Source organism: Schistocerca serialis, chromosome 9 (genome assembly GCF_023864345.2).
Source record: "Schistocerca serialis cubense isolate TAMUIC-IGC-003099 chromosome 9, iqSchSeri2.2, whole genome shotgun sequence".
Classification (NCBI taxonomy): domain Eukaryota; kingdom Metazoa; phylum Arthropoda; class Insecta; order Orthoptera; family Acrididae; genus Schistocerca; species Schistocerca serialis.
Genome location: NC_064646.1, coordinates 101100597 through 101155556, shown reverse-complemented (window position 1 = coordinate 101155556; position 54960 = coordinate 101100597). Strand labels below are relative to the sequence as shown.

The window sequence follows — 54960 nt, the reverse complement described above, 5'->3', positions numbered from 1 at the left end:
TGCGCTTGCGTCGAAAACTTGATAGTTGAACCACACTGCCCTCCGGCAGCGCCCTCGCTGGTGGAATAGCGGAACTCAGTCGCCCTCTGCATTGCTGTTTGCCACGGCCACATCTGCCAGAGAGACTTTGATCTATCGAAAGAACAGTGTGGTTGACACAAGCCAGTAATTTTGGCCAGAGTGAACTTTGATGGGTTTGGTGGTGAAGTAGCCATGGGGAGACAGGAATGCTGGATACAAAAACATTTCAGGTAGTGGTTGAAGTTGATGCAGGAAGAGGTGCTATTGCATAGTTGGATGCTGGTGTGCTCAATAACTTGTGTTGGAAAGAGGTGCCAAAGTTATCTATGATGGTTGGAGGCAAATTGTGCAATTGTAAGTGGTCAGAAAGATGTGTTACATTAGATTCCTTTCATGTGTCTTGAATGTGCATTTTAGTAGTCAGTCCATGGTAGGTGTGTGGTAGTTGAATGGTGAGGTCGGTGTTGTGTGATCAGTAGGTGGTGGTTGAGCTGTGCAGTGGAGTCATACAGAAGACATTGTGACGTGTTGCACAGCCAGAAGAGTGCGAGCAATGATGCCAGCAATGTGGTAGCCAGATGGTGAGGCAGTGCACAGTGTACCAAAGTGTGTTCTTTGCCGTGTGCTCAGGGTCAGTGACAGTGTGGGTGTTGGGTAGAGTTGGATGTCGGGTGGGCATGACCGGTCAGTCCTGCTCTTGTTATGGCAGTTGTGTATCAAGGCTATGAGCTGCTCGAGGGCCAGGACCATGGTAGCAGATGTAGTACTATTACATTGCACATGAAACATGTTCTCTGTATGGAGTGCATCCTATGTGGTGTTGGTGAACCACTAAAAACTCATCAGCTGAGGTGGCACATTCCTTAACTCTGTCAATGGATGTAAGATTGTCTACCTGTTGTCTTTTGAACAGTTGATGTACCAGGTAGAGGGCGGGGGGCATCAGGTTAAAAGGTCATGGGATGCAGGGGCCCATGTCAAAAGTGCAGGAGCGCGGTGTTTTGTAAGATCAGAGTGAGGTGGAGGTGTCATAAGAAGTCCATCCCCAGGTCCAGTTGTATGTCTGTAAAAATATCCATGTGAGGCATCGAGACAGTGACCATTGTACAGTGTGAGGCATGGATACATGCACTGTGATCAATGAGCTGATAGCCCTATGTAGTTGCAATGACATGGGTTTGTCCTGTCGAGCCATCAGACGGTAGTGAGTTGTCAGAACTAGAGTCCACTGAAAGGAGGTTCATCAGAGGGAAGGAGGCAGATGGTACAGCTGAAAACATGGTTCCCAGAAAAGGGACCAGTTGTGAGTTAATGCAGCCTACCGGAGTTGCAAAACGAACCCTGTCGTCGAGGACCGTTTGCCACAAAGGGCACAGATTCACCACGAGATGGGGAAACTCACAGGTGTCTATTGTCTATTGAGCCCTAAGCGCTGTAATGAGAGAGAGGCAGACGAGAACCTATGTCGTAGGGAAACCCAGGAGGAGACGTTTGTGGCCAGGAAGACATAGCAGTGTTGAATATGCCGGACCTAAGATCGGTCATAAAGGGAAACATTTATGGAAACTATTTAATTCTTTAGTAGTGTAGAGAATGAAGCCACAGTAATTTTAATCTACCATCCTTCATAAATTTTCATGGTGATCCCAATAAAACTTGAATATTGATCATATCTATGATAGTTTAGGATTTACTGTTAAAGTGAAGTTTACAAGTTTTGTAACAAAGACATGAATGCTAAAATCTGAACGCTTTAGTCGATCTTAATGATCAACATTTCATATAGAAGTGAATCATTAAAATGACAAATGTCGTAAATATCAACTCTGTAACTTCATTTGTTTAAAAGATACAGTAAATTTAAATTTTCCTGTAGATCTCATTTTATATTCTGAGTCGAAACAAGGCCCCGGGAGTAGACAACATTCACTTGGAACTACTGACGGCCTTGGGAGAGCCAGTCCTGACAAAACTCTACCATCTGGTGAGCAAGATGTATAAGACAGGCGAAATACCCTTAGACTTCAAGAAGAATATAATAATTCCAATCCCAAAGAAAGTAGGTGTTGACAGATGTGAAAATTACCGAATTATCAGTTTAATAAGTCACTGCTGGAAAATACTAACGCGAATGCTTTACAGACAAATGGAAAAACTGGTAGAAGCCAACCTCGGCGAAAATCAGTTTGGATTCCGCAGAAATGTTGGAACACGTGAGGCAATACTGACCCTATGACTTATCTTAGAAGAAAGATTAAAAAAAGGCAAACCTACATTTGTAGACTTAGAGAAAGTTTTTGACAATGTTGAGCGGAATACTCTCTTTCAAATTCTGAAGGTGGCAGGGGTAAAATACAGGGAGCGAAAGGCTATTTATAATTTGTACAGAAACCAGATGGCAGTTGTAAGAGTCGAGGGGCATGAAAGGGAAGCAGTGGTTGGGAAGGGAGTGAGACAGGGTTGTAGCCTGTCCTCGATGCTATTCAATCTGTATATTGAGCAAGCAGTAAAGGAAACAAAAGAAAAATTCGGAGTAGGTATTAAAGTCCATGGGGAAGAAATAAAAACGTTGAGGTTCACCGATGACATTGTAATTCTGTCAGAGACAGCAAAGGACTTGGAAGAGCAGTTGAACCGAATGGACAGTGTCTTGAAAGGAGGATATAAGATGAACATCAACAAAAGCAAAACGAGGATAATGGAATGTAGTCGAATTAAGTCGGGTGATGCTGAGGGAATTAGATTAGGAAATGTGACACTTTAAATAGTAAAGGAGTTTTGCTATTTGGGGAGCAAAATAACTGATGATGGTCGAAGTAGAGAGGATATAAAATGTAGACTGGCAATGGCAAGGAAAGCATTTCTGAAGAAGAGAAATTTGTTAACATTGAGTATAGATTTAAGTGTCAGGAAGTCGTTTCTGGAAGTATTTGCATGGAAGTGAAGCATGGACGATAAATAGTTTGGACAAGAAGAGAATAGAAGCTTTCGAAATGTGGTGCTACAGAAGAATGCTGAAGATTAGATGGGTAGATCACATAACTAATGAGGAGGTATTAAATAGGATTGGGGAGAAGAGAAGTTTGTGGCACAACTTGACTAGAAGAAGGGATCGGTTGGTAGGACATGTTCTGAGGCATCAAGGGATCACCAATTTAGTATTGGAGGGCAGCGTGGAGGGTAAAAATCGTAGAGGGAGACCAAGAGATGAATACACTAAGCAGATTTAGAAGGATGTAGGTTGCAGTAAGTACTGGGAGATGAAGCAGCTTGCACAGGATAGAGTAGCATGGAGAGCTGCATCAAACCAGTCTCAGGACTGAAGACAACAACAACAAAAAATTTAAATTATCAGTATTTCCAGTTAAGCATTATATCATTATTTTCCTCCACACAAAACTCATTGAACGATGACAGCATGACACCTTATTGAATCATTAGGTAATAGAACATTTGTTGTAAAGGTTAGTTATAATATTTACTTTTGTTCTTTATTTATCAGAAAGCACATTGGTGCAATGCTACTAGCCCTGGCATTCAAAGCTAAGAGGGAAACTATATCGGTTTTACATTAAAGAATTTAACAATGGATATTATTGTTACTTTATTTAGAATGTGAAAGTGGTCAAGCTTTGATTATTTGAATATGATAAAATGTAAAATAGTGTAGAATAAGCTGTAGCCAATCAGATGGACAGCTTCAGGAAAGGGAACTGCCCTAGTCAGTTGAGGAGGATACTCGGCACGCAGGAAACGCGGCTGGGGATGGGCAGAGGGAGTACTGGTGCAAACAGGAAAGTGGACATTTTGGCTGGAGACACCAAAGGGTACAATTTGGATTGAGACGCAAAAGTGGACAGTCAGTCTTTAGGCAGCTAGGAAGTAAAACGACTAAGAAAACTTTGTGTTGTGTGGTATTACGGGACTTAGTCTCTGAGCAGTGAGCAGCCATGTTCCTGGTGTGAACTGAAAATTTTTGCGTAGATAATTTGTATTTCGCCTTGAGATTGTGAATGATCGAACTGTGTCAAATGGATATGCGCTAGAGTGTAACAGTAACTATAAATACTACCACTTTTGCTATTAGTTTGATTTTTGGATAAACATTATTCTAACCAAATCACAACTGTGTGGCCTACATCAGTTATGGGTCATTAATTTGGTTCCCAATATTATTATTGTTGTTGTTGTTGTTGTTGTTGTTGTTGTTGTTGTTGTTGTTACTCTTATTAGAATTTTGTGTGTGTGTGTGTGTGTGTGTGTGTGTGTGTGTGTGTGTGTGTCGCAAAACTTGCCATCAGCCAGAAAATTTAACCAAAGGGTCACAAGTGTCTAATTTAGGGCGTGTAATGCGACACGTGCGGTTCAACCCCTAGATGAGTATGAGCCAAGATATTTCGATGAAGGGGAAGCGCAAGTGAGCCCAAACATCTTTAGGATGTTAGCTCGCACAGTGAATGAAGAAGCCACTTGGAATACTTGTCTGTCCAAAGTGATCACATCTGTGTGCACAGTCAGAGGTGTGAAGACTGGTAGCAATCTTTGGTGGTGGAATAAGAGGTTCACTGGCATGCACTATACTGAGGTGACAAGTCTTCTCGAATAGGATGAACTTGTTGCAGGCACTATTGAGTAGTCACAAGAGGTGAAAGTCACATGCAGTGTCATCAAACTGCAATTGCACAGATGCAGTGGCACGTGTGGTTTGGACGCCTGCTGCAATGCTGGTAGTAGTGTCTTGTGCAGGCATGAGTGCAGCAAGATCAGTAGCACCTCGGCTGTGTGGGTGACACACATGCATCACTTGCTTGGCACAGAGGATTGCATAATGTGAATGATGCTCAAATTGTTCCCCTTATCCGGAAATGGATCAAAACTTTAGAGGAGACTGGTCCAACACTGGCAAAACCAAAATCTGGGCTATCAAGGTAATCACGACTGGGCAAACCCAAAGAGAGTAAATCAGTAAATTTGTGACCATCCTAACGTCTCCATTTGTAAATGTGTAAAGTCATCAAATGTACATAACCATCATTGCACCAAATTCTGTAAAAAGTCCTTAAACTACACCCTTACAAAATACAATTGGTGGAAGAATTAAAAGCTTCAGGATTATTAACATTTATTAGCATAGCTATGTAGTTTGCCAGTCAAGACTGGATAAACTGTGTCAGTGTTACACCATCAAGATTACACAACCATTATAACACAAAAACAAATTAGCATTAAGTGTACATGATGATGAACAAATTTGCATTTAGTATAGTATTACACTTAATGGCACATAGTGAGGAATTTTTAACAAGTATGACTTCACTTCACATGGTAGTGCATTGTTTAGGGAGTCCAGTTTGCTGTTTCACTGTCAAAGAACTCATTTAAACTGTAGAGTGGTTTTTGGTGTCAGTTTTGACACATCTGTTTCAACAGAAATGCGACCAAATAGGGAAAATGGAGAAAGGAGGAAAGTATGAAATGATGTATAGACTGGCTAGTGAGATAGTTTTTGAATGTAAAAGAGAGAGGAATAACATAAAATAGAAAGAGTGGATGGTACTCTAGCAGAAGAACCACAGGAGGGTTTGAATAGATTGCAAGAATATATTGAATGTCTGTATAAGGGAGATGAAATACAAAGCAAAATTAAGGTTGAAGAGGAAGATGGAAAGGGATTTGCCATCTTGGAAGCAGAAGTAGAAAAGGTACAGAAGGAGATGAAGAATAGGAAGGCATGTGGAATTGATTATTTGCCAGCAGAACTGTTGAAGAGTCGTGGAAACAAGGCAAGAAAAGAAAAAGTCTACCTCTGTAACGAGATATATGATAAAGGGGAATGGCCTGAGGACTTCCTCGCAACAGTTGTGATACAAATAGAGAAAAAGAGGAAACACTAAAAAGTGAGAAGAGCATAGGACCATCAGTCTAATTTCTCATGCAGCTAAAGTTTTGCTGATAATGTTGAATAGAAGGCTATATGGCAAGCTAGATAGATGGATTGCAGAGGAGCAGTTCTGACTTAGAAGAGGAAAAGGAACACTAGATGCTATTGGCCTGTTAAGAACTATAAGGGAAAGGCATATGGAAAAGGGTAGAGAAAACTTGGCTTTTTTTTTGTTATAGATTTAGGAAAGGCTTTTGACAGAGTTCAGTGGAAGAAGCTGATGGATATTTTGAAGAGGAAAGGAGTAGATTGGAAAGAGAGAGAGCTGATACAGAATATATATTTACACCAGAAAGTAAGTATAAGGATTGGAAATGAAATGTCAGAAGGAAGGAGAATTGGACGAGGTGTTAGACAAGGTTGTTGCCTTTCCCCACTGTTGTTTAACGCGTACCTTGAGAGTAATGTGAAAAGCTTAGATGGGAAAAGAGGAATATGTATTGGTGGAAAGAGAATAGAATGTGTTAGATTTGCTGATAACTTGGTATTAGTGGTAGAAAGTGAGCGGACAGTGAATAACATGCTATAAGATCTGAATGAAGCTTGTGTCGAATATGGGATGCAAATAAACACAGCAAAAAAATAAAAGAAAGAGTATGGTCATCAGTACAAGATGCAGACTGCCCAATATTAAAATAGGACAATCCACCATTAGCCAAGTACTGTATTTACTCGAATCTGAGCCGCACCTGAAAAATGAGACTCGAAATCAAGGAAAAAAAATTTTCCCAAATCTAAGCCGCACCTGAAGTTTGAGACTCTAAATTCGAGGGAAGAGAAAAGTTTTAGGCCGCACCTCCAAATCGAAACAAAGTTGGTCCATTGTAATATGAGAAACAATTTAGGTCGAATGAATGACGATACAGCTACAGTAGTTTGGTTCGAGTCGTAAGCTTAGCAGTTAAGCTTTACCAGGTAGCCATTGCTATGCGTCAGGCGCTCCGTCCGTATTTATACGGATACCCTTCCTTTTTCACATGCTTTGTGTGGTTTGAATTGATTGCTTATTTTTCTTTGATCAGATAAGTGCCGTTGTCTTTGTTATAGGTGTTTATGTCACCCTAAGCTGAAAATGCATTACTGTACTGTCATGCATTGCTTGTCGCATTCTGATAATGAATGTTTACGGCCTATCACTGCTCGCGGCATGGGTTGCTTTTGTCCACGCTACCGCCGCTTACAATTAAAAAAAAAAAAAAAAAAAAAAGAAAAAAGAGAGGAATCGTCTCATTAGCGAGACAATGGCAAGCAACTGCTATTTGTTGTTACTTACGCTGCTGCTTTCTTTGATAATGATCAACAAGAACCAAATAATAGACTGCGTATGATAGATGTTCTGAACAAGAGTTTACCGAAAATTTTTCTCTGTTTGAAAATCTTTGCAGAAGCCTCTTTAGTACTTGACATTCTGCACAGAAATTAGAGTCATCTTAGATTTAAAGATCTAGTCAATTGCCGTGCTTCATTTCTGACTGTATCACTATTAGGCATAAGAATAATACGAATAAAAACATGACATAATATGTATATTCTTCACAGTTCACTGTTGCCTCACTCTAGTTTCGTAGTTTATTAGGCAGACAGGATTTAAATGAGATAGCAGCAAACCCGAAAGAATACATGGCAAAATGTTTATATTCGTATTATTCTTATGGTGTAGAGAATACTGCTTGTGATTCACAATTCATAAAAGTTCCTATTAGCAACCATCTCTTGTCACAGGTAGGAAAAAATTCAGAACGTAAAGTTGGCCATATTGACAAACATCCCAAACAGTCTTGCCAGTCGGATTTTCATAGTACATTGAAATGGTGCTACATTTGAAGGTGAACAATACGGAATTTGTATTTACTTCGTTGGCTAATGTATAAAATGCAGTGGTCCAAACTAGGGGCGGAGAAAAAAGCTCGTCTTCCACCTTTTTTATTTATTTATTTATTTACTGATGCAGAGGTTTTGGCGCCAGGATTTATCTTTGTGCCTGCAAAGCATGCCTGTGTAGCGCTACATATATTCGATGGCAGAAGTTAGTTGTGGCGGAACCTACCAACATTTTTCAGAACTTCCGCTTACTTTGCATTTGATTCTAAGCCGCAGGCGGTTTTTTGGATTACAAAAACCGGAAAAAAGTGCGGCTTACATTCGAGTAAATACAGTAAGTGCATTTAAATATCTTGAAGCACAATAACTGAAGACTTGAGATTTCACCAAGAGGTGAAAACTCGAATTGCCATAGTTAAGGAGGCATTCAACAGAAAGAGGAGACTCTTCTGTGGTAAATTAGATAAAGGTCGAAGGAAAAGGCTTGGCAAATGTTTTGTCTGGAGTGTGGCACTATATGGGTCTGCCGTCTGGGTTCAGAGGTCATCCTCAGTTCGTACAGGCGGTTGGCGGAATTGGTGAAGGCGGAAAGCCTCGCTCGCGGGGTGGAATCAGAGCTAACAATTTGTAGTATCGTTCCCAGAACCGATCGCGGTCCTCTGGTTTGGAGCCGAGTGGAAGGCTTAAACCAGAGACTCAGACGATTCTGCGGAGATCTGGGGTGCAAATTTCTCGACCTCCGCTATCGGGTGGAGAAATGTAGGGTCCCCCTGAATAGGTCAGGCGTGCACTACACGCCGGAAGCGGCTACAAGGGTAGCGGAGTACGTGTGGAGTGTACATGGGGGTTTTTTAGGTTAGAGAATCCCCTCCCTAGGCCCGACAAGACGCCTCCTGAGACGCGGCAAGGTAGGAGTAGGCAAAATGCAACAGGGAATAACAATATTAATGTGCTAATAGTAAACTGCAGGAGCGTCTATAGAAAGGTCCCAGAACTGCTCTCATTAATAAACGGTCACAATGCCCATATAGTACTAGGGACAGAAAGTTGGCTGAAACCAGACGTAAACAGTAATGAAATCCTAAACTCAGATTGGAATGTATACCGTAGAGACAGGCTGAACAGTGAAGGGGGAGGCGTGTTTATAGCGATAAGAAGTGCAATAGTATCGAAGGAAATTGACGGAGATCCGAAATGTGAAATGATTTGGGTGAAGGTCACGGTTAAAGAAGGCTCAGACATGGTAATTGGATGTCTCTATAGGCCCCCTGGCTCAACAGCTGTTGTGGCTGAGCACCTGAAGGATAATTTGGAAAATATTTCGAGTAGATTTCCCCACCATGTTATAGTTCTGGGTGGAGATTTTAATTTGCCAGATATAGACTGGGAGACTCAAACGTTCATAACGGGTGGCAGGGACAAAGAATCCTGTGAAATTTTTTTAAGTGCTTTATCTGAAAACTACCTTGAGCAGTTAAACAGAGAACCGACTCGTGGGGATAACATATTAGACCTTCTAGTGACAAACAGACCCGAACTATTTGAAAAAGTTAACGCAGAACAGGGAATCAGCGATCATAAAGCGGTTACGGCATCGATGATTTCAGCCGTAAATGGGAATATTAAAAAGGGTAGGAAGATTTTTCTGTTTAGAAAAAGTGACAAAAAGCAGATTTCAGAGTACCTGTTCGCTCAACACAAAAGTTTTGTCTCAAGCACAGATAGTGTTGAGGATCAGTGGACGAAGTTCAAAACCGTCGTACATTATGCGTTAGATGAGTATGTGCCAAGCAAGATCGTAAGAGATGGGAAAGAGCCACCGTGGTACAACAACCGAGTTAGAAAACTGCTGCGGAAGCAAAGGGAACTTCACAGCAAACATAAACATAGCCAAAGCCTTGCAGACAAACAAAAATTACACGAAGCGAAATGTAGTGTGAGGAGGGCTATGCGAGAGGCGTTCAATGAATTCGAAAGTAAAGTTCTATGTACAGACTTGGCAGAAAATCCTAAGAAATTTTGGTCTTATGTCAAAGCGGTAGGTGGATCAAAACAAAATGTCCAGACACTCTGTGACCAAAATGGTACTGAAACAGAGGATGACAGACTAAAGGCCGAAATACTAAATGTCTTTTTCCAAAGTTGTTTCACAGAGGAAGATTGCACTGTAGTTCCTTCTCTAGATTGTCGCACAGATGACAAAATGGTAGATATCGAAATAGACGACAGAGGGATAGAGAAACAATTAAAATCGCTCAAAAGAGGAAAGGCCTCTGGACCTGATGGGATACCAGTTCAATTTTACACAGAGTACGCGAAGGAACTTGCCCCCCTTCTTGCAGCGGTGTACCGTAGGTCTCTAGAAGAGCGTAGCGTTCCAAAGGATTGGAAAAGGGCACAGGTCATCCCCGTTTTCAAGAAGGGACGTCGAACAGATGTGCAGAACTATAGGCCTATATCTCTAACGTCGATCAGTTGCAGAATTTTGGAACACGTATTGTGTTCGAGTATAATGACTTTTCTGGAGACTAGAAATCTACTCTGTAGGAATCAGCATGGGTTTCGAAAAAGACGGTCATGTGAAACCCAGCTCGCGCTATTCGTCCACGAGACTCAGAGGGCCATAGACACGGGTTCACAGGTAGATGCCGTGTTTCTTGACTTCCGCAAGGCGTTCGATACAGTTCCCCACAGTCGTTTAATGAACAAAGTAAGAGCATATGGACTATCAGACCAATTGTGTGATTGGATTGAGGAGTTCCTAGATAACAGGACGCAGCATGTTATTCTCAATGGAGAGAAGTCTTCCGAAGTAAGAGTGATTTCAGGTGTGCCGCAGGGGAGTGTCATAGGACCGTTGCTATTCACAATATACATAAATGACCTGGTGGATGACATCGGAAGTTCACTGAGGCTTTTTGCAGATGATGCTGTGGTGTACCGAGAGGTTGTAACAATGGAAAATTGTATTGAAATGCAGGAGGATCTGCAGCGAATTGACGCATGGTGCAGGGAATGGCAATTGAATCTCAATGTAGACAAGTGTAATGTGCTGCGAATATACAGAAAGATAGATCCTTTATCATTTAGCTACAAAATAGCAGGTCAGCAACTGGAAGCAGTTAATACCATAAATTATCTGGGAGTACGCATTAGGAGTGATTTAAAATGGAATGATCATATAATGTTGATCGTCGGTAAAGCAGATGCCAGACTGAGATTCATTGGAAGAATCCTAAGGAAATGCAATCCGAAAACAAAGGAAGTAGGTTACAGTACGCTTGTTCGCCCACTGCTTGAATACTGCTCAGCAGTGTGGGATCCGTACCAGATAGGGTTGATAGAGGAGATGGAGAAGATCCAACGGAGAGCAGCGCGCTTCGTTACAGGATCATTTAGTAATCGCGAAAGCGTTACGGAGATGATAGATAAACTCCAGTGGAAGACTCTGCAGGAGAGACGCTCAGTAGCTCGGTACGGGCTTTTATTGAAGTTTCGAGAACATACCTTCACCGAAGAGTCAAGCAGTATATTGCTCCCTCCTACGTATATCTCGCGAAGAGACCATGAGGATAAAACCAGAGAGATTAGAGCCCACACAGAGGCATACCGACAGTCCTTCTTTCCACGAACAATACGAGACTGGAATAGAAGGGAGAACCGATAGAGGTACTGAAGGTACCCTCCGCCACACACCGTCAGGTGGCTTGCGGAGTATGGACGTAGATGTAGATGTAGATGGGTCAGAAACGGACACTGAAACGAGGGGATGAAAAAAGGTTAGAAGCATTTGAGATGTGGATGTGGAGGAGACTGGAGAGAATAAGCTGGATGGAAAGAGTGTGTAATGAAAAAGTATTGGAAAGGTTTCGTGAGAGAGAGGATGTCTGCTGCAGGTTGTACGAGAAAGGAAAACGAACTGGTTGTGACATTCATTGAGAAGGGAGTGCTTGCTAGCAGATGTTTTGGAGGGATTGGTTTGTTGGAGAAGACTGAAAGGAAGGAGGAGATAAAAGATGATAGACGACGACGATGTGACGTCTTTCCTCAAAACTACACAAAGTCCAAGGATTGCATTTTAGTATGTAGATGGTTGAACATGCTAATAGCTACCAGAGGGAAACTATCCCATGACATTGAGTTGACAGCTTGGGATGTCTGTCTCCCTTACTGTGTGTATTATAATTGTGGACATCACTCCTGTTGGTGAATGTTTCACGATTTTCTTCCACATACATGAGACAGGTTAGGATTCTTATTGCTTTGCAGCCTGTAGAGTGACACTATAGTAACAGGCTGTAGTTAATGTGGCTGTGGAACAGTGAATAATATACCACCAGCAGATACCGATGAGTTATTTCAAGCTTGTTTCCTCAGAAGCTACGACTCGTGACAGTTTTACACGTAAATGTGCAGTGTGTTCTTGCCAAGCGAGTTTACTATCCACCATGACCCCCCCCCCCCCCCCCCCCCCCCTCCGAAGCTTCACAGTCCCTGCACTTTTTATGTATCCTTTGTCACAGAGTCTACAAACCAAATTTTTGTGTTTTTTCTTCATTTATTTCCATTTTGTATACAGCAAACCATTCCTTTGTAGTCTCCAACAAAGCATATACTTATTGAGTGTTGCTGATATCAATGCCTTTTGAGTACAGAGTTGTGTCATCTGTGAACTGCATGTAGTGTCCATTACTGGGAACAGGAGGCGGCCTTTTACAGATATCTGTGGCACAGCATATTCAAACTTTCACTCACATTATAGTGCTCCTTGGACTGATACAATCTGCCTTCTGTTTTCCAAATAAAATTTGAGGGTTGCCAGAACACTGCCCCCAACTCCATATTTACTGAGCTTGTTTAGGAGTACCTTATGAGGAATGCTGTCAAATGCCGTACTAAGGTCACAAAGTATCAGTGCTACAGATTCTTTGTTTTCAAAACTATGCTTTATCGTAGTAACCAGATCTAATTCTGCTGTTGCAGAATTGCCTTTCCAGGAACCATGCTGCGCATCTGTAGAGAGTTGATTAATTTCAAAGTAATGAAGTGGCAGCCATCCCAGTGTCTACATGCCGAGCCGCCATGAAAAGTTTTGTTCATCATTTAAATGGGTCCTGTAAACATGCTGGATTGCATTTAAATGACTTTTTCAGAAATAAATTCCTATACTGTATATTTCAGTAATAAAGAGAGACCCTCTTTATTATGTAGCATACTTCAAGATAGCACACAGGCAGAAATCATTTTGACTAAATTTAGCTATTGAAATTTAAACGGCTGCACACATTAAACTTTTTAACATCCCTCTGTTTGCGTCTGTGGTTAAACAGAATGTGTTGCAGGAAGTTCATAATTACCTACATGATATCCGCTGCTATATAAAGGCCTCCTCAACACTCATATGTGGATTACATTCTTCAGCTACAAGCACCCACGTTGTTCTTGCATATTTCTTATCATCGTGGACTCACCTTCCATTAAGTTGTCGTCTTAGTGTTTCCTTATCTCTTGGAACATCCTTTGGCCATCTAGCACATATTTGGTGCCACATACCTTCATTTAATTTTCATTTGAGTCATAATTACACTTTCCATTCTAATGTGTTCATCCACTAGTTTGTTCTCCTGTCTCTCCTAATAATTACCAACATGCACCTTGCTGACTAACACACTTTTTGAATGGCTTCTTCATTTAAAAGTCCACACCCCACTTCCTAACATCAAAACAAGTAAAATACACTGGCTGTAAACTTTCTTTTCAGACACAATAGAAGCTTAATTTAGAAAAAACTATGTAGTTAACCACAAACACTCCAGGCCATTTTTACCCTTCTGTCGTGTATTTCACTGTCCACACAGTTGTGGTTTTAAACTGCTCTAAATACAAAAACTAAACTGGTTCAATGGGTTCAGTGTTGTTTGCTACTATTTTGTTTTTAGCATGTTGGCTGCACATTATATTAGTCTTACTTTGATTTTCATACCTACTTTTGAACTTTCTATATTAGGATACTCCTTTGTTGTAGCAGTTTAACTCAACAGCAGACTAAGTACATTGTTAGCAACAAAATGAAGATGATACAGATATGTTCCATTATGATGTACTCAGTTCTCCCGTATCAAAGACCTGAAAAGTTCCTCTACAACTGCTGAAAATCATTTCGGTAATAAATCTCCTTACCCTGCTTGTCAGTAGGGAGCAATACGTGATACTTATGTCTAGAAAATAAAATTATTTTCAGAGTGTTAATTACTGTGTAACTATCCCAAAATAACATGATAAAACAATGACTGACAGATTGAAACTAAATTTACTTTCCAAAATCTGTGCCAGACTCATCTTTCCATTCAGTACTGGAAAGTCCTTGGTGGAAATAAATAAATTAAGGAGTTAAGGTAACAACTCAGCAAATAATGGAGTCCCCAAGTTGTCTACAGGCACATAAGAAAAAGAGGGAATTTTGCCTCCTTTAGATCGACACTGCTCATTCATTCTATGCTGTATCATAGTCCATCCTTATGACACACTTATGCCCAACCCCTTGCCACATGGATCAAACTCCTGTGGAAGACACAGGAGCAAGACCTGTGATACATTCACCCAGCACACGCTGTTCGTCCTGTCACTCACTTATCCTATCCTATCAGAGGCAGGGCCCCTTTGAACACAGTCCCATAATATACCAGCTCTATTGTACATTCTGCACAGCATTTTATACTGGCACATTGAGTAACCAGCTTGTCACGAGTTAATGGCTACCACAAAACTGCAACCAAGAACAGAGTTGACCACCCAATGGCAGAACATGCTGCTGAGCACAACACACTAGATTCCAAAGGCTGCTTCACAGCCTGTAACATACTCCTTCCTTCCAATACCAGCTTCATAAATTACATGCATGGGAATTATCTTTGTGAGACATATTTCAATCCTGTAATTCTTCTGGCCTCTATCTCCACTAGCCACTGCCATACACCCACTGCCCATCACTCACCTTGCACTCACCATCTTTCTGTGCCTGTCTCCTGCTCCCAAATGAGAATGGAACCAGATCACCAGTGCCACTCCTTGCACTGTGCACTTCGTGCTTCTCCAATCCAACCATAATTTTCACTCTTGTTGATACGCTTGTCAATGATTCAGTACCTCCACTACTCAGCAGGCTGTTGCCTTTACTCATCAAATTATTAATCCTTCAACTTTAAATTTCTTTCCATCCTAATGAAGCCAAATGGAAGCTGTAAGCACTGATATGTTTATTCTTCTGTATATTCACACAGATTGAATCAGTACCATGTTTTTCTTGGGCTGTTAGTACAGATTTCTCAAAAATCTATCAAACTCTGACACGGCGATAATTCATGCTCAGAGCTACATTACATAATTTTGTGGTTAGCAAATGGTCCATTGTGATTTATTATCTTCTAAAGACAGATTGTTCCTTTGCCTGGTTAAAATCTACTATTGTTTCTACAACATTGATGACAGTTTTAGTGAATCCCTTGTCCATTACAGAGAGGAGGCTCAGAGGTCTGTAGCTTGTCTTGCCTATGTTCTTTCTTTCAGGTCACAAAAACTGACAGTTTTGTGGTGTCCTGACCACATGCTCCTCCATGTCTACATTGAGTGATTCCTTGAGCTGAAGATGACACAGCGGTTGGTTGTTACCGGTGCCCCTTCAGGGTCTGTTGAGACAGAGTTTAGTGTTTCCTTTCTTATGAAGTATAATAATTATAGTATATCTAAAAACAAAGATGATTAACTTACCAAACGAAAGTGTTGGTATGTTGATAGAGACACTACCAAACACAAACACACACACAAAATTCAAGCTTTCACAACCCACAGTTGCTTCATCAGGAAAGACGAAAGGATGTGGGTTTTAAGGGAGAGGGTAACGAGTCATTCCAATCCCGGGAGCGGAAAGACTTACCTTAGGGGGAAAAAGGGACAGGTATACACTCGCATTATAATAATAATTATAGTGATATTCCAATTCTGGAGAATTATGTTCCTCTGCAGGCATTCTGTAAACAATTTTGCAATTCCTTTTGTATTAATATTCCTTCAGCTTTTATCTCATTAACTAATTGTGTGAATCTTTTTATTGTGCCTATTGCGGCTCAGCATCTCCGCTATATGATGAGTAGCAACTTTCCTTCTCTCTTATTGTAACTTTTTCTCTGTTATTTATTGCACTGCCTGCGATTTTAACTGCAGAAGGGTGGTATCTGCCCAACACAAGTTTCTGTTTTGCCTTCATCCCTAGTTATATTCAATTGTGTCCCCTTATTTTTCTCACACCCTTGTGAAAATTTCTGAAAGCTTTAATTCAGCATATTCTATTATGTTACTACTTCATTTGCAAGAAATTCTTCTGCAGTAAATTGCCTGGTGACAAAATAATTTAGTACATTCAGTAAAACAGTTTAGTATGTTGTTACAAATAAAATCAAAATTAATTTATTCTCAGATGGACAGACAACAGTTAGACTGGAAGAACAGATAGTCTTAACACGGTATGTTATTCCCTTCAAGTGAGTCATCTAATCAGTAACCCAGTAAATCAAGTAATTTAATGCTCACACAAATGAGGTTAAAAAAAATATTGTACGTTTTCATCACATCTGTAAAAATTGCCTTAAAGTGCTAATAACACACTGTTTGTAGATGTGTTTTGCAACCCCCCTCCCAGCTGTCCAAATCCTGCCACTAACACTTTGCCCAGTGTGTATAGTAATGTGCACTGAGAAATGAGAAGAGCTACTGTGATTTTCTGACTTAAAATTACCAATAGTAACCCCTATCTCCAATTAAAAGACTAATATCATGAAAATTACTTATGAACTCCACATGTATCTAAAGAACTGAATGTGATAGAAACAGGATAAACAAAACATTCCATCATCATAGTTGCTATTGCCACACGTCTTTTAACACAGAGAAATACAAAGAAGAGGCTCCAATTATCACAGGATCACAACTTGTGGAGCGCTAACAATGGAAACAAGTAACATGTTCCAATGATTATAAATGTCCCCCACTGCATGGTTATGTATACAACAACACCACAGAATTATACAGTCCAGACAATATTCTTCCAACCATAAGAGCTGTATTATGGTTTTCATTGAGTCTTTTAGTCACACTGAAAGATGTGTAACTGATGACTTCCATGAGACTCTCATAGACAGTTATTTAATGGTACCGCCATCTTTCTCAGGATCCTTGGCTGTTCCAAGATGATGCCAGCCAACACTTACTTGATTGGAAATGACCAAGGTTGGTTTTATTAGCAAAAGAAGCATAACATCTTGTACCTACCCTCGAAAATTTAAGAGCCCATTATTTTTTCCATCATCTATATCTGAACTGAAATAGTTTTTCAAATAATTGTGTAAAATTTTAGTGACTACTACTTAATGTTGTATGGCTTGATAATTACCAGCACTTTTGCTGTTTTGAATGCCAAGTTTGTGTCCATATTATTTTGGCAAGGCCAATAATGTGAAGCTCATTTATTATAGATGTAAAAGCACGAAGGAAGGAACTGCCTTGAGTTTTCAGACAAGGTCGGTCTGGCCACCTGCGAGCTAGTCTGCTGCTGTACAGGTGGAGCTTTGAATAGCTGAATAACGCGCGCGCGCGCGCGCCCACACACACACACACACACACACACACACACACACACACACACACACACACACACACACACACCCGCGCGCGCGTGCATGCACTTATTCAGTTGCTCTAAAGCTGTGAACAGAGCCTTTTTTTCTAGTTATACTTATTCTTTCATTGCTTACCTGTTAACAGTGCTACTAGGAGCTTATATTGAGCATCAGGGCAGATGTACTCCATGTGACTTACTGTTGCCAGGAGGTCAGCAGTTAACTTTCTGCTGGTTGCAGCAGCACTGTGATTACACATCACAACGTTCAGGAGATACACAAAAATGGAATGGGGAAATAATTTGATTGTCGTAACAAAGCTTTCAATGTTCATCTGCTTTACAATAACAGTTGTAAGAAATGAATGCAAACTTACGACAACAATGTTTTATTTTTTTCTAATAACTTTCACAAGTACAAAACACCCAGGCTATCATTATATTCACATGTGACATAAAACAATTTCTTTTTTAAAATTAGCTCTAGTATTAATGGAACTATACTACACAATCCTTAGCAGAACTACCTGTAGTAAACCAATTTATCTTTATGTGCACAATACATAAAATTTCTGATGTGGTAAACCCTATTTCAGTGGAGATATAAATTACTACATAAATACACAAATACGATGGGCTTATACATCCTTACTTTAAAGCACATTAACAATCCTTAATATAAACTAGACTAAGAGTCTAAATGTTTTGCATTCTGTACTCCAATAGGAAACAAAGTTAAATGGGACAATATGCCTACATTCTCAAAAAATTCAGCACTTGCTACTGACAGCCCAACTGAATGATCCTATGGACATGAAGTGCAGTTTTCATAGTTTAGATTTTTCTCTGTGCCTATGGAGACATCATTTCAGTGTAAGCTTAGATATAATGAGTCCTACAAAGCCAATTTCAAAATTAAGAAACTACTAACACTACCATCACTATATATTTATAAAACTGTTCAGCTGATGCTAAAATACAAGCAGTGCAATCATCTAAATAGAGAAGTGCACATGTACAATACTAGGAGCTACCATGATTATCACCGGGAAAGAAAGAAATACAAAAAGTGCTGACAAGAGCCCCTATTACATGGGGATCAAATTTTATAACAAATTTCGAAAAAAAAAATTAAAAAGCTTAAGTGGGAGCTGCTTTGAAATTGCCTTGAAGGAGTTCCTCAGCGATAAGTGTTTTTATAGTATTAAAGGGTTGGGTTGTTTGGGGGAAGAGACCAAACTGCGAGGTCATCGGTCTCATCGGATTAGGGAAGGACTGGGAAGGAAGTCGGCCGTACCCTTTCAAAGGAACCATCCCAGCGTTTGCCTGGGGAGATTTAGGGAAATCACAGAAAACCTAAATCAGGATGGCCGGACGCAGGATTGAACCGTCGTCCTCCTGAATGCGAGTCCAGTGTGCTATATAGTATTAAGGAATTCCTCTCAGAGGAGTAGAATACTTTCATTTGTATAAATAGTATTTACATGTACCCAAAAAAAAAAAAAACAATTTTTTATCTGTAGGCCTATTGTATGTAATTGTTTCCCACAATGTTATAAGGGGAAATGATCAATATGTAAACTATGCAAAACAAATCCTTGTATTTGTCCATGCAGAATACATAAATAAATAATTACTCAAAGTTAGGTAACTGTATATTTGTATAATGATGGTGATTTGTTAGAAAAATGATTAACACTTCCTCCACTTAGAACAAATCTCAACCAGCAATGTAGATCTTTGCAACATTTAACATAATTTTTTTAACACTTGTATTTAGATATACATTGTATCATAATAAGCATGTCCTTTCCAGCTACTAGTAACAGCTTATCAATAAATATACAGGAGTAAGCTTTTATCATAGCATTAAAAAATGAAACTTTTGATAAGTAGAGTTGTTGCAACACCAACAACTGTCCTAACTTCAATTTGGATATTGACAGGGAGTAAAATAATGTTTTTCTTGTTTATTTTACATACTGTTTCCACACAAATGTTAGTGCTTCCTCCCACAATTGTGTGTAGTCTTCCCTGTCATATAAAAAAATTGTAATGCTGTAATCAGATTCATAATATCAAGTAGCAAGCTGCAGCATGCACGGAGGCTGGAAATTATATGCATAATCTGATACAATTTACAGGCCTTCAAACTGCAAGATACAGTTTTACTTGATTACCCAATGAAAACCTAAATAAATCACATTGTGTTGTGTGGCCTCATTTTTGTAGCAAAAGAAGGGATACAAGATCAACAAGTATCACCTTCAACTATTATAAATACATCATCCGATACAACACTTAGAATATGATGATGAAATATAATGTAGTACAGTGCTTGCACCTGTGGCAACCATGTTGGCCAGCTGTGCTTCCTCCATGAGAAGCCACCGTGGATGGCTTGTGCCAACTATTTGCCTCTCTGCTATTTTGTGATGGTCTGACAATTCTGATATCTGCCTCTGGGGCTCAAGGTAGAACATTTCATCCCTCAGTTGCTCACACAACTGTGGACGTTCCTGTAACTATTGCAATAAAATTAGTATTCCAAGTGAAATTACACTTCAAAAATAATCATTGTATAGTACACACTCACATTTGTGTCACAATACTCATCTCTTAATCTCTCACTTAAATATTGTACAGTACAATTAAAGAGTGTAGGCATCTGGGGTTGCAAAAGTACCATACAATTATGGGGGCTTGAATGTAATTGAAACTTAGGATCCAGTGCTCAATTTTTTTTCAAGAATTCGCTGGCCATCTCATCTGCGAGTTGAAAAGGTTCAAACATTTTGTTTATAAATGGTTTAATTGACTGCCTATCTAGGGGGATATTTGTAAATTCAGTGGTGTTGGCAAATTTTAATATTCGTTTCAGGTGCCTCCAGCAATGCAGTATGACATGATGGTGTCTTTGATGTGTGTCCAGCTCGTGTTTAACATCATCCATCAATTGCTACCCCCCCGCCCCACAGACCACAGAGAAAACAATAACTGTGAAGGACTTCTTTCAGTTAAAAACTTAATGCCAGCTCAGTTTTGTTACAGAATTTTGTGTTGAGCTGATACAAACATTTTTATTTTGGAATGAATAAAATAAATACATGTCTCATGACCTGAATGGCTATTTTGAACACATTGGAAATTAAATTGTATTTAAAATATTCCTGAGAAGAGAGAGGACATGTGGATTCTTTGCATAAGCACTCTTTGAATGAAAATAACCAAGAATATTATACTTTTATGAAATTAAAATTAAAGGAGAAACGGTACAAAACAACTAACCATTCCCAAACAAAAGTAAGTGCTACTAGCCTAAAAATTATCTGGCAAGGTAACTGAACAAACCTTGACCTTTTCTTCTTGGTAAGTAGAAAACTGTTCCTCTAGCTGTTGGAATTTGTCCTGCCAGGCAGTCTGATTTTCCCAAAATGCTCTTCCCATCTGGTGTTCCTCTCTGAGTTCTACCCTTGCAGCTACTGCTTGGACATTTACTTCAGACAGCTGGAATAGAAATAACATCACATGCTGAGGATGAGAGAATTTTGGACTTATTACAGATGCAGTGTGAACTACCTTAATGAAGCTCAGTTCTGTACTCTCTCTTACTGAGTGACTAAGCACTGTAAGTTATCCACCATTACACATCTACAGGGACGATGTCCAGCCTTACAGGCAGTTTGTTTTTCCTCAGGACCGTGGCATCTACCGAACTACCCAATTTAAACCCAATTGGGAATCGGTGGAACCGCCTTGACTGGGCTGTTCGTGCCATGGATTCTAAACCAGAAACATAGCACAGATGACTATGGCACTGGAGTCGGCCTGGCTCCAGATCCTAGTCGGTACCTTCCAGAAACTCACTGGCTCTGTTTCTGGATGTCCGACACTGCAAAAAGTCGTCGTTCGTGCTTTTGGCAGATGGTAACATTAAAGTGACTGGACAGTGTAATAGCCTGTGTTTTCTACACATCCGTCTAGTTGTGACAAAGTACACTGTGAAGGAACTATATTTTCACTCATGCAAAGTAAAGTGTTTAGTGATCTGTACAAAGGATGCACACAAAAGCAAAAGAAACCACTTTCAGCTGCTGCGAAATTGCAAAGCGTAAGAAAGTAGAAGGAAAACTGATTGAATTCACAAAAAGAATTTGCAAAATCTCTTGGGATCCTAGATTTGATAGCAAATGGAAGGACTTTGAATAGATTTCTTGTGAAGCAGCACTAAAATGCGAGAAAGTGAAATCTGGGAGATGAGTTTTAATTCTGCTGATACACTGAGCTACGGCTGCATTAGTTCTGCTATATGAACTGCATTTCACCCAAATACTCACAACAATGTGAACAGTATTGAAACACAGAAGTATACTGAGCATGCAGGTTGTCTCCACAGGTTTAAGGCAAATTCTGAAATTATTTGCCTAAGTCAGAGGGGAACAAAGCTAATATAAGTGCACTTATTAGTTTCTAGGTGCCACCTTTGTTCCCTCAGTGTTTGCAAAGTGTGATGGTGTGTGTGGGGGGCCATGACAGAGAGAGGAGCCCGTGACCATTGGAGACAGTTTCACAGGTTACTACAAAGTTATAACACAATGCATATATGCCATATTACTCTATAAGGGACAGTCAAATGAAAACAAGACAGATGGCAAAAAAGGAAATTATTTATTATTTCAAAAATAATTGCCATAACTGTTACTACATTTATCACACAGTGAAACAAGATGGTCAATGCCTTCATGGAATAATATTTACGGCTGCCTATGGAACAACGATTGTACCACTGTATCAGACACACACCTCTTTGTCCAGGCCAAATTGACGGTGACAAAGGCCTTTCTTCAGGGCTCTACAAATATAGAATCGCGTAGGGAGAGACTCTGACTGTATGGAGAACATGTGAGGGATTCCCGCAAAACTTCTGTAACAGTCAAAACATGTGTTTCCCATATTTTAGGTGCCCTGAAGAAAAACATTAGTGGCAGTCGATTAGCTTATACAAAGAGATACACGCCAGGGTACAATCATGGTTTTGTAGGCACTCTCAAACATTTTTCTATGAAGGTATTGACCATCTTGTCTAACAGTGGGACAAATGTATTAGCAGTTATGGCAATTATTATTTCAAAAGTAAACTGCTGTTTATTTATTTATTTATTTTTTTTTTTCATCTCTCTCATTGTTGTTTGAGTGCCCCTTATACTCAAATCCACCTGATGATGGAGGTTTACGCCTTCGAAATGTATTGTAGAAATAAACAGTGACAGGTAACAGTAGACTTGTTTGACATAATGAGTTTCTAAGATGTCATCCACCACCTTTAATTCAGCAAGTAATTATGACCACAGAGACCCACTATCCTTGCTGATGGTTGGGAGATGCATAACCCTGGAGGAGGGAAAATTATTGGCCTATTCCATTCCTGCCTCAAGAAATTTGTCCCCAATAAGAGGCAAGGCCACTCGTGCAGGTATTCCTCTCATATTCCAACTCTACTGTCACTTCTGCACAGCCTATATGTGGGCATTACCTCCAACCAACTGTCCATTTGCTTCAATGGCCAATATCAAACCTCAGCCCAAAGTGAAGTTGACCAATCAGTGACACAGCATGCCACTGAGCACAACAGACTGAATTTCAATGGCTGCTTCACAACCCCTGCCATCTGGATACCCTCAACTTCCCCATACCAGCTTCACTGAATTAAGTAAATGGGAATTGTCCTTACAACAAACACTTCGACCTCACAGTCATCCTGGCTTCAGTCTCCTCTAGCTCCTATCCAAAATTCACCTCCACCGAAGACCCTTGCCTCCCGCTTCAGCCCATTAATCTACACCCACCCTCCCCTCTTGGCTGTCCTCCTCAGCCTCTGTTCTATCCCCCCCCCCCTCCTCTTTTTTACTGTTCACATTATCTAGTTATACTCACTGAATGACTAATAAGAAGAACTGATTTGTTGGCTGCATCTGAGGAGACTTCTCCCTCCACAATCACGTTATTTCCTTAGTTAAGGGTTTCACAACATACTGCTCCATAAAACTTAATTGTTAATGCTTTAATGTAAAGTTTAATTTTATAAACAGCAGGAATTAATATTTTGTCACACACTTTAAAATGTTAACAAACAATGCTCCTCACAGTGTAAAAATATTCAGAAGCTGAGACTGAATTAAGATATTCTTTAGCAGAGTGTCACTGTGTAACAAGTTAAACTTGTCACCTTGACCATTTAGTAAGAAATGAAACAACAATTATGCTACACTCAAGCTCAAAGCTCTATCTCACTACAAGAGTTCCCCATTCTTCAAGAATCTTCAGTCTCTCCCAGTACACTATAAACTAGCACCTTCAGAATACTGGATATGGCTGGGTGTATGGCTTTTCCTGATCTGGCTTTCAGTTTTTATGGGGATCATTCATTCATAAACCCCTAGAAAATCCAAGAGATGCCACTCCTAATATTGAAACAGTTCATTGGTACTAAGCATCATCCGTCGCTAGAGGGCAGGTAAAGTTGCAGCCGTATCCATTGCTTGATTTCATTGTCCCAGTCGATTTAAACAACAAGCTCATATTTAATTTGTAACATGGAAAAAATTGAGTTTCAATCAGTGATGAAACACTTGTATTTAAGAGTCTTAACAACAAAACAGATAAAAGCTGAGTTGGGTGAAGTTCGCAGCACATCTGCCCCTCTGTTTGAAACTGTTTACAACTGGGTAAATGAATTGAAATATGGTCATACATCCACAAAAAAATAGTGTTTGGGACATCCGGTGCAAGTGACTACCCTCAAAATGGTTTCAAAATATATACTATTGTTTTGAGTTATTAACAAATCAAGTGCACGAAATAGTTGAAGCCAGAAGCAGTTTTGCATAAAACTTAGGTGCAAAACAAAACTTGGCAAGATGGGTGCCACGTTGGCTCTTAGTGGAGAATGAACACAACTTGTGGTCAATGCTGAGATAGTTTTGGCACTTTTCCATCAAAATCCTGTCAGATTTCTGCACTGATACATAACTCTGGACGAAACATGAATACACTAGATGTTTCAGAGACTAAGAAACAAACAAAACAGTGGGTTTTTGAAAGCAAACAGGCTCTAAAAAGGCAAAGACAGCGAAATTGGCTGGCGAGATGAGGGCTATTGCTTTCTGTGATGCTCACAGTCTCATATATGCCAATTACTTGGAAAAGGGACAACAAACAATTACTGGCAAATATTATCCATCATTATTGCACTGGTTGAGTGAATAACTCAAGGACAAACATACTTATTTAAAAAAGACATCTTGGACATGATCTGAAGTGGTACGAACCAAGGGAGGAACTACACAAACAGCACAGTCCAGTCAAGGGGAACGGAAAACGTTCAAACACAGAGGTGAAAAGAACATTGGGGCAGCAGTAAGAGGAATCAACAGGGGAGGAGATAAGAGGGGGCAGGGGGTACGATAAGAGCAAGGATGCCCCAGAGATGCTCTGTGCACTGGGGCACCAGTACCGCTGCTGACCCTTCGTGATCATACCAGAATCACGACAACAGGAGCAACTCCAGGAGAAGAGGACATAAGAAAAGGGGAAACAAGGCAGCACAAGAGACAAGACAAAACACAGAAAAGGTGCGGGGGGGGGGGGGGGGGGGGACCTGATGCACGGGGAGGCAAGGATAAGGCCTCTATAACCAATGCCAACACTAACAGAGGGACTCCAGTTCTACAGGGAAATTCAGGTACTTAAACCTGGAAGGCCACTTTTTTGAAGAAAACCAAGGACAGATGTAACCATGCAAGGGTCATCTGCTAACACCTGGGACAAGAAAGGTAGGAGGGAGTATTTAGCGTGAAGGGTCAAAAAGGGGGGACGATTCAGCAAAATACAAATCACTATGACAATTCCGCACAGCTACAGGGGGGGGGGGGGGGGGGGGGAGAGAACACGCTCAGTGTGAAGTAAATCACCATGTGTCAATCTAGTACGGCTGATACAAAGCAGAGGATGGTAGATTCCCACCAGGAGAGGCAGAGAGAATCCCACTTCTCACATGGTGGGATTCTCCTTGATTGCATGAAGTTTATTAGACAGGGATGGAGGGTAGCCACCCCCACCCCTCTGCCAAAAGTCAGCCCACAATTGACCAAAAATGGATTTGACGTAAGACTGCAAATCCATCTGCTGAGGGGTCACAGAGAACGGGGGTTGGTGGACCACTTACCACCCCCCCCCCCCCCCCCAGCCAGATAATCAGCCATTTCATTACCTGGGATACCCATTAGGCCATGATACCAAAGGAAATAAACCCCAAGGAGCAGCAGCACCATGATCAGCGAGAAAGTTGTGGATGATGGGGACCAAGGGGTGGCAGCAAAAACACCAAGCGATAGCCTGAAGGCCATTCATTGTGTCTGTACATAATAAAATTCAGGTGAGGGAGAATGTTTAATAACGCAGAGTGCCCAATAGATGGTGATCACTTCTGCGGTACACAAACCGCACGTGACAGGCAAGAGATGGTGTTCCGTGCCAACAGAAGATGTGAAGACTTATCCCACCTAATTGGTGGATTTAGAGCCATTGATGTAAAAACAATGGCATCCTGAAACTCCCATAAGAGCAGGTGGATTAATCAACAGAACACCATTGGAATGATGGAGGCCTTCGGACCCCAGAAGAGATCCAATCAAATCTGGAGCCGAGGAACAAACCAAGATTCGGTGGACAAGTGAGAATGTGGGGAAGAAGACAAGGAGGAGAGATGAAAAACATGGAGGAGAGAAGCAAGGCACAGCCCAACTGGTAAACCCACCCGTAGACGTGCAGAGGGTGGGTGATGTCCCCAAGCCATGAAAATAATAGGAGGGGGTGAGCACGAGAAAAGCAGGTAGTGATGGCACAGGAAACCAGGAGCTGGGACCACTCAACTGAAATGGGAGGGGGGATCCCAGATCAACCAGAAGACTATTGACAGGGCCAGTCTGAAAGGCACCGGTGGCTAAACAACAGCTGTGATGGTGAATTGTGTCCAAGAGGAGCAGTATGGAAGGAGAAGCTGACCCATAAACTTAACAACTATAGTCCAGAAGGGACAGAACTAACACCCAATACAGACAGAGAAGAGTATAATGATCCTTACCCCAAGAGGTGTGGGCAAGGAAGCAAAGGACACTGAGTTTACAAAAACAGCCAACCTTCAGAAGGCAAATATGGGGCAACCAATTCAGCTTGTTGGAGAAAGAAGACCCAAGAACTGGACCTAGGGGTCACAGTCAAGTGTTGGACGTCAAGGTAGAGTACTACATCAGGATGGACCGTAGTAGGGTGGCGAAATGCTCCACCCTCAACATCAGGGGTGAGAATTTAAAACTGTGCAAGAGTGTCCACACATCCGCCAGATGGCAACCTGGAGCTGGGCTCCACAGAGGCCACTGAATGGGAACTAGTCCACATATGGAGCAGGGGCGACCAACGGTCCCGCAGAGGCCACAAGCACATTAATAGAGATGAGGAAAAGGTCACTTAATATAGAACCCTGTAGAATGCCATTCTCCTGCGTCTGCAGAGGGCTGAGAAAGGTGCCGCCAACCCGAGCTCTGAACGATTGGTGAGAAAGAAAATGGTGAATAAAAATTGGTAGGGAGGACCAGAAGACACACTCGTGGGGTGTAAGTAGGATGTGAGGGTGCCAAGCTGTGTCATGGAAAACTGTGACAAGATGGCGTCACTAAGGAAAGACCTGCTGAACTCTGGTTTCCAATCAAAGCAGACGACTGATCAGAGGCCATCCCTCCTAAAAGCCACACTGGTTACAAGACTACAAGTCCCAAGATTTCAGGACCCAACTGAGCCAGTGAGCCATCATCTGATCAAATAATTTGCCTGGGACACTGGTTGGCTAGTAACTATCAAGGACAATGCATCCTTTCCAGGCTTAACGACAGGAATCACAATACTGACTCTAGTGAGAGGGGAAAATGCCTTGGAGTCAAATAAGGTTTAACACCTGGAGGGGAGATTGTTGTTGTGAAGTACTGAGGTGCTGAAGCAATTGGTGATGGATGGAATCAGGGCCAGGGGCTGAACTGGGGAAAGAAGAGAGGGCCAGAAGAAGTTCCCATTCTGTAAAAGGTTCACTGTAGGATTCTTCCTGACATGGGGTAAAACACAGGTGGGAAGCTACAGCCTGCTGTTTCCGGACGAGGAAGATGGCTGGACAGGATGCCTATGTTGATGCCATCGCAAAATGGGTCGCGAGGTGTTCTGCAAGAACTGACGGATCTGTACAAAGGCCACTTGGAGGGGCAGGATCTGGAATGGAAGACTTCCGCTGACGACCTCTGAGGGTGTGCAGTGTATCTTACAACTATAGAGGAAGGGATAGAAGAACCTAGAGAGGAGACAAAGCATTCCCACCAAACCCACTTGGTGTGTTTGATTAGGTAACAGGCTTTGAGGAGAAGACGTTTAAAGGTAACAAGCCCAGCTGATGACAGTTGCCATTTAAGATGTTGCAAGGCACGATGGTGAAGATGGACAGCATTGGCAATGGCCGTGCTCTGCCACAGGACTGGTCGGCAGCGAACGGGATCTTTCGAGCAAGGCAGTGGCAGTGGGACGAATTATCTTATCGGACAGATCACAAACAATATCAATACAACCTGACAAAGAAGGTGTAAACATGTCCTGGGAGGTACACAGAGGCCAATCAGCTCAATGGAAAGCCCGATGAACGGGAAGTGGTCACTATCACAGAGGTCAATGCGGCAACTAGTGTAAGGAAAGAACAAGGGAGGGGAAGTGAGTGAAAGATCAGTGGCAGAGAAAGTGACGTAGGCGGCACTAAAATGAGTAAGGGAATTAGAAGAGAAAGTGTTGACCTACAAAGGGTGACGGGCATTAAATCCCCAAGGAAGAGAAACAGAGGGGGGAATTGCTGAAGGAGGACAATTAGGGCAACAGGTGTAGCTGGCTGGTCAGGAGGGAGACAAGAGACTGCAAACTGTGATCACAGAGTACAAGTGGACTCAGATGGCAACTGCTTTCAATGTGGTACGAAGGGGGATCCAGGTACCAACAACATCCGTACAGGCCAACATGCAAATGACACCGGAAGCCCTCAAAGGGTTGACCTGGTTCCGACAGAACCCACAAAGGGTCGATGAGTATCAGTAAAATGAGATTCCTGTAGAACAACACAAGCTGCCAAGTAAAAGGAAATAAGGGACTGCAACTTGGGTAAGCGACAGTAGTATCCATTATTGTTCCATTGAATAAGCATATAATGAGGATCCAAATGTGAGGTCAACGAGCTGGAGTCAATTGCATTGCTGAGTCACCAATGAGAAGACTTGACATCCGTAAATAAGAGATCAGGCTCAAGTTGCAAAGAGGGTGATGGTACCTCTTGGGGGACTAGAGGGGCCTTGCCCTGGGCTTATATTTCTCCTCCTCCTCCTCCTCCTCCTCTTTCATAGTCTGAGGAGCACAGGGCACAAAGAGAGACCAAGCCTCTGCAAGATCCAAAACACACACACACACACACACACACACACACACACACACACAGAGAGAGAGAGAGAGAGAGAGAGAGAGAGAGAGAGAGAGAGAGAGAGAGAGAGAGAGAGAAGGCGACCCTGGGGTGCTTTTTTTTTTTTTTTTTTGTGGTTTTAGGGCGCACAACTTCAATGGTCATTAGCGCCCTGACTACTCTAAGAATACGCCGCGAGGCACAAGTTGACCACAACAACTAAAAGGGAAAACACGATAAAAGACAGACTGACAGGCATAGGATTAAAAAACAGCATCATCAAATGTCCTTAGCGAGGTTTGTCAAATTGATAAAACGAAGAACACGAGCAGCTGCTCGTGGGTCATCCGCTAAAATGGCATCGAAAGTATTTGGCAGGTTAAGATCGAGGCGCAGTGTGTTAAGATCTGGACAGGACAGTAAAATGTGTCTAACCGTCAGCAAGTGCCCACATGGGCAGAACGGCGCCGGCGCAGCCGTCAGCAGATGGCGATGGCTGAACCGGCAGTGTCCAATTCTTAACCGGGCTAAAATGACCTCCTCCCGCCGAGAAGGGCGTGAGGAGGACGTCCAAGCCACAGGAAGAGGTTTTAAGGCCCGAAGCTTGTTGTCGGTAAGTGCAGCCCAATCGGCATGCCACAGAGATAAGATGCGCCGACAAATCACCCTGCTAAAATCGGACGAAGGGACGCAACAAAAAGCTGTCCGAGGCTGGAGGACCGCAGCCTTGGCCGCGGCATCTGCAGCTTCGTTCCCAGGGATACCGACATGGCCAGGAACCCACATAAAGCGAACTGGAGAACCGACGTCCACCAGCTGCTGAAGAGAGCGTTGGATCCGGTGTACGAAAGGGTGAACTGGGTACGGATCACTCAGGCTCTGGATGGCGCTCAGGGAATCTGAGCAGATGACATAAGCAGAATGTCGGTGGCGGCAGATGTAAAGAACAGCCTGGTAGAGGGCAAAGAGCTCAGCTGTGAAGACAGAACAATGGTCATGGAGCCGGTATTTGAAACTTTGTGCCTCGACAATAAAGGAACACCCGACCCCATCATTGGTCTTAGAGCCATCTGTATAAATGAATGTCATGTCGATGAACTTCGAACGAAGTTCCAAAAAACGGGAGTGGTAGACCGAACCGGGGGTGACCTCTTTTGGGAGCGAGCTGAGGTCAAGGTGAACGCGGACCTGAGCCTGGAGCCAAGGTGGCGTGCGGCTCTCGCCCACTCGAAAGGTTGCAGGGAGTGAAAAATTAGGGTGTTGAAGGAGGCGACGAAAGCGAACTCCAGGGGGTAGCAGGGCAGAGACATACAACCCGTATTGACGGTCAAGAGAGTCGTCAAAAAAGGAACGATAAGACGGATGGTCGGGCATTGACAGTAGCCGACAGGCATACCGACAAAGCAGTATATCGCGCCGGTAGGTGAGTGGCAATTCGCCAGCGTCAGCATGAAGACTCTACGGGACTGGTATAAAATGCTCCGATCGCAAGTCGTAAACCCCGATGTTGTATGGAGTTGAGGCGGCGTAAGATGGATGGCCGTGCAGAGGAGTATACGAAGCTCCCATAATCCAGCTTGGAGCGGACGATCGACCGATATAGACGAAGTAGGACGGTTCGATCCGCTCCCAACGACAGACCACTGAGAACACGGAGGACATTTAAAGAACGGGTACAACGGGCGGCCAAATAGGACACATGTGGAGACCAGCTAAGTTTCCTGTCAAATGTAAGGCCTAAAAATTTGTTTGTCTCCACGATTGGGAGAGCAACGGGACCGAGTCGTAAGGACGGTGGGAGAAACTCTTTGTAGCGCCAGAAGTTAATACAGACCGTCTTCTCGGCAGAAAAACGGAAGCCATTGGCGACACTCCAGGAGTAAAGACGGTCAAGAAAACGCTGAAGACAGCGCTCCAGGACACGTGTACACTGCGCGCTGCAATAGATGGTAAAATCGTCCACGAAAAGGGAGCCTGATACATCAGCTGGGAGGCAATCCATTATTGGATTGATCGCGATGGCGAAGAGAGCGACGCTCAAGACTGAGCCCTGTGGCACCCCATTCTCCTGGCGAAAGGTGTCGGACAGGACAGAACCCACACGTACCCTGAACTGTCGATCCATTAAAAAGGAACGAATAAAAAGAGGGAGGCGACCGCGAAGGCCCCATGTGTGCGTGGACCATTGGTCCCGTGGCTGAGTTGTGGCAACAGACCTCCAGCCTGGGGGATGCCGGAGTAGGGGTCCTGGGAGGGAGCCTCCTCACCAGCAGGTGCTGAAGAAAGGACACTTCTCTGGCTGGGCAGGGGGAGTGGCGGTCGCAGGAACTGCAAGGGAAGCGGAGAGAAGAGGGGAGTGGGACTGGGGTAAGGAGGAGGCAGTAGGGGGAAACGACATAATAGAGGGAAAATTAGATGTCACTGACATAGGTTGGTGATGGTCATGTTTCTGGTGAGCCTCAGTGTAGGATAAATTATCAAGGGGCTTATACTCTTGTACCTTCTTTTCCTTATAAATTGGGCAATCTGGCGAGCACAGAGAGTTACATTTGTGACAATTAATATACACGGGTGGCACAACACGGCCTCCCCTCATGGAGTGGGTGTACATAGTCACTGCATAAAGGATCTTCCATACAGCAGGAAGACACGTATGTGAAATACCAATCTCGAAAATGTCTCATGTGTGGCGGGACATATAACTTCACGTCACACTTATAACACACAACCTTGACCTCTAGGAGGGTATCTCCCTCAAATGCCAGGATAGAGATGCCAGTATTGATACGATTGTCCTTACGACCATTCTGAACGCACTGAACAAAATGAATGCCCCGTCATTCCAAATTAGCCCGGAGTTCCTCATCAGTTTTAAGGATGAGGTCCCATGAAAAATGGCTCCCTGAACCACATTCAAAGACTGGTCATGAGTAATGGACACCAAGACATTGCCAAGATGGTCAAAGTTTGAATGGCTGCAGATCAGGTGGCACGAGAAGTTTTGATCAACAGCAAATCCGACCACATCTTACTGAGAGACTCAACTTCGCCAAACTTGTCTTTGATATTTTCCACAGAAAGTAAAGGCTTTGTGGTGATGAAAGTGACCCCATCAGTCCTAGCATACACCAGGTAGCAAGGAAAGTGTTTCACCCCAAGACAGTGAGCCTGGCCCTCCTCCCAGGGTGCAGCCAGACAAGAAAAAGACCGCAGGGTCGTAACAAGCAGTATTAAATGATCCACTGCCAACCGAGGAAACAACCATACAAGAATGGCCAGTTTTTTGGAGCTTAATGCTTTTCATATGCAAAGTATCCGCCCTGATACTATAAACTCTGATAAGGGGCTCTCCCTGTGGTTGGTCGGTTGATTTTGGGGAGGGAAACAAACAGTGAGGTCATCGGTTCCATCGGGTTAGGGAAGGATGGGGAGGGAAGTCAGTTGTGCCCTTTCACAGGAACCATCCCAGCATTTGCCTGAAGCAATTTAGGGAAATCACAGAAAACCTAAATGAGGACAGCCGGACACAGGTTTGAACCGTCGTCCTCTTCCTGTGGTTGCCACACAGCTGTGGTAAAGAGCCATCTGACATGGTGGTCGTTGCCAGGAGTTCCAATGCCCCAGAATGATGAACAACCATTCCTAGGCATACAAAGGGAGGCAGCAGCTCACATATCAAGAGGTGTGATCCCTGAGTTGTCAGTGGTCTCAGCCAGATGGGTACATAATAACCTCATCACATGTACTGGCTACAACACATAATGGTGACTTAGTGGGGCAAGGGGAGGGAGGGAGGACAGGGCTACTGCGGGAAAGGAAGAGGGGAAGGAGGGAGGGAGAGGAATGCACACCGTAGATGCTAGGGAGGGAGTTCTTCCCCACATGGATCACACTACAGAGAGAAAATTTTCGAAGTGGAGGTCAAACCACAAAGGGAGACCAAAAATACCACAAAAGAAAAGGTGAAAAAGAAAAGGCAAGAGGAACAAAATCCAGAAGGAATACAAGAAAGTAGTTGGGAAGCCAGGTCTACATCATGAAGAACACCGAGCAAGGGAAGGAAGGGGCAGAGGTGAAGGAGCGAGAACAGGGAGGGAAGAGCACGTGGAAAGAAATGCAGCCTGGGAAGGAAGAATGGACTGCAATAGTTTGGGGCCTCTTGTGCACCACGCACAAACTCACGGAAGAGCTGTGACCCTCTAAGGGATTAAAAAATGAAAAGATCCTCCTCAATCACAATAATGCATGGGTGCCCACCTGCATAGTTTCAGTGGACAAAATTTTGGAACTGATGTTTCAATTATTGCAACATCCACCATATTAACTGGATTTTACCTGCAATTTTGATTCCAAAATAAGTGGCTTGGTGGAATTTTTTGTATAGCTTCAAAATGTTGGACCAAGGCTAGGAAAATTATATAGAGTTAAAATGGGATTGTGTTCTGTGTGTGTCTATATATATTGAAATACTTCATTCATCATGGCCCGACACAAGGGACCTATGATCCAAGATCCTTCCCACTACTACTAGTGGTGTTCCAACCCCCCAAACCTCCGTAACATCCTAGCCCATCATCCTAGTCCATCCCTATGCCACTCCCAATCCCAACCCCCTTGCCATACGGATCATATTCCTGCGGCAGACCCAGTGCAAGACCAGCCCAATCCACCCACCCTGTTCCAGTCCTGTCACGGGCTTATCCCACCCCATCAGAGGCTCAGAAACTGCTGAAGACAGCTGTGCCATACCAGCTCTGCTGCAATCATTTCGCAGCTTTTTATATTGGTATGACTACCAACCAGCTGTCAACCATGATGAATGGCCACTTCTGAACTGTGGTCAACAGCATGGTGTACCAACCTGTGTCACAAGATGCAGCTGAACATAACATACTGTTTCAATGGCTGCTTCAGAACCTGGGCTATCTGGATTCTCTTCTCAACCACAAGCTTTTCTGAACTGCACAGATGGGAGTTAACAGAACATATTCTCCTCAACTTACAATGACCTACTGTCCCCACACCCTCCATCCAACACTTTCTGTCCTAACACCTCCTCCATGTTCACATCCCCTCACCCTTTTTTTGTGCCACCCTCTGCCAACGCAAACCACCCCCCTCACCCTCCCATCTTTCTCCTTCCTTGCTCCTCTCTTTTTCCACCCCTCATCTCGACCTGCCTTACAGCCCCCCAATGCTGCTCCTAGCAGTCTTGTCATGGCTCCATCTAAATCCTGCATGCTCTGCCAGGCAGCTCTCCTCTCTCCACCCCCCACCCCCCACCCCCCCGCCCCACCTGTACCCTGCTATCCTCCCCCTTCCCCACCCCACTCCAGATTGCTACTTTCATTCAACGTGACAGGTGTTTGTTAGTTACATGCCATAGATCATTTAACATGCTAGATCGTAATGATGTGGAATGAGTCATTTACATCGTGAATTGATTTGTACATACATTTACATTCTGAACATTTCTATGAGATTTTTTTCCCCACAAAGAAAAAAGATGTGCAGATGAGTTAGCAACTCCTACCCACCATCTTCTACACATTACAGTAATAGAAATTCTTCTACAGAATAGGAGGAGTTGTCAAGTAGAAACACTCTCAGTTTGCTACAAATTTTTCTTTGCTTTCTGTCAGACATTTTATATCACTGGGTAAGTGATCACTAATTTTTGTTGCAGCACCAGCACCCCTTTTTGTGTTTAAAACAACCTTAACATGAAATTTCATTTTTCGTTCTGGTATTATAATTATTTACCTTACCTCACTATTCCTTTTGAACCGTCATGGATTATTTACAACAAACTTTGTGAGGGGATAATATACTGTGAATCATTAGTCAGAATGCCCAACTCCTTAAACACCTGCATTCCAGTCCAAGCTGCCAGAAACATCAATCAGGTGTGCATGAGGTGTGTGATGAGAACTTTGACTGAAAGCTAAATGTGCAACAGTCTTTTTTAGACTAGATTAGATTAGTACTTGTTCCATAGATCATGAATACGACACTTCGTAATGATGTGGAATTTGTCAGGTTAATAAAAGGTGCCCATCTGCAACTCAACATGTCATCTTTACAGTGAGCAGCAAACTATTTTTCCTAATAGTGTTCACATTATTATCACGTGAAACACTGCCATACAAAACACATCCATAAAAAAATTTTGAATCTCCGAAAGTTTAAATCAACATTTGTAGATTTTAAATTGCTGAAAAACTAGTTTTCTTTGATCTCTTCAATTTCTGCACTAAATATTAAATCAGTAAGTGATCAGTGCAAATGGCGGTAATTCCCTTCCTGTATAAGTCAGATTTGAATACAAAATTTTATGAAGTTGGCGTATCTGAATTTCATGAATATTTGCCTGCCAGTTTTGAAAACACTGGAAAATTTGCATATGAAATTATCTCAACATCTGGATATACTTATCAATGTGAGCATCTACTTTAAATTATGAAAGAAAATAAATTTGTAACTTCAAATTTTACCCTAGAATCAGTTTTGAAAGTAATTACTGCCACTAAGTTTTCTTCCAAAATAGTGAAGATAGTAGCAAAAATGAGATGTCAAATGTCAGGCAGAAAACAATATTAGGGTGTTGTTGTGCTTTGTTCTATATTTTTCTAAATAAATTTACATTTCTATAAAAACTGATTCTGAAGTCTCTCTCTCTCTCTCTCTCTCTCTCTCTCTCTATGTGAGAGCAGTTGTATGGAGTTAATGATCATTTCCCTATCTGTGAATGGTTCATTAAGGCAGACCTAAACTCCCATAGTTTCATTAAAAAAAAAAAAAAGAAAAAAAGAAAAAAAAAAAAGTTCCTAGCTGAAAAGCTGATGTGGGCCAAGTAAACAAGGTTCCAGTTTAGGTGGGCCAGATTATTTATATATATATATATATATCAAATAACAAACCAGTAGTAAGATAAAATATTTTCTTGTTGTTAACTGTATCACATTTTTGCTATAATATTGTGGCATATGTTGGCAATATATCAATTAGTGTCTTGTTTGTAGTCTTTGTGCCCTGCCATAATGTTTCTTTACATAGAAAAAGACCTTGACTTCTACTTACAGTTGTTGAACAAGTTCGGTTATACCCATATGAGAATGATATCTTTCCAGAATTTTTTTTCTGTAAATTCCAGAAGTGTGTACAACAGCATAACGGTTTTCTGCTTCACACAATGGTTAGTGAAATGGATTAACATTCACAAAGAACTGGATTCAAGTCCCAGCCAATTGCTTTAAGGCAAATGTCCGTAACATTCTTTTTAAAACTGTATGCCAATTTCCCTCCCCATCCTAGTAATATAAAAACTAGGACTCCACTTTAAATGTATTTTGTCTTTCTCTAACTTTCCTAGCCACTACATTCATTATCAGTCTTCACAACATATGTTTATCAGCTGACAGCCCATTACAGTTGCATGTCATTTTCTTGGCAACCTAACAGTATGGAGTAGAATTCTGTAAATTTTGCCTCATACCATAGTGACTTTGCTGATACACATCTTAATTGGTTCTTGTACAGAAGCAAGTAAAGGTAACCACACAGCATACAACTGAGGCACTGAACACTCGAAAAGCACATGAATGAGACTAAAAATGTTGCAAAGCTTTTGGACAATATCCTTCTCAGGGTTAACTACATAAATGGTGGGCACACAGCCAGACAGTCACGGTCACACTCACACGGAAGAAAGAAAAACTACTCTATCACTGCATATCAGCCCAAAATGGGGGGAGGAGGGGGGGTATTGTGGTGAGTGGAGTGGGTGGGAGGAGAAAGCAGTTAGGGAGGAGAAGGGAGGGTTGGGAGGGAAGAGAGGCTGATGGCAAGGAGGGAGAGGTGGCAAGGGAACTTGATGGAATGTGGCACAAGTAAATTCACTCTAGTGCAGGCAGAGGAAGATGTTTGTGGAACACAATGAAGTGGAGAAGTGAGTGAAAGGCTGGTTGATCGGGGTGGGGATGTCCTTTTGCAAGGAACTATCCCAGCATTTATCCTAATCAATTTAAGGGAACTACAGAAAATCTATGTCTCTAAGACCAGGCAGGAACTTGAATCATTGTTCTCCTGAATGCAAGTCCATTGTGCTGTCGATATCATCATTTCAGTCAGCCATGGCACAAATTTTCATGTGTTACTTAATTTTGTGGTTACAAGAGAAATTTGACAAGCTCTCAACTTTGCAGTGAAAGATTGTGCCTTCTGGAGAAAAATAAAACACCAAGTTTGTTATGTAGTGTCCTTTCATGTCAGTTTACTTTACACAACATTTTTTGGTACGACTTATGTAAAGTCCCCACACCCTTTACATTTTTCACAGCTGATATGTAATATGTGTACATAATATACACCAAAAAACTTGTTGGATTTTAGACCATTATACAGATTTCCTAAATTTATCTTGCAGTTTCAGTTTGTATGAGAAGTATGTTAAAGATGGCACAAACATAAACATCAAACTACACTACAGATAAGGCTGTTACCAAAATATTTACTTTGCATACCCACTCATAAGCTTTTGCTAACTCCCAATCAAGCTGGCACATTTCATGCTCTTAGACCTAAGACTATGTTACAGATCATTGTAAAGATGTTGAGGAGGGGGGGGGGGGGGGCACTGTAAAACTCTAGCCTATTCTTCACTTGTGTTGGATCCATTCCTGAAATGGAATTCTGGTTGATCTGCAAAATGTTACTTTACAGCTGCTACAACATATTGAAAAAACATTTTCCAGCAACACATTTATTTGGATAAGAGAATTTATGGACACTTCTAGTCAATAATAGTGAGGTTGCTCCAAGTATCCATACTTAAATCCCAATTTTCAAAGCAACTTTATGCATACATGTATAATTACGACTTTATTTTATTCTGTTCTTTCACAATTCTGGCCAGTTTATCAGCAATCGACCTTCCCACGCACCATTCACAAACAGAACAGCAAGTGGGAAAATGACAGGTACCCCCACCACAAACCATACGATATCTTGCTGCATATGGAAGTCTATCTATTTGTTTCATTCTGTTGATCCACAAGGCTCCCTTTTTACATCCCAGAAAACATGGCCATCAAATCAAGGAGGTGAAATCAACTTGGCCTTCTTTTCATGCTGGGCAACTAGCTTACACACACTGCTTTTATCATTGTTTTACTTCTAATGTGTATTCACAAACTCAAGTTTCACCCCCAGCAACAAACTAGCATACAAATCAGTTGTATTCTTCTTAAAATGGTGCTAACATTTGTTTTCACATTTAACGAGTATTCAACAAATGTGCTACCCATCAAGCACAAAGTATTCTTGTAGTTAAATCTTTATGTAACCTGCCAACACAGCTGAGCGATCAGCTTGTTTGATGGACTCTGATATGTAGAATATTCTCTGTTTCAGATTGCTGCCACACAAAGTTGGGTCACAGTAACTGCTTGATGAACTGTTGTGTTGCCTTTGGGAGAATCGCAGTTGTACTTATATTTAACCGTATTACACAATATGAGGCACAAATGTTTTCTAAATGTTTTGTATGTCATTCTTCTTCTACTCACTGTGTTGGATAACATCATCCTTAATTTAATTTTATATTCCTTGTTACGGATATGGACAGTGTCTGAAGATGACTGTCTCTACAATGCACATTCGTGAATTCATGTTACTTCCGTGTCAAAATTTGTATCATAGCAGTTAATCAGTACAAGCCGTGCACACCTGTGACTTGTGAAGTATTGGAAGAGAAACAATAAAACATTCCCCTCTCACATCCTCCAATCTTCCCCCCCTCCTTCCCCAGGAGCCCTGAGGCAAGTGACCAACATACTCTATGAAAATCACTGCATTTATTATAGACTGGAATTTACTTGACTTTGCAAGGATGCCACTTGGTTTCACCACTGGGGCAGCAGAATTATCACAGTTCATGGACTCCATCTTCTCAGATATTAAGTTCGCATTACACTATCTGGATGATGTGCTTGTTTATAGGACTGTGGAGGAGCATTGGGGTCATGTGAACCACATCTTTGGTAGATTACATATTGCAGCGTTGACTGTTAATCCAGTAAGGTGAACTTTGCACAGAGACCAATTTAGTTTCTATGCCATATAGTGTCTGTCTAGGGACTAGTTGTTGACCCCAAGATATTGCAAGCAGTTCCCAGTCGTCCAAGAACTACTGACGTCAAAGCCATTCCCAGTTTTACTGGCTTGCCTTTTTTTCTGTGGGGGAGGAGGAGAATTTGTCCCTCAAATAGCCCAAAAGGCAGCCCTGCTGAATCACTTAAGTGATTGGAGCAAAAATTTGAGTGGTGTCCAGCACAAAAAGCTGTGTTTCAGGCCTTCGCCTCAGCTCCAATATCAGTGTTGCTCAATTTAAAAAAAATAATTGTATGTGTTATTAAGATAAACAACCCGCTGCATACACATTGAGGGGATTATCTGACACAGAGAGGAAATACTCATTTTATGAACTTGAAGTGCTGGCGGTTCTTTTTGCACTGGAGAAGTTTCGTTATTATATCAAATATATCACTTTTCAGCTTGAGACAGATAACCAGGCATTCAGCTGGATCCTGGGAAAACACTAAGAACAAGCGAATAGTGTGATGGGCTACATGGATATTAGCATTTAGGTTTGAGTTTGTGCACATTAAGGGGACTGAAAATCTTGTTGCTGACAGTCTTAGTAGATTGGTTAACCAGGAAACAACTGGACAGCATATGCCTCTCACAACTTAATTTAATTGTAATAGACTTTCTGCCATTGTGTGAAGGGATTGGGGAGTATCAAGACCAAGCTTTAGTCATTAAGGTGCTAAGGATCAGCTACATAACAGTGTGTGTGTGTGCCACCCTATTCACTTAAGGAAAATGTGTTGTGCTGTACAGCAAGAGTTGATGGAAATATCTTACATATTTCAACTCTTTCATCAATGTCTGGTAGGTGGACATCTTGGTCATTTAAGGACTCAGAAAAATCTGAACATGTTTATTTGGAAAGGAATGGATAAAGAAATTAATGGTGAAGTAAGAAATTGTCAGATTTGTCCTACGAGTAAGCCAGTGCAAAACACTAGGTATATTTTTCTGGCATTCAACCCAGACGCAGTCCCTTTCATAAATTATATGTGGACTTTGTTGAGCTGTTGCCTACGACTTGTAATGGACACAAGTATATTATGGTGTTTCTATGTGTTTTCCAGATTTGTTCGGTTATCTCCCACCGAGGGTGCTATTGCCGAATTCACGGTGCAGGGTTTGCAACAAATATGTGTTGTATTTGGGCCTAGTAGGACACTTGTTAACAACAACACAACTGCTTTTCACTCCAATCTTTTCAGAAGTCTATGTTTTAATTTGAGTATTAGGCACATTACAACCACACCCTATTACCCAATTCCCTCATATGCCAAAAGAGTCAACCAGAATGTTTGGACAGCATTGATCCTTATCATCATGACAGTCAAAATAAGTGGGATCAGTCAGTGCCCTGGCTCAGTGCCTTTAACACAGCCAGGCACAAAGCCCCTCAGGCAACTGCTGCCCAATGGATGTTTACTTTTACTGCCAATTCGCCCCTCAGCAACCTCTTAGGCAAAGCAGATCCATTGCCGGATATGATTAGTGCGGACATAACTGCACAGCAGTTGAAGGCCGCTTAGGGTAACATCCGTAGTGTGTATTAATAGCAGTGGAAGAAATACATTGTAGGGTGGCAGGTAAATCCATATCGGGTGGTGTTCGTTAAGAATTATCAAGCAACAAGTAGGGCTATTGACAAGATCATGAAGAAGCTACTACTACAGTTCAGGAAACCATTTCAATAATCAATTTCTTGACACCTGTCAAAAATTCAATTGCTTGGACTGCAGCACAGTGATGTAATTAGGATCATATATCTCAGTTAAAGCTGGTTGCAGCAGGTTAGGTTACCCAAGTTAGCCAGGCCAAAAATTCTGTGCCCTGGAGTTTGTGCCATATGGTACTTGCTGCAAGCATATCTCTCCTTTTGGCACAAGTCAACTAAAGGTTTAATTTGAAAGACCTGCTGGTTTAAGTTGTTGCACACAGGGCAAACAGGTGATACCCTCCTGTAATGGTCAGGGGACATGTGGAGCTCCGGTGGTGGCACGGAAGCGGAAAGTTGTTGAGTGCGTGCTTCGGTGGGTTGTGCTGTGGGCCGCCTTGAGGTGGTTGTGCTGGCTTTTCATTTCCTTGAAGGGAATTCTTTGGACTTGTGTTCAAATGTTAATGTGGTTTGAAGTGTTGCAAGGATCAGTTGGGCAGTTACTGAATTCATTTGGGTTGTTGCAGTTGTGATTAAATTGTCATGTATTTTTAAGTGCTGCACAGATTAGTTGGGAGCCACTGTGATTGTTAGCTTCTTAGCTGTTTGTGGATTACATTTACCAGCGGTTTTAGATGCTGCTCGGATCAGCTGGGCAGCTGTTGAATTCATTTGTTGTCTTTGCAGTTGCTGATTGAATATTCATGGGTTTTAAGTGCTGCATAGATCAGCTGGATATCCATTGTGTTCGTCTGCATTGTAGCTGTATGTCATTTTAATTTACCAGTGGTTTTAGGTGCTGCTGCAATCAGCTGGACTGCTGTTGAGTTCATTTGAGTTGTACTTATTGACTGAATTTTTGTGGGTTTTACATACTGCACAGATTAGCCATGCAACTGCTGGCAGGGCTGATGATGCCACACATTCTGCTTGTTATATATTAATGTGAATTTAATTGCTATGTAGCTCAAGCTAACAGCTTTGGAGTTGATTAGCGAGGCTACAGGTTGACACTGGTGGTCCTCAAGGTAGTCATGAATTGACAGGAGCTAATGCCAATACTTACCATTTCTGTTAATGCCACAGCAGTAATAGGCATTGGACCACACGTACTTTATACTTCAGGGATTAGGAAAGTGTCCCTTATTAGCATACTGAAATCCTTTTGCATTGGAAGGCCTGGATGATAATACTTGTAGAATGCTGTTACAAGTATATCCTTCACCCTTGCATATATCTGCAATTAGTGTGTCTCCTAGTGGGACAAGTGGGGTGTCTGTACTGGCCACTTATTTGGTGGTTGTGATAAGTGGTTGTTAAGGTATTGTATCTGGGGTAATTCCCCAGATCTCCACAAAATAATGGCTCGTGGGATTGAGGTGCAAATGCTATGAATGTGGAAAATGTGCTCAAACTGCAAAAATGAGCCATCAGAACAATAAGCAAGAGCCAAAACAGTACCCACTGCATTGAGCTATTCAAAAAATGGGGTATTCTGGCAGTTCCAAGTGAATACATATTTCAAACTCTTATTAAAAAAAAAAAAAAAGCAATATGCAGCAACAGCTCCATACATGATCATCAAACCAGATAAAGTGATTGCTTTTGCCTAGACAGAATGAATGGAGCAAAGGGTCAAACCACTCTGTTTTACCAAGGATTCAAGATATATAATAAACTATCAACAGTGAACAAAGACACAAGAAACTCTACAAATTTAAAACATATCTTAAAGGATACTTACTAAAAATAGTTTTTAATCCATTAAAGAATTTATGTATCATAAAATTATTACAAATAAATAATTAGATTGACCAATTACAATGTAGACAAAGAGGATTGAGTAAATGCGTAAGCAACACAATAAATTTTAATTTGTAATTTACTCCACACAATCTAAAGCCAAGGTATTTTATCGGAGGAGTCTTATGATTCATTTCTCTCGTTTAAAGCCTGTTCTTTCAGCCTTATATAATTCAGTGATCAATCGTGTTTATTTTTTTGTATAATGAATTTCTTATGTATATCCTGTTTTATCCATTATCTTACACGCCTCTATTATAAATTATGCGTATAAGTGTGTGTGTGTGTGTGTGTGTGTGTGTGTGTGTGTGTGTGTGTATGTGTAATGACAACGTCCACATAAAGAAATTTGTCTACAGACAAATGAACAAAATAAATAAATAAATAAACAAACAAAAAGGAGATTGTGGGACACATCGGCAAGCAGAGTTGAACATGATAGCCATGGGAGAAAAGAAACAGCATCCAAATTAATGAAACATTTCAACAAAGAAGAAAGAGATACTGTAAATTTAAATGTAATACAACCATCTGACTATGTTTCACATTATAAAGAAATATGGTACAAACCAGAAATTAAAGAAGCAAATAAAAAAGAACAACTGCAAGGAACAAACTACACTGATCTGACAGGATCGAAGACAATTTAAAATAAATGAAAAACCAAAAATCACCAGGACTAGATGGAATAAATACCAAACCGATTAAAAACACAGAGAATGTCTCGTAGAATTAAGTAACTACACCTCTCTGACAGGTGCTGGGTAAAATATGAGGTATAAAAAGAATAGAAATTAGCTAAGGTCATTTCAATATGTAAGAAAGATGAAAGAAGTGACACAGCCAACAACAGGGGCATAAGTAATCAGAACATTGCTTATAAAATCTACAGAAAAATAATAAATGAAACATTCTAAAGTATCACTGGTGTGATCTTAGTGGAGGAACATGCAGGTTTTCAGATGGGGAGATCATGTATACAGGATATTTTTGCACTGAAACAGGTAATTCATGAGAGATGAGAATTTAATCTGGAAACTCACCTTGCATTTGTTCAAAAATGGTTCAAATGGCTCTGAGCACTATGGGACTTAGGATCTGAGGTCATCAGTCCCCTAGAACTTAGAACTACTTAAACCTAACTAACATAAGGACATCACACACATCCATGCCCGAGGCAGGATTCGAACCTGCGACCGTAGTGGTCGTGCGGTTCCAGACTGAATAGCATTTGTGTATTATGAAAAAGCATACGACAGAATTTACAGAGACAAGTTATGAGCAATAATGGTAATCCGTAAACACCTTATCCAAGTCGCAAAAAGCCTGTATGTGAACATCAGAATTAGCACTTACACAAGTAAAGTGATAACATCTGAAATACAAACAAATTGATGAGTACTACTATGGTGTAGTTTGTCACCAAAATTATCCAGTAATTAGCCTATTCATTTGATATATATATATATATATATATCAAATGGAAAAGAAACAGATCATCAGGTATATTGTATTTTATGTTAACCGGGAGTCTATAAATGATGGAGAGGTTCTGTTCCCACTGCAGCTCCAGTAGTCCACAACCCCACGGTAACTACCGCTGTCCATTTCACCCCTCCGCCACCCCACACCGAACCACTCCTTCAGTGTTATTGTGCGTTTCAGACACCCTCCGCCCCCCCCCCCCCCCCTTGGAGAACGTATCACATCAAACGAGTGTAACCCCTATGCTTCTGTGGTAGAGTAACGGTAGTGTACGTGTACGTGGAGAACTTGTTTGCTCAGCAACCTCTGACATTGTGTAGCTGAGGCGGAATAAGGGGAACCAGCCTGCATTCGCCAAGGCAGATGGAAAACCGCCTAAAAACCATCCACAGACTCGTCGGCTCACCGGACCTTGACACAAGTCCGCTGGGCGGATTCGTGTCGGGGACCAGGCGCTCTTTCCCAGTCCGGAAAGCCGTGCGTTACACCGCATGCCTAACTGGGCAGGCTCATCAGGTATAAATAACGGGATGAATAAATATATTATCACGATGTTATTTGCCAATGATCAAGTTGTTATACAAGACAGAACAGTAAACACGTAACTTTATGCTAAGCCTGCTGATCTCTTTCGTTTATGGGTTTGATACGAAACAAATACTGGATACACAGGAATGGTCAATACTAGTTTCCCCTTGACCCCCAAATACTATCAGAAGTCTTTTGGCATTTATGGCTAAAACCGACATAAAACAAAGATTTTAGTCGGGGTGGGGGGGGGGGGGGGGGGGTGTCCAATACATAACTTTAGTCCGAGCAAGTGTCGAGAGATACTGTGTAGTAGTATTAAATTTTAATTATTTGTCCATATAAATCTCATTCTCAGTTCATATATAGTACACGTGAATTGTAAACCTAAACTGAGGTTTCCGGGAATGTGTTATATTGTGCAGTGTTGTATCGGCAGCTGTAAGGCTGATCTTTTTAGAATTATTGGCGACAATATCATGGTTCACAACTAAGTTCCCAAATTTCGTTACACATTTTGGTGTAAAGGGCATACTTTGAAACGCTTCGTACATCTGCAACGATTTTCGGGCTACAGTTCAAGTATATCTCTTCCGAAGTAAATCTACAGCGAAATTTGGGAACTGTTAGTTGTGATTAAGGATATTGTACCCAATATTTCTAAAATGCTGATTTCGTACCCCCTTTTACATCACCATGCTAAAGAAAAACGTTACAGCTTCAGTATATGTATTCAACAGCCATTTTACAAAAACGATGTAAAGTCTTGGTGCACAACAGGTGCAAGTCCGCTTGGTTTGGCTATCGATCGAACATAATGAAATAACATACAAACGGGCGGTATTGCATGCGAGCGATTGCCTGTCCCACCGATTACAAGAACATATTTGTTCACTTACAAAGAAGAGATATGGATTAGAGCCACACCTCCATATTTCACTGTCGAATTATGCCGGACGTGTGTCATTACATAGCGGGCTATCACTATTGATTACTGACAGACGGCGTCCTGGGCTCCGCTCGCGAACCTCACCGAAGATAGCCGAACAGTCGCGCAGTCTGGTGGCGACAGCGTAGGCGGAATCAATGTTGCTGGCCTGCGATCTTGTACCATACTTAATGCGTTTGGAGAGACGTTCATGGGTTTCCATACTATATTCAGTCCCAGATCTACGATATTTCCGAACAGGAGCGTTTGAGATAGTAAATCATAAATTATTTTAAAAATCGATTTTTCCAAAATATTTTCGTTTTATTGCGCACATCTTTCTGAAGAGTTTGCTGTATAAAACAGTTATGATCGAGGAAATGTTAGTCATGTCATTTGGTCTTAAGTGTGCCAAAGTGCAGTGCCACGGCTCTTCACACGATATTCTTCTATCGCACGACACTCTTATTTCGTTCTGTGGAATTCAAACGTTTATATTTCGTAATAGAAGCCATCAAACCTACATTCCGGACAGTGGAAATTAAAATATCCTCTGTGGTGCCTCTCCTGCTGCCAGTCGGCCGGTTTGACATCCTACCACCCCTTTAAAAAAAATAATAAAAAAAGAAACCTCACGATCACTCTTTATTGTCTGTTAGCTAATCTCTTTTGTGTGACATAAAATTAAATATAAGAAACATAAAACCAGTAAAGACAAGAGACAAGCAAGACAGTACACATTTCTTCAATCTTTAGGTCGTTGTCCAGTAGTGTAAAAGCTGTTCATACAAATAGTACCCAAGTCTAGTGTAGTGCCGGCCGGTGTGGCCGAGCGGCTCTAGGCGCGTCAATCTAGAACCGCGCGAAAGCTACGGTCGCAGGTTCGAACCTGCCTCGGGCATGGATGTGTGTGATGTCCTTAGGGTAGTTAGGTTTAAGTAGTTCTAAGTTCTATGGGGCTAATGACCTCAGATGTTAAGTCCCATAGTGCTCATAACCATTTGAACTAATGTGGTTTCTCGATATGATTACGTCTATTTTGTCACTGTCTGCTGGATAAAACGAAATTGGTCTTTCTAGTATCGCAGCAGTTGTAACACATGCCAAATACGAGAGACTGTTTTGGCACAGAAGGTCATTTTAACTACCTCATTTACATGAATAACACGAGAGAATACAATTCACAAAGTACCAACATGAAATGCCTATTAGGCCTACTACAAGCAAAAAGTTTTACGTTAGGAAATAGTTTCACATTTCATTCATACTCTCCATTCTCTGAAACACAAGATCGAAAAGTAGTAATAGTCCGAAATTTTCACATAAATTTGGAATCGTCATATTCTTCCACATAATTTGTGTGATGTCCCCGTTTCTTCTTCTACCTCGTTCTAACAAACAATCTTTCAGATGGCTGAAAAAGCAACTGTTGAAATTCTTCACAGTAAATAATAACAGCCAAACAGTTGCAGGATAAAGATTTATTAAAATTCTTGACCACGGTTTCGGAATATCTAAATATACCTTCATCAGAAGTAAAATACACCTGAACAGGCAGACACCTTCATTAGCAAAAACTTAGCATCGGAACTGAGAAAGAACCACAAGTGGCCTCTCTCGGTAAACTGTCTGCCCTAGGGCTTTCACACCCTCTTCACGCTAGTTCACAGGCGAGGTAATGATGCTATGCTGTGTTCGCATCAACCCTCTGTCCATAATTATGTTGTATAAGTGGAGATGATGTTTTAACTACGACGACGCCTTTGGCACAATTGTTTTATGTATCTCCACTGCAGGATGTGATTTTAGTAAGTGACAAAGTTTTTGTGCTTGTAATACTCCGGTAATTTTACAGTTACTTAAGCTATAGTGTTTTTTTCTTTATCATCTGGGACCTCATCCTCCATCGGCTCCTCCCCCCCCCCCCCCTCATCCCTTAGTTTTTCCCATCATCTGTCCAGTTTCCCGCACCTGCTCTCGGCTGTGGTATGTCACATTTGCCAACTTTTTAGTGTAGTGTTCAAGTGAATGTTCAGTGTTGTTCGTCTTTCCAAAGTGTTGCGAATAGAAACCATGCTGTCGCTGGGTGTGAATTTTATGTCTTTTGCGAACAGAAACCAGACTGTCGCCGTGTTTTTTAATTGTCTGCCTATTATTTTACCTGTCTACTTCATATGTATTTTATTAGCATCAACATCCCTTTGTTCTATGTTTTAAGTTCCACGATTTTTTCGCCATGTTACCATTTAAGTCTCCGATTTTATCGCCTGTTTTTATTATTTATTATCTTCATCTTTTTAAAACAAAGTCTGTAGACTGAAGAGCGGCGTACTACGCCGCTGCCAGTCCGCCCCCTTCGGGGGGAATCGAAACTCAATAAAGAAAAAATAATTCTTTATCATTTACCGTGAATCTTTGCATCTCTAATTCTGTAACTATTCCTGCCATTGTCAAAACTTATCCTCCAGTTAATTTCACTAACCCCACAAGAATCACAGGTATCCCTCATTTATTCTCTGGTAGGGCGTTTTTACGTGTTCGTACAATGCGTTTTCCCTCGCCATTCCGAGAACAGAACCTAGCGGCTGTTAACCGGGGACTGTACAACTGATAGTGTAGCGATCTGGGGAAATTTTTTTGTGTTGAGTACACCGAGGAGTTAATATGTAATCTTTCTTATCCGTTATTCCTGTTAGACGTTTATTTCCATACTGGTAGTCTGAATTTATCGATATCACTAATAATTATAATAACGCTGATCATTCGCACGCCCACTTAGCCATAGAGACAAACAGCGATTGGCATTCACACGTTCGGTTTATTCGGTTCAGCTCGTATAGTCCTATCCCCTTTTTGTCTACGGTAATGCTTTGTATTCCTAGATGTGACAGGGGTTCCCTCGGCAGAGACGTCACGTACACTATGCACGCATTCAAAAAGCAACTTATGATTCGTTGAGAAATCAACTTACAATGTCTTCAAAAATGTTCAAAAACCAAATGGGATGCATTTCAAAATAATATGAATGATCGATAGACCAACGTGCGCTGGGTGCTAGGCGCTTCGTGAAACAAGTTTTTTCTCTTCAAGAATATGATTTTGGCCCTCCCCGAAATTGCCGCCTGGCACAGACAGCCTCCCCCCCCCCCCCCCTCCCGGGCAACATCCATGCCTAACTATAATGTAAATAATACAGAAGTAAAATAGAAAACACTTGATAATACTGCTCCAGGCTGTTTTATTACAACTAAAGCTGATGAGAAAATGGACAGTGTACAAAATAAAGTCATCGACTCCGTGTTGTGATCCGGCGAAACATCTGTTGCTTCATTCCGATGATTCAACAAAGACTCTCCGTTGTATTAGGCCTTGCGAAGGGGATGTGCAGGATAACTGTTTTCTGTTTTGATGAAAACAGTCTTCGTTGAGGAATGATTTTTCTCGTCTGACATGTTTCGGAATGAAGTGCTTATCATGTTTCGGAACGAAGAGCAGTTAACGTTACTTTTATGGAAGCTGCATGTTTTTCGATAGCATCTACGTCTCGCAGGTTAAGCCTAAAGCCCGGTCTACACGCAACGATCTGTCTGCGCAGACATCGGCGCAGTTGTCTGTACATGCAAAAGATCGGTGCAAATGTGGTGTGTTCACACGACACAAAACCCAATCTACTACTCGCCCGCTATCTGTCGGTGTAGAAAAGAAATATCAGTGGCAAGCGAGTACGCTCTCCGTAAACGTCAAAAATTTAATTGAGTTATTTTGAAATATAGAAATGGAGGAAGTTCTGTTGTGGTCTGTGTTCGCAACTTGTGTTGCAAAAAACATTCAGACCAACCGCAGGAAACAGAGAAAGCGGTCAAAATGGTGTAGACAGTGGCTGCTAAAGCGAAAGCAGTTTTCTCACGTACATTTACTGCGAGAGTTAGTTGCAGGGCGAACCTATTTTGTTTTACTTACATTACCTCGTGTTCCATTTCCTGGCACATTGACACTCCAATTTCATCTTCAATTGCACTCCTGCTTGGTCTTGGCGTTTCTTGATCACTAAGAAAGCCAAGCAGATCAAAATACCATAACATTGGCTGGTATACTCGATCTACTCTTACACCAGATCTTCTAGATTTCTGAACTTTGGATAACTCTTTTCGGTAAACAGTTCGCTGACAGACTTAATTTACCTGACTTGCCTTCATGAACTCATCCTTCAGGACAGCGTAAATAGCTTCACATGTGTTGGGTATTATTTTACTCAACGCTTGTTTCGATACTGCAGTTGAAAATTCCAAATCCTTGTAGCTCCTTCCTGTTGCTAGGAATCTTAATGTTACCGCCAGCCGTTCATGAGGAGAAATTGCCCTTCTCATACAAGTATTTTTTCTCATAATATGATGGGTTACAAACTATAAGAGATAATTATAAGTTTCGACATCCATCCGCAAATAATTTCGCCAGTTCGCAACGACTTTTTTTTAATTATTATTATTACCGTTTCTCTGTTTGCCGAGGCGGCAACTGCCCGCAATTTTTCAATTAGAGCATTGCATGCTGTTGTCTTTTTGTCTCGGTCACTATATTCTTTACTTTTAATCTTCCACAAGCACGGGTGGTTTCTATATATTTCAATGAATTCGCTCACAAACTCTCGAGAACACCGACGAGTATCAGCCATTTTAATGCCCTGTGCTCACAAATACAAACACTAGACTGAGCAAATAGCTGTTTCGCGCCAGATTTGCAGCGATCGCCTGTCCACACGCTCCAACTTGTCTGCGCAGACGTAGTTTGAACCCACAGATTTGAGAGGTTTCGCTCAAACCTCCAACTCCAGCTTCCAGGTTTGCACACACCTCAGATTGGTGCAAATCTTCTGTCCACATGCAACGATCTGTCTGCGCAGATGTGCTGTGCACAGACATTTGCGCAGACAGATCGTTGCGTGTGGACGGGCCTTAATAGCTCAGAAGCAATTTTGTCTTTTCGTTCCTTCACGATCACAGCAACCCTACTACAGGTGTGATGTTTGCTGATATCCACCAGTGTTGCACCTCATTCGTTCAGAGCGGAAAGATAGTTGCTTGCTACGGCATGTGTTTCGTCATTTTTTGTGAACGTCAGAGGCTGAGAACGACTGGCCACTCATTTGGCATACGCTGTGTACATGCCTGCACAGGTTCCATTTTACGCTCGAATCGGCACATGAGCACGAATATCTATGAATGCAAGTTTTGCAGTCGAGTTTTGCAGTCGCGATGCATCAGTTTGCAGCTGCATTCCACTCGATTATCTTTGGTCAAATAAACTTCCACGGCTTCTGATTCAGATGGCACTTTTCAACAACTGTCTTCCCCTGCAATGAGGTCCTCGTCTACTGGTGCACTTTATTTGTGCTTTTTGTCATAACTATTAGCTTTAACGAAAGTCATAAACGCAAAAACACTTTTATGAAGACGCTTAGTACGCTTCCCCTCCAGCTAGATACACTGAAGCGACAAAGAAAGTGGTATGTAGTAGTAGTAGTAGGTTTATTCATCCGTAGTTTTCTTTTTACAAGGATATAGGACATGTCAAAGTATTTACAAATTTAGATCAATTTAAAATAAGCTAATTCGTACACACATATATTTACAGACTTCTAGTTAGAGAAATCGTTAGATTTACTCCTGGTATACAATACTTTTTTTTACAAATAACTTATTAAATAATGTAATACCACACTGTTCACTCAGATGCTCATTTTGCCATATGAAGTAATTTTAATAAAAGACTATGTATACTGCATTTTAACTGTTGAATTGACAATAATTGTTACTCATGTACCCTAGCATTAATGCCCTCTACTAGATTCAGTTATTTGTATAAATATGGGACACATCCAGGACATCACCAGCACTTACTATGTACCTAAGTACATAGATATTGACTTTGATACTTTCATCAGAATATTTTTTGCTATCCTGAAAAAACTGAGTCAGCATCCCTCCATAATGAGTGAGATTTTGAGCTCAGAAAGAGGAAGAGGTGTTAGTATTGTGCTATGCATAGCTTGGGGGTAAGTATTTCTAGAAAGGAAAGAAGAAGGAAAAAAACATAAAGTTATGGGAATGGGATAAGATTATCGGTCGAATTCAATAACTATCCCCATTAAATTCCACATAGGGATATATTTCGTAGTTAGTCATGAACGTGTACACAGCTTGAGATAGAGAACAGGACTAAAAACTAACATGGAGGCTCGTCAGAGCAATAAGAGTCCAAAGATGGTGTTAATCATGGTCGATACGACCTACGATGCCACACAGCCCCCTCCCCCCCCCCCCTCAGTACACAGTACCACCTGTGAGGCTTCAGTGGAGGTCAAGTGGGCGTCGGCGTTGGTAGTAGTCGTGCGAGGCGGCAGGGGTACAACGGGGATGTCCATCTTGGTCGACACGGTGCACAGAGGCAGTGTGATTGGCGGCAGGTTCACCTCGTAGTCAGTCAAGCAGCAGGAGCTGACGATGCGTTGGCCGGCCTGAGAGCAGGCTTGTGGAACGGCGTGTGGCATGGTGCAGGTGTGCCCGCCCCGAATGCAGATAGAGCCGTCTGAGGAGATAAACGCGCGAATTTCTGACAGGTCACACTCGCTGGGGAGGGACAGGCTATGCACTACACTAACATTTAACTGCCCATTGGAGAGCAAGGCCACGGTGTCTGCTAGGAGCACGAGCAATTGGTCATTGAAGGTGACGATCAACACATCATCCACGCGGTGTGGTGGCACATTGCAGCACAGGTTGAATGTGGGAGAGCGAGTTTCCGCAGTCGGTGAAGTGGCGGCGAAACATGCACAAGGGGTGGATGGCGACATACCTGGAAAACCTGCGAATGGCGACGACGAATCATGGGTTGGAGAAAACAGCGCCGTGGGATAAGACAAAGTATTTTCAGGCTCCGTAGCGGAAAAGTCGTCAGGAGGGTCTGACTGAGACGGTAGAGGGGCGTCTGAGTCCATGAAAGCAGGTTTGAGCTTGTTTAATGAAACAGTTTGAGGACAATCCTGAACCATAATGTCGAACGTTGTCTCGCCCCGCTGGAGTACTTAAAAGGGGCTGAGGTAGGGTGATTGCAGGGGTTGTTTAACGGAATCGTCCCTGAGCATAACGTGGGAGCCAGTGTCGAGTGTGGTTGGCACGTAAGTGTCCAGCGGGGAATGGCTGATAGGCGGGTGTAGTTGTGCTTGTCTGAAGTGAGTGTGCATGCGACTAATGAAACGCAGTGAGGGGGCAAAATCCTCGGGTGCTTGAGGCAGAATAAGTTCCCCTGGTAGGACTGGGTTCTCCCCAAAAACGAATTCAGAGATGGTTCCCTGTAAGTCTGGTTTAAAGGTAGAACTGAGACCGAGTAACACCCATGGAAGCGGCTCAAACCAGAGGCAGACATGGCACCTGAGGGCAGTTTTAAGGGTGTAGTGCGACTGTTCAACGAATCCGTTGCTTTGCGGCTGGTAGACTGTTGTATGAATTTTTTTAATGCTGCAGATGTTACATAAAATGGTGAACAGGGCAGACTCAAACTGCTGACCTTGGTCGGTGGTGATGGTGGTCTGGGAATCGAACCTGGCAATCCATGAGGAGACAAAACCCTTGGCCAAGGTTTCAGCGGTGATGTTGGGTAAAGGAGCAGCTTCCACCCCGCGAAACATGCGGTCGATTGTGGAGAATATAAACCTGCGGCCCTCCGATGGTGGTAGTGGACCGATAAGGTCGGTATGTACATGACAAAATCTTACTTGCGGAATGTTGAACTTGCCTAGTGGAGGGGAGCTATGGCAGCCGATTTTGTTGCATTGGCAGGAGACGCAGTTGCATGCCCAGGTCTGACAGTCCCGTTTAAGATTTTTCCAAATGAAACGCTCAAATACGAGCTGTGTGGTGGTGCAGATGCCAGAGTGAGCAAGGTTATCCAAGGTGTCGAAGACTTGCCGGCGCAATGTGGGTGGAAGCTACGGCCGCAGGGTGCCGGTAGAAGAATCACACTACACCTCGTCCAAAACACCGGGGAACTTGGCTTTGGTAAACACAAGAGGATTTGCGAGGGGAGCTTGAGATTCCTCGTCAGAGGCCTGGAAAGTGGCCAGGTTGGATAAGTCGATGATGCATGAGACAGTATTGATCCGTGAGAAAAAATCAGCAAGGATGTTTTCTGTGCCTTTGATGTAGCGAACGGCTGTTGTGAATTGAGAGACTAAATCAAAGTGTCGGAAATGACGAGAGGGTGGGTCCTCGAGGAAGGGTTGCAGAAAGCATCTACTAGTGGTTTGTGATCAGTAAGGATGAAGAAAGAACGGCCCTCGACATCGAGGCGAAAGTGTTTGACGGCTTCATAGACCGCCAGAAGTTCCCTATCAAAAGCGGACCGTTTCTTCTGAGCTGTAGACAGAAATGATGAGGAGAGACCGTGTCGCTTTTGCATTGCTGTAGTACTGCCCCCACCACGATGTCGCTGGCGTCCGGAGTGATGAATAACTCGACCAACGGGTCGGGATGGGCGAGTGTCATGCCGTGAGCTAAGGAAGTTTTTAGAGCCTCGAAGGCCTCTAGCATAGGTTCAGTCCAGCGAACTGGTTTAGGCCTGAAGTCTGTTTGCCCGACAGTGAGTCTGCAGCGGAGCCTGCACGGCGGTAGTAATTAATTGTACCCAAGAAACGTCAGAGCTCTTTCTAAGTAGCCAGAGACGGCAGTGACATGATGGCCTGCACGCGGGATTTAGGAGGCTGCATTCCGTCTGTGGAGATGGTGTCACCCAAAAATGTGACAGAAGACTGGTGCAATTGGAATTTGTCATTGTTGATGTCGACGCCATTGGAGTTCGAGGTCTGGAGGACCTTGGATAAATGATCTTCGTGTTCCTCAGCTGAGTTGCTGAAAATGAGTGTGTCATCCAGATATGCAAAGCAAAAGTCGAACTGTCATAAGATTGAGTCGATGAAACGTTGCCATGTTTGTGCCGCATTTATCAGGCCGAACAGCATGAATTTGTATTGGAACAAACCGAGTGGCATGATAATAGCTGTCTTTGGAATGTCTTCTGGTGCTACACGAATCTGGTGATAGGCACATTTACAGTCAATAACACTGAAGATTGTGGCGCCTGATAAGATATGAGTGAAATCGTTTATGTTCAGCACTGGGTAATTGTCCAAGATGGTACGAGCATTTAAGCGTCTGTAATTGCTGCACATTCGGAAAGAACCGTCGTGTTTGGCGATGAGGTGAATCAGTGAAGACCAGTTGCTGTCCGACGGTTGCAGGATACCTGCCTCCAAAAGTTCGTTAATTTGCTGCCGGGCTGCACGCAACTTAAGGGGGTTGAGGCGTTTAACCTTGTGCCTGATAGGATGGCTGGCAGTGGTAATTATCATGTGTGTCGTTCCGTCAGTGACGGAAGG

At 42.1% G+C, this 54960-nt stretch overlaps 1 protein-coding gene across 2 annotated transcripts; it reads right to left on the bottom strand.

The window, feature by feature from the left end:
- Positions 1 to 17826: 17826 nt before the first annotated feature.
- Positions 17827 to 45653, bottom strand: LOC126418618 (uncharacterized). 2 transcript variants are annotated; one of them, XR_007575874.1, is made up of 3 exons: positions 45502 to 45640; positions 20805 to 20960; positions 17827 to 19978 (listed from the first exon to the last, which is right to left on the bottom strand). XR_007575874.1 is itself a non-coding variant. In XM_050085459.1 (3 exons), exons 1-3 carry the CDS (start codon positions 45533 to 45535, stop codon positions 19739 to 19741), a joined length of 402 nt encoding a protein of 133 aa, XP_049941416.1. In that variant the 5' UTR covers positions 45536 to 45653; the 3' UTR covers positions 17827 to 19738. The 2 variants fall into 2 exon arrangements, 1 of the variants encoding a protein (XP_049941416.1); XM_050085459.1 differs by having other exon boundaries at positions 45530 to 45653.
- Between the last annotated feature and the right edge of the window lie 9307 nt (positions 45654 to 54960).

Excerpts from the sequence above, each read along its gene's own strand:
- LOC126418618 (XM_050085459.1), bottom strand. Across the intron at positions 19,979-20,804 it reads ACCAAGAAGAAAAGGTCAAG|TTACAGGAACGTCCACAGTT; the intron begins GTTTGTTCAGTT and ends TTATTGCAATAG.